Source organism: Cervus elaphus, chromosome 31, assembly GCF_910594005.1.
Source record: "Cervus elaphus chromosome 31, mCerEla1.1, whole genome shotgun sequence".
Lineage (NCBI taxonomy): Eukaryota > Metazoa > Chordata > Mammalia > Artiodactyla > Cervidae > Cervus > Cervus elaphus.
The window spans coordinates 48,256,122-48,328,210 of record NC_057845.1 but is presented as its reverse complement, the minus strand read 5'-3'; positions in this window follow the sequence as shown (position 1 = coordinate 48,328,210).

Sequence of the window (72,089 nt, the reverse complement as noted above, 5' to 3'; positions counted from 1 at the left end):
ACATTTATAGTCTATCTACATCTTCTCCATTTTACGCTAAGGTTTTCCAGTTCCTTCAACTGCTCTTCATCTGTAATGGTTTCTCATTGCATTACCAACTGATTGCTCACAATGACATCTACTTTACCTATGTGCCTCTTTAAGAGCTGCACCTGAAAGATATACAATAACCTAGTCATTGTATAACTAACACAAATTACAGGGGCGGTATTATCTCATATGGTTTGGACCTTATAGTCTTGATGGAGACCGATCTCATTGGTTTCCTTGGCAAAGATACCACACAGTTGGAAACACGTTTGTCTTGTCAAACACAGCTTGGAAACAAAGTAAGCACTCCAGGTCCTTTTCACAGGAAGCACTGATAAACCAGGTGTAGCCTGGTCTTCACATGAGCAACTGGGAGTGTGCCTAAAGGCAGGGCTTATATCCATCCCTTTCAAGTCACACTAAAGGCTCTTCTGGAAATAATGCCTTCCATCTATTGCTCCCACCCCCCCCTTTTTTTTTCTCCTTCTCAGTACAGATTAATGATGGTATTCACAAGAAATACAAACACAGGCACACCTATGATTATTTGAAATTCCCATCTCCTGTTTTTAACTCCACCCTTCACTCTCCTGTGCAAAAGAGCATATCAGAAGTTGAGTGAGTAAACTAAAGAACTAAATGTGAAAAGCAATAGCCCAGCGCTTTTGGGAGATTACATAGGTTAATATCTTCCTGATATTAGGGGGAAAAAAAGAATTTCTTACACAATGTCAGAAAGAAAGAAAGCAAAAATAATAAAGGAAGAAGTTGAGACATTTGGTTTTATTAAACCAAAAAATTCATTGATCCCCATAAAGAGAATGAAAGGTATTTGCAACACATAATAAAAGCACTAGTGAAAATGTTAGTCGCTCAGTCATGTCAGACTCTGTGATCCTGTGGACTATAGCCTGCCAGGCTCCATTGCCCATGGGATTCTCCAGGCAAGAAGTAGGTAGCCATTCCCTTTTCCAGGGGATCTTCCAGACCCAGGGATAGAACTTGGGGCTTCTGCATTGCAGGAAGCTTCTTTACTGTCTAAGCCACCAGGGAAGACGAAGGGCTAGTATGTTCCCTTAAATTAAAATGAATTTTTACAAATTATTAAGAAAAATACAACCAATGGAAAATTGGGTAAAAGACTTAAATATGTACTTTACAAAAGATATCTGACTGAATAAAAAAAATCATGAAAAAAATAGCAATATTATTCAGGAAAATATAACTTAAAACTCAGTGAGCTCGAATTTGATTCCCACTAGATTTGCAAAAGTTAAACTAATTGACAATACCCAATGTGAGGGAGGAGTTACAGTAAGGAGAACTATTATACTCTACTGGTGGAGATGCTAATTGATATAGCCAGTTTGGAAAATATTTTGGCATAACTTAGCCAAATTAAATATATGGCTATGCTATATGTTACATAAGTTAGAGGTCAAGACACTGACAAAATCCCAATGTCATTTGCCTCTTATATTAACAGTCCAGAGTGACTTAAAAAAAAAAAAAAAGGCTTATTTATTTATTTTTGGCTTTCCTGGGTCTTTGGTTCTACGCATGGGCAGTCTCTAGCTGTGGAGGGCGGGTGCATGGGCCCCTCAGTGATGGCCCGTCCTACTGGGGAGTAGCAGCTACAACAGCAAACAGGGTAGATGGTAAAAAACTATTTCATCACATCCTATGACATAGAAATTCTACTCCTAGGTCTGGCTCAGCTGGTAAAGAATCCGCCTGCGATGTGGGAGATCTGGGTTGGGAAGAATTCCTGGAGAAGGGAACAGCTACCCACTCCAGTATTTTGGCCAGGAGAATTCCATGGACTGTATAATCCATGGGGTAGCGAAGTGTCGGACATGACTGAGCAACTTTCACTTTCACTTTCAGGTCTGTGTCTAGAGACTTGTTTCTAAATATGTACCAGGAGACGCTGTACACAACTATTCATAGCAGCACTGTTTTAGTGACAAAAAATCTGGATTTTATTTGGATTATCTATCAACCATGCACAAAGTGAATTGAGGTGTACAGTGGAATACAAACTGAGGCTACACATCAACGCAGATGAATGTCAAAGCAATGCTGGAAGCATAAGCAAGTCACAGAATATGCAGATTGATTTATTGACTTTGAAGGTAAAGAATCTGCCTGCAATGCAGGAGACCCAGCTTCAATCCCTGGGATGGGACGCTCCTCTGGAGAAGGGAATGGCAACCCACTCCAGTATTCTGGCCTGGAGAATTCCATGGACAGAGGAGCCTGTTACTGGCAGGCTACAGTCCTTGGGGTCGCAATGAGTTGGACACAAGTGAGTGACTTTCATGTACATACATATATACATACATGGAATATATATATAGGATGATCCATTTGCATGAAATTTAAAACAGGGAAAAACTAAAAAATTTAATGTTTAGTGATACCTAACATGGTAAATTGATGGAAAATGTGAAATCTTAAAAGTCAGGATAAGTAGCTATTTTTTGTGCAAAAGGAAGTTTATGACTTTGGGAAAAAACACTCAGTAGTATTGGCATTGCTCTATTTCTTAAATATTGGTGATAATAAGAAAAATTTCCCTTTTTTTCTGTGTATATATGTTGAACAACAAAATTTTTCCTAAAAAAAGCAAATTTAAAAGTAAATAATTTTTAAGATTCTGTATTTTAAGTATATAATTTACTAATTATTTGTGACATGCGTCTAGATGACATAATCATCATTGTACCCAGAGGATGGATTTGTAAAGAGAGTTTCAACAATTCTGGGGCCAGGCTTCAGGAAGCCTTTGAGGATGGAGATGTTGTGAAATGAATGCTTTTTCTATCATATAATGCAGACTTCATGTTTCTGTCTTCTGTCCTCTGCGCGGGCAACTTGTTCAAGGCCCACCTGTATGTAAATCAGAAAAGAACATCGACTCCATACTAACCACAGTTCTGATTTTAACAAGTAGCAAGCCTATGTCAGTGTTCTCATCAACTCCTTCAATTTAACATAATGATGCAAAGATGGTTCTAGAGTCAGAGTGTTTAGGTTAAAATTCTGATTTTTCCCTGTAACCATTGACATTCTTTTTAACATCACCAAGTCTCTCTGTTTTCTCGTCTATAACATGGGAACTTTAATAGTACCTACTAGGGTAATTGTGTGGAGAAGGCAATGGCAACCCACCCCAGTGTTCTTGCCTGGAGAATCCCAGGGACGGGGGAGCCTGGTGGGCTGCCGTCTATGGGGTCGCACAGAATCGGACACGACTGAAGCGACGCAGCAGCAGCAGAGTAATTGTGGGGTTAAGTAATATAATGAATAATAATTTTACACATATCTGTTTTATAGTAGTTGCTTAAAAATGTTAAGTTAAAAAACACAGTAAGAGCATTTTTTCAACTAGTAATTGGTTAATACCAAGAGATATAGAAATGTAACACACTGCTGGGCCAAATACAGAGTCTTTTACAATTTGTTACGTATGTGCAGAAACTAGTTTTAAAGTGGTAGTCCTGGCATGTAATGGGTACTCAATAAATCTTAGCTTCCTTTTATTTCTGGATATTTAGATGCTTTGTCTTATTTCTTTCAATGTGTTAATATCCGTGAATCTACTAATTAGAATCACAAGTTATAATTAGGAGGTGAATATCCTATAACCTCTCTGAAGTGTTGAAAATTTTTGTTTAACAATAGTTGCTTATGTCTAGGGATCAGAATCTCAAAGGGTCAATGATGAAAAATACAATGTAAAGTTAAATGGGATAACTATATGTAAGCTTCTAGAACTATAATTGAATATAATAAGAACTTAGGACACTTGAATTTTCTTTCCCTCACTTGGAGTTACTTTTGATGCTATATAAAACACTAAAATAAATCCTTAATATATCTTTGCTTTTGGAATTTGAGTTTGATTTTTGGAAATAGCACAAAGCCACTCAGAGCCAACTGTCATGAATAATGTAAGTGAACAAGTGGTATAATACCATTTTTGGTCAAAAAAATGAGTTGTGATGAAATTAATGAGATTTTTTTACTTGTGCAAGCTTGCGAATGGTCTCTGAAGACAATTCTAAAAAGGAGTTCCACATGTGGCTTAGGCAATGACAATATCTTTGGAATATATTTTAAGACTCCTATTTCTCTCATCAAGCCATGTTGACATCACCCTGATATACTACAGTCATATCAGTTTTAAAAATATTAGAATAATTATGTACCGACTACTAACAGTGTTAGTATTAGTGCCATGTGTTCGCGTTAGTCATCAGTCGTGTCCGACTCTTTGTGACCCCGTGGACTGCAGCCCATCAGGCTCCTCCATCCGTGAAATTCTCTAGGCAAGAATATTGGAGTGGGTTGCCATTCCCTTCTCCAGAGGATCTTACAGCCCCTGACCTAAATTCCCTTGAATACGGGTCCCAAACTTCCCAGCTGTCACTGCCCCTACGTTAGGCTAACTCATCGGGATCTCAATCCTGCTAAAGCACTACAACTGGTCTGAATACTGATTGGCTGATGCCTGTACCATCCAGTCTGCTAATTATTTTGAATGTCTCTACTGTCTGTCATGCCGTCTGATCAGCAATTTCATGGTGCTGGCAATGCTCATTTTGATGTTAGGCTTGGGTAGTTTGTGTAACATCAACAACAATATATTTCTGAGATGACTAGAACAGAAAATTAATAGTTCTTCTTTAGAATAACGGATCACCCTCAAAATTCTTTCCTTAATAAAGTGCTACATGCATCAGATTAAGACTTCAGGTGTGTTTATCTTCAACACATAAGTGTTTTATTGCTGTTTGCAGTACAGACAGAAAAAGATCCTAAATTGTCTAGTTAATTTCAACACCTTATAAATGATAAGGCATGATTAACTCTGCCAATAATGCTTCCATGGAACTCCTGTATATGAAAAAAAAAATAGAATAAATTCCTGGAAGCTTATAAAGCAAATAGTATAGATCAATCTGGAGACAGAGTAAGAAAAAAATCTTTGAAAATCCATATATGTATTATGGTCCATTTATTTTCACAATTTTCAGTTGTTCTCCATTGAACTTACTTCATTGATATTTTTGTTGGTTACAGAATGGTGATTCTTTCATTTTTGTCATAAATCACCCCACCTCATTGGCAATTTTCTATTACGGTTTCATTTGGCATTAATTGCAATTGCCAGCTATTGACATCATATGATCATACATTCAGGCCGTGGCTGAAGTTTACATCCACTAATCCCAAAGAAACTGTACTATGAGGTGAGCACTGTGTTATAAATGTTATAAATAAAATATGCTATAAAAAGTGCATGCCTTTTTTATTATGTATTCTTATACATACATTTGAAAGTAATTCTGCTTTCCTTTTCTGTTCCTGGCAGTTTAGAAGAAAGAGAGAAAAAGAGAAACAAGGGAAAAAAGAACTAAAGAACCTTAAAATTGCCAGAGTCTCCAGCACCTAACACAGTGCCTGGCAGATAAAAAGTGTTTAATCAATAGTGAGTGAATGGAGAAGTATTTAAGCATAGAAATCATGTCTCTTAAGTACTTTCCTCAGTTACAATTTTGGAACTCTTGGCCGCAGGCTCTGTGGTAGCCAAGAGCGGAGGCTGGAGCGGTTAAGGCCTTTGACCTTCCCCCACTTAATTTTTAACTTGAGAGGACTGTGCAGTAGATACCATGTGGGAGGTTTCTGGACTCTGCTGTCAAAAACTTTCTCATTTTGAAAAAATGAGCCACTTTGCAAGTTATGGAGTGAAAGTGTGATAAAGATATCCAAGTAGAGACTGATAGACTTTCCCATAGTGTTGTGTTTGAAATAGCTAGAGTAGACTAAAGAAGCAAGAAGAAAATGGAAACTGGAAGATGATTATCTGTTTATTGCCTAAGGGGCTAATACCTTGAGCTCTTTGTTACAAAGTGATAAAGTCTAAGGAGTCAATTGTTCTCAATAAGGGAGCACAGTGATATAATATGAAGCATGTAATTTCATTCATCCCTTCTCTGAATGACACAAACTTAGTGTTTATTTTAATAGGTGGCAATGGTTTTACTACTTGGAAAAAATCAAACTAGAATGATGTATTAGGTATTTATTGTTGTATAGCAAATTACCTAATACTTAGTGAAAGCAAACATTTGTTACCACTGTTTTAGTAGGTCAACAGTTGGAGAGTGGATCTTGCTCAGGGTCTTTCATGAGGCTGAGTGAAAATGTTGGCTGGGGCTACGATCATATGAGAGCTTGACAGGGCCTGGAGGACCCACTTCCAGGATGGCTGAGGCACATAGCCAGCTGGTGCCTGTCGTTGGCACGAGGCCTCAGCTCCTCCCCACGGCAGCTCTCCTCGGGGCTGCCTGAGGTTTCACAGGGCATGGCTGCCGGCCTCTTCACAACGAAAGATACGAGAGCTGGTACTAGCCCAGCACTGTCTTTGTAACTTAGCCACAGAAGTCATATAGGGTCACTTCTTCAATATCTTCTCAAGCAGAACAGCCTTAGCCATTGCAGGAGGGAATCACATAAGGATGTGCATGCCAGAAAGAGATCATAATTTGGGGATCATCTTGGAGGCAATCAGAAATGCAAAAACCTTAAATGCAAACACTGCACCTGAGTGCTGGGAAATGGTTGTCTCCTATCCTCAATTCTCCATCTCTCTAAAAGTTTTCATTAATTTTTTGTCCACTAAGACTATTGCTTTAAATTATACCTTAAAAGTATAAGTAAGATATATTATTGGTCCCATTTCAGATAAGAAAATGGAGGCCTAGAGTGATTAAGTAACTTATATAATGCTATCCATCTAGTAAGTAATTGAGTCAGCATTTCAATTTACTGCCACTTAAACAAATAGATGATAATACTGCAGCTATTTAATAAAAATAAATAAAGTTGAGATAGTTAGGGGGTTTATGATCATGTATGAGATAATACTCAGGGCAGATTTTGCCTGATTTTCTATCAAAGCTAGATAACCTCTCTTAATCATTAAACTAGTGTGTCTTTGCATGCTGCAAATATGATTTCACCTGACTCTTGCACTCAAGTTATTTAAGTGTAGGAACAATGGAGTTATAAATTAAAATTCTAAGTAATCCACTTATAATATGAAACATAATTGCTGGGACAATTAGGTGTTTACTTCAAACTGATTAGCACATTCTTCCCCTGTAGGGAGTTAGTTAATTGTATCATTTGTGATAATCTAGATTGTGCTGCTATAACAACCTCACAGTTTCAGTGGCCTGAAACACAGATTTATTCTTTGCTCCCCCTTGTCCATACTTTACTGGCAGAGTGACCTCATTGTAGTATATCAGGAACCTAAGCTGATACAGGCCCTGTGTCACATGCCAGGACAGATCCAAGATATATGGGGTCTGAGCCTTGTGCTGTCTTGGGTACTCCTTTTAAGAAATAGAATGCAAAAATCATATTTTGAATATTCATTGGAAGGACTGATGCTGAAGCTGAAACTCCAGTATTTTGGTCATCTGATGTGAACTGCTGACTCATTGGAAAAGTCCCTGATGCTGGGAAAAATTGAGGGCAGAAGAAGAGGGCATCAGAGGATGAGACTGCTTGATGGCATCACCAATGTAATTAGGCATGAACTTGGGCAAGTTTTGGGAGATGGTGAGGGACAGAGAGGCCTAGTGTGCTGCAGTCCATGGGGTCGCAAAGAGTTGGGCATGACTGGGCAGTTCAACAACAACAATACAAAACTAGAAATAGAGAATTAAATATAGAGCTTTGATGTGCACTGATGCAAATGAGGGGCCCTAAAACTTAAGTGTTTTTAAATTAACTTCACAATCAGCTTCATGCTTCAGTGATCTCCAGTGCAGGAAAAAGCAATGTGGTGAATCACACATTGTTCAAGCTTCAGTCTGGAGGTGACATAGCCCAAATTCAAAGTGGGTTGGGAAGCATAATTCTACCATGTGTCCCCAAGGAGGAGAGTGGGAATATTTTGTAAACAGCAGTAGTAGTTACTACAATAATCAAGGAGCAGAGGCAGGAGAGATACCTGATTTGAATGCATGGTCATATTACTTTTCAACTTAAGGCATCCATTTGTCCACTTGTGCAAAATGTCATTACCTACCTTTCAAGTAGAATGCAACCACAAGTGAGCTTTCTTGGGTCTCCCTCCCAAGGATAACACAAAGGATAACAGACAATGTTTGTTTCCTACATTTCTATCTTTTTTCTGTTTTTTTTTAAAAGTCATCAGTTCCTTTTCATATTGATACATTCTTTCTTAAATATTATACCATCTTTTGTCAAATTAAATGATATTATATCTATAGGTTTATATACGGATACTGTACTATCAATATAACACCACAGTATACTATATATATGTGTGTGTGAGTTGCTCAGTCATGTCTGACTTTTTGTGACTCTATGGACTGTAGCCCAACAGGCTACTCTGTACATGGAATTCTCCAGGCAAAAATACTGGAGAGGATTGCCATTCCCTTCTCCATGGGATCTTCCCAACCAATCAAATCTGGGTCTCCTGCATTACAGGCAGATTCTTTACTGTCTGCGCCATCAGGGAAACCCATATATATATATATGTATATAATATTATAATATACTCTCTGTATGTTACAGTTGACCTTTGAATAATGTGGTGTTAGGTGCTCCCATCCTCTGCACAGGGTGTTATATCCTCTGGATGTAACTAATAGTTAGCTCTCTGTATCTGCATTTCCACACCCATGTGGAACTAATCAAACATGTAACACTGTAGCATTTATTGTTGAAAGCAATCTGTATATAAATGGACCCATGCTGTTCAAATTCATGTTGTTCAAGGGTCAAATGCATACGATACATATATAGTATGTATATAGATAGACATATAGTTTAGATAGTATATATAGATGTGTGTATATATACACACACAGTATAGCTATATATAGTATATTTACTATATAATAGCATGTATACAATGTATTACAAACAGTATAGATATATAGATAGATGCTGTAGACTTACATAGCACTCAATATATGCTCTGTATACTATATATATATATATATGTTTACTATATTTTACCAAGGTTTTTTTATCTCTTTAATGTAGTATTATATATAATCTTTGCTACTATACTATATGTAGCTTTTCTAGTTTGTTGCAGAATCACCTTACTTTCAATTTCTTGGAAATATACTGCCTAAAATATCTTCTAGCTTTCTTCTAATGATGCCCATGCCCCAAATTAGCAAGTATAATTGCTCTGAGTAATAGCTGCAACTGTGAGGATCTGAAATAATCAGCAGAATCAGATTTAGTACAAAGAGAAGAGGAATATGTTCATCAAAAGTTGGGATTTTTTGGTCTTTTATTGGGTATTCTGGAAAAGAACAGTACAGAGATAGAATTCACAGTTAGCTAGCATTTTTGAAATATGTATGAACTGGAGTCTTGTTTTATAGTTGCATATTGACAATTCTTATAATATGGTTTGAAAGACAAATCATTGTGCTCGTTTGCTGTTAATCTGGAAATATGCCCAAAATTCATGCACATTAACATGTACATGTTAATCTATTGAAACAATTATAATAAGTTATTTGCTTTCTTTGATTTGTTGTATTCAGTTCTTAATCATCTACTTCAACGAAAGGCCATGGCTCAAATAATTTTAAAAATAATGACAACGGAAACCTAAAAATGTGTTGTGTGTGTGTGTGCGCACACAGCTCAGTTGTGTCTGACTCTTTGCGACCCCATGGACTGTAGTCCACCAGGTTCCTCTGTGTATAGGATTTTCTAGGCAAGAATGCTGGAGTGGGTTGCCATTTCTGTCTCCAGAGGCATTCCCAACCCAGGGATCGAATGTGCTGAGTTTCCATTAATGTAATAATAAATGATTTAATTTCATGCTACGTAGGTATGATATTTTACTGCATTTTATTTTTTTAAAATGTATTCTCTATTGTTTGAATTGAGCTGCACAGAACTTTCAATCTCCACTACAACAAAAAGGAGCTTTGGCATAAATAGTATTTGAAAAAAATAATGACAATGTTTAAAATGTGCTTTGTGTGAGGCATGGTGCTACCTAATGTGTGCAATATTATTTCATTTGCTCACAATGACTCTGTGAGGTAGACTGACTTCCCCCATTTTACTGACGAGGCTAAGACTCTGAGAGATTAATGAATTTGGCATCACACAGTCAATGAGTGATAGAATAGGCAAGCCTAATTCAAAACTGCAGTAGATGGTTTCACCAATTATATTATCTTTGCAGTCTTCAAATCCTGAATAAATGGGTTGTCAGTAAGAGAAAGGTATTTAAGAGCCTTTTATAATAAGTAGATTATTCATCTCTAGATAATCTATAAATGGGGGTTGATTACATATTTTTTTAAGAAAGCACAAAAGAAAAGAGGGAAAATAGAACAAACAAGTAAACATATAAGTAAAGATCCATCAAATATGGTAATTGGTGGATGCTGAAGAGGTTATCAAGAGGACATGACCACTGGTTGACCAGAGGGCTGGACTTTCACAAAGGAAGATGCCTTACTTCCTCCTCTGTCCTCAGAATGTATGTTCTGCCCACCGTTCCCACAGCAGGAGCTGTTCCAAGGACAAAACCTTAAGAGAATAAGATGTTGAGACCATGCGGGCTGAACACGTGACTGAACTCAAGATCTCTCTATGAATTTTAAGATTCTGGTAGGCAGGTGAGGAAATCTACAAGCCTCATATATACGTTCCCTGGCTTATTGAAAGTGCCACCAACCAATCTGAAGTGGTCTGTTTTCTTTCTTCTGTCTCTCCAGGGCCTCAGCAGCGACCAGATTGTGAACCAATGATTTGCAAGCCAGCCAGGAAATCAAATAAATGGGTCTTGGGAAAAAGGTATCCAAGGGCAAATCCTGGGTGGGCCACTGACTTCTGTGCAGAGAGGGACGACTCATATGTTCAGTACTTGTGGACCACCGTATGAGCGTGGTGAAGCCTGGAAAACAAAGGCTGGCTTAATGCACCTGTGTGAGGAACTGCACATAGTGCACCATGGGAAAGGAAAGAAAGAAATAGCTGGTATGCTGGATTAGCTTCCGATGCCCAGCTAGAGGCTGAAGCTTAGGTTAGCAGTTGGAAGAAGACCTGAGATTAAAGAAGGACATGGAGTGTCCAGTGCTCTGCTACCTTGGGGCTGGCAGACAAGGCGGGCAAGCAGGATAAGAAGCTGCAGAACTTGGTGAGCATTTTGCAAAGCTAGGATGGCAGAACAGCCACAGATTAAGGTCACAGCTCTTGTGACAAAGCCTGATCGGGATGCTAAGAGGTGGAACCCCTGGGAAAGTGGAGAGGAGGAGGTTATGATGATTGACTATAAAATGGGAGAAAAAGCCCCCTTCCATCCAACTCCTAATACACAGAAAAGGTGAAGTACAGTAACCACAACCCCAGCCAACGAGACAGCCCCCCATTCAGAAAATTTTCATGATGAGAGGATTTGATCCTACTGAGCTTATTGAACTAGCTGCCAAGTTTCAGAGATAGACCAAGGGAAGTCTCCAGGACCGGTTAGTGCTGCTCTGAGATACAGGATCGGATGGCATTTCCTTGACTGGGCAGGAAGCAGAGAAAAGGAGCAATGTCACCACACTCCCCGCCCTCTGGGGGCGCTTGTGTGGTGATCAGGGGGCTCAAATTACCTACTGCTTTACAGACTGGGTTATTCTGGCTGCAGTGAGGCTTCACCCAATGAGGGGGATCTCCCTGGGCACATGGGACCCTGGAAATCTATAGAGGAAGTACAACAAATTCTCAGCGAGCTGGGAATGAGACAGGCCGTCTAGGCCTCTGTCTTTGAAGGCTCTGATCCAGTCATATTCACTGTGGGAGTGAAAGCCAAGATCCTCTAGTCTGCCCTCAGCACCTGCAATGAAACACCAATTGATATCCATGCTGAGCCCAGTCGTGGGACAAGGTTGTGCAATCCACTGCTGATTTGGGGGAAACTGAGAAATCTAGGGACTAGATACGGGTTGTGGGAATGGCCCAAGATAGAGCAGGAACTCAAAAAGCCAAAAGACTATCCCAATAGGGTCTGAAGGGTTCAGTAAAAACCCTGGAAGTAAATATGGTTGAATTTCACAGCTGCTGGGAACCAAGCTGAACAATTAAACTGATAATCCAGCACTATGTTGGTTGACGTCAACCAATCCTTTGAGAGGACTGAAATTGCTTCATACTGTGATCCTAAATTTTATATTCAGTATATTCCCTAATACTCAGTGATCAATGAAAAGAAATAGAGGAAAACAATAGAACGGGAAACACTAGAGATCTCTCCAAGAAAATTAGAGATACCAAGGGAACATTTCATGCAGAGATGGGCACAATATAGGACAGAAATGGTATGGATCTAACAGAAGCATAAGATATTAAGAAGAGGTGGTAAGAATACACAGAAGAACTGTACAGAAAAGATCTGCATGACCCAGATAAACACCATGGTGTGATCACTCACCTAGAGCCAGACATCCTGGAATGTGAAGTCAAGTGGGCCTTAGGAAGCATCACTATGAACAAAGCTAGTGGAGGTGATGGAATTCCAGTTCTAGTTCAAATCCTCAAAGATGATGCTATGAAAGTGTTGCAGTCAATATGTCAGCAAATTTGGAAAACTCAGCAGTGTCCAAGGACTGGAAAAGGTCAGTTTTCATTCCAATCCCAAAGAAAGGTAATGCCAAAGAATGTTCAAACTACCTCAAAATTGCACTCATCTCACAGGCTAGCAAAGAAATGCTCAAAATTCTCCAAGCCAATCTTCAACAGTATGTGAACCATGAATGTCCAGATGTTCAAGCTGAATTTAGAAAAGGTAGAGGAACCAGAGATCAAATTGCCAAAATTAGTTGGCTCGTCAAAAAAAGCAAGAGAGTTCCAGAAAAAAACCTACTTCTGCTTTATTGACTATGCCAAAGCCTTTAACTCTGTAGGTCACAGCAGACTGTGGAAAATTCTTAAAGAGATGGGAATACCAGACCACCTGACCTGCCTCCTGAGAAATCTGTATGCAGGTCAAGAAGCAACAGTTACCACTGGACATGGAACAATGGACTGGTTCCAGATTGGGACAGGAGTACATCAAGTTTGTATATTGTCACCCTGCTTATTTAACTTATATGCAGAGTAGATCATGCTAAATGCCAGGCTAGATGAAGCACAAGCTGGAATCAAGATCGCTGGAAAGAAATATCAATAACCTCAGATATGCAGATGACACCACTCTTATGGCAGAAAGTGAAGAAGAACTAAAGAACCTCTTGATGAAAGTGAAAGAGTAGAGTGAAAAAGTTGGCCTAAAACTCAACATTCAGAAAACTAAGATCATGGAATCCTGTCCCATCACTTCATGGCAAATGGATGGGGAAACATTGGAAACAGTGACAGACTTTATTTTGGAGGGCTCCAAAATCAGTGCAGATGGTGACTGCTCCATGAAATTAAGACACTTGCTCCTTGGAAGAAAAGTTATGACCAACCTAGACAGCATATTAAAAAGCAGAGACATTACTTTGCCAACAAAGGTCTGTCTAGTCAAAGCTACTGTTTTTCCAGTGGTCATGTATGGAATGTGAGAGTTGGACTATAAAGAAAGCTGAGAGCTGAAGAATTGATGCTTTTGAACTGTGGTGTTGGAGGAGACTCTTGAGAGTCTCTTGGACTACAAGGAGATCCAACCAGTCAATCCTAAAGGAAATCAGTCCTGAATATTCATTGGAAGGACTGATGCTGAAGCTGAAACTCCAATACTTTGGTCACCTGATGCGAAGAACTGACTCATTGGAAAAGACACTGATGCTGGTTGAAAAGACTGAAGGCAGGAGGAGAAGGGGATGACAGAGGATGATATGGTTGGATGGCATCACTGACTCGATGGACATGGGTTTGAGTAAGCTCCAGGAGTTGGTGATGGACAGGGAAGCCTGGTATGCTGCAGTCCATGGGGTCTCAGAGAGTTGGACATGACTGAGTGACTGAACTAATGACTGATGATGATATTCCCTAAAGTATACCTTTAGAAATATTTTTATGACAAAAACCCCCCAAAACTGAAAAAACAAAAAACAAAAAAGCCATCATTCTTAGAAAAGTGAGGGTCCTCACTCTCTTTTTACTTTGAGCGTGTTGATTTAATTGTGGAAAGCCTTAAATCCTGACAGTGGCTTAGAGCTGTTCCACCTGCCCCTACCATGGCTGGGGTAGGGGCCCCACCTGATCTTGCAAAGGCCTCAGGGATGCAGTCCTCCTCAGTGTGGGTGCCTCCACAGTCCAGATATTGGATGCAGCTTGGTGAAAGCTCTTGGAAGTATTTGGAGCTTGTGTCAAGCTCACTATTCACTGCTCCCCTAGAAATAAGCAAAAGGTTATAGCTCGGTACTCTAACATGTGGTCACCCCCAGAAGTTCTCTGGCCCCCTCATGCCATAAATGGCTGTTTGTTTTGCTTTTAGTTGCTAAGTCATGTCTGACTCTTTGTGACCCCATGGACTGTAGCCCACCAGGTTCCTCTGTCCATGGAGTTTTCCAGGCAAGAATACTGGAATGGTTTGCCACTTCCTTCTCTAGGGATCTTCCTGACCCAGGGATCGAACTTGTGTCTCCTGCTTGGCAGGCAAATTCTTTACCTGGGAAGTCACGGATGGTTATGGAGGGCAAACAGTTACGGTCAGCAAGGTCCTGTGGACACTTGGGCATTCTCCCCCATGAGAATACGAGGTTTTTAATCTCTTCAATACCAGAGAACATATGGGGCAGTATATCCTATAGGGCCAAACTCAGCAGACCTCTATCAAAAATTCTGTCTCTGGGTTAGAGTAATCTAACCAAGGCTGAGCAGAAATACCAAATGGGAATCAGTAAGCCACCACCTTGAAGAATGGTAACTTCACAATACAAATTACCTGAGTGACCGTAAGGAAATAGGAGAAACTATGGAAGAGTTGCAGAGTGTCCATAGTGTGTTCAACAGCCCAGTATGGCCAGTTAAAACTCCAGATGATCCATGGCGGATTACCCAGATCTACAGAGAACTGAACAAGGTAGCGCGCCCATCCACGGGGCTGTGCCCAATGCCGCCACCACCCTACATGCCTTGGCCCTGGTCCCAGGAGTGTGCCTTGCTGTCCTGGGCTTCACTTCGGTTCTGTTCAGTCGCTCAGTCGTGTCTGACTCTTTGCAACCCCATGCAGCACGCCAGGCTTCCCTGTCCATCACCAACTCCTGAAGCTTACTCAAACCCATGTCCCTCGAGTCGGTGATGCCATCCAACCATCTCATCCTCTGTCGTCCCCTTCTCCTCCTGCCTTCAATCTTTACCAGCATCAGGGTCTTTTCCAATGAGTCAGTTCTTTGCACCAGGTGGCCAAAGTATTGGAGTTTCAGCTTCATCATCAGTCCTTCCAATAAATATTCAGGACTGATTTCCTTTAGGATTGACTGGTTGGATCTCCTTGTAGTCCAAGGGACTCTCAAGTCTGTTCCAACACCACAGATCTGAAGCACCAATTCTTAGTCATTCAGCATTGTTTATAGTCCAACTCTCACATTCCATACATGACTACTGGAAAAACCATAGCTTTGACTAGACAGACCTTTGTTGGCAAAGTAATGTCTCTGCTTTTTAGTACGCTGTCTAGGTTTGTCATAGCTTTTCTTCCAAGGAGCAAGTGTCTTTTAATTTCATGGCTGCAGTCACCATCTGCAGTGATTTTGGAGCCCAAGGAAATAAAGTCTCTCACTCTTTCTACTGTTTCCCCATCTATTTGCCATGAAGTGATGGGACTGGATGCTATGATCTTAGTTTTCTGAATGTTGAGTTTTAAACCACCTTTTCCCCCTCTCCTCTTTCACTTTCATCAAGAGGCTCTTTAGTTCTTCTTCACTTTCTGCCATAAGGGTGGTTGTCATCTGCATATCTGAGGTTATTGACATTTCTCCCGGCAATTTTGATTCCGGCTTGTGCTTCATCTAGCCTGGCATTTTGCATGATGTACTCTGCATATAAGTTAAATAAGCAGGATTACAATAGATAGCCTTGATGTACTCCTTTCCCTATTTGGAACCAGTCTATTGTTTCATGTCCAGTTGTAACTGTTGCTTCTTGACCTGCATACAGATTTCTCAGGAGGCAGGTCAGGTGGTCTGGTATTCCCATCTGTAAGAATTTCCCACAGTTTGTTGTGATCTACATGTCAAAGGCTTTGGTGTAGTCAATAAAGCAGAAGTAGATGTTTTTCTCTTCTCAGCTTACCAAATGCTTTTTTCAGTGTATGCCTTGTGATTGAGTCATAAGATAAATCTGCCTTCACATTGGAGGGAAAACAGTGGACCTTTAAAATGTGTCCCTGAAGCTACTCTTCCAACCCAGCCAATTGTCATGGGATGGTAGCCTGAGAACTGTCCCTGTTCTCTTTCCCCAACTAGTAAAACGGGCTCATTGTATTGATGATATAATGTTAACATATGAACACTCGCCTAAGTTGCAGGACACTCTCAAGACTTTGCTTGAATATCTTTGAGGGGGAAGACGGATGATAAACCACAGAAAATTCAAGGCTCAGGCACTACCATAAAATTTTGTGGTGTCATTTTGTTGGGTAAGGTACTTGTTGTCTAAGAAGCTGTGATTGATAAGATACAAGTCTATGCAACCCCTAAGAACATGAAAGACATGCCAGCTTTCATGGGGATTTGGGGTTTTGGAGAACTTTTCTTCCTTACCTGGGACAGTGCCTTCATCCCTTGTACCACTTGATTAAAAAAGGGTATGTGTTGGACTGGGGATCAGAGCATCAAGCCACTTTCCAGAAGGCAGAAATACTACTGCAGCAGACGAAAGCTCTGGGCATCTCCAGTGCAGGGATAGCATCCGGGTAGTTGTATCTCAGACTCTCGAAGGGACAGAATGTGGCAGAGAAACAGGAGAGAGCACCCCTAGGATTTTGGTCCCTGCTCTGGAAGGGGGCAGACTCCCCACATGCTCACAGAGCAACAGTTTCTGGCAGTGTTCATGGCACTCCTCCAGGGAGAACCTCTCATGAAGGAAGAGGGTATCGTGGTTAGAACTTCCCTTTCTATGAAGAGCTGGTTGAGAATACCTTCTATCTACCCAGCTCTGCAATGGCGCACACTTCCAAGATGACTGAGTGGCTTACTTGCCGCAGAGGCCACCCTGCCCACCAATCACTGTCTCTAGAAATGTGGGTTGTGCTAGGTCCTGTGGAGTATGTAGATCCTCCTGCCCTTGCTCCTGCAGAGGCCCCTGCAGCCTGTAAAGAGGGAGGAGGGGAAACTCCCACTGATGCCCGCTATACACATGGGTCTATTTGGAGCAACTGGTAAACATGGACTGTAGTCACCATTCAGCCCAACACTGACACCATCTGATAGAAATAATAACAAACCACAGCTGCCAGCAGGTTCAACTTAGAGGGGTTTGCCTAAAGATTACTCTTGACTCCTGACCGTTAATTCTTTGCATTGACAATTGGGCTGTTCTAAAGGCATTGACCCTGTGGCCTGGACAATGGGAAGCCAAGGGTGACTGGTCATGAATAAGCCATCTTGGGGTCAGGATACACGGGAAGACATGTGGGTTTTGTCTGCAAAAGCCTGAGGCAGTCCTTACTGTCTTCAGTGTTCATGCTCCTAAGATGTCGACACCCCCTGGCAACCAGGAAATCGATGCCCTAGCTCTGGTACAAGCCCTAGCAACTGTATTGCCAATGATGACAGATTGTTCTAGAAATACAATAACTTGGTTAACAAAGTAACAGCATGCCCTGTGTGTTCTAAGTAATGCCCAAGGCAAATGTCCAAGGATGCCAAAGGCCATTCATTAGAGCTCCCAACTGGTGAGGAAATGGCCCAATGGATCACATTGGCCCCCTCGCTTCCGAGTGAGCATTCTACATTTGCCTTTGTGTGGACTACTGCATCTGGCTTAACTCAAGGGGCTTATTACCAGGCAAGCCTGGCTGCCATCATTAAAGATTAGAGAAGCCAAGTACCATGTACACATACCCTTGTTAAATGGACAGTGATTAGGGGTCACATTTCAAAGCTCTTGGTGAGCAAGGAACACATTAAGTGGAGGTTTTCTCTCTCCTGTAACCTGTAAGCCGCATAGTTAACAGAAAGGAAAAATGAAATATTAAAACAGCAGATGAAATTGCCGATAGGTAAAACCACCGAGGCGCGGTGCACTAAAGCGCTCTCCGGGGCTGAAATACATTTCCACGATGGAGCAGTAGGGTCTGTGGCTCCATCCCGCAGACTGCGAGCGCCTCTATCGCTGCTGCGGCATCGGCCTCCAGCTCAGCCAAGACAGCCATCAGATGAGCCATCTGCAGGCCAGTGGGACCCCAGACTGACCCCTCAAGGCACCCTGCGGAAGAGAAGGGCCGGGCACGAGGACGGAGGGTTGGAGGAGGTCATCGAGAGGACGTGACCTCCAGCTGACACCCGAGCTGGACCATCAGAGGCTCCGCACCCCTCCCCTGTCCGCAGAAGGCCCACCCTTCCCGTGGCTGGAGCCGTTTTCAAGGCCGCAGCCGTCTCAGAGCAAGCTGTAGGCAGACCATCAGGGCTGAATCCTGTGTCTGAACTCAGGTACGGTGTCTGTGTAAACTTTTGGGATTCTGGCGGGGAAGCGGGTGCGGGGATCTTTCGCAGCGGCTACGGCCAAGCCTCGCAAGTAAGTTCTCGTGACTTTATTAGACCCGCCACCTACAGTCTGCAGTGACCGCCTCTTTCTTCAATCTCTCCTTGCCCCCCATATGCAGGGGCCAATCTGGGAACAGACAGGGAAATATTCAGAACTTAACTTTCATGGGAATTAAAATCCTCTTTGGATTCTTTCCTCCCTTTAACGGGCCATGATTACAGAAGCCTGATATGATAACATGGGAGTAAACACGGCAACTGTGTTTTTGAGTTATTGCTTGTAATTACTGTAGAGATAAGGATATTAGAAAAAAACATCTGAAAGATTTATTGCTGTTTCACCGTGCGTAGAGAAACTAAGTACAGATTACTTAAAGTTTGCCTAAAAGATCTATGAATTAATGTTATTGTATATTGTCTATTTTCTCGTGTTCCTTATATTAATATGAGGAAAAAATATTCAATAGGGGTAGGGAAGGAAGAGGAGAAAGATAAATTCAAAACCACAAGATATGTCTTATAAAATTAATTTCTCTCCCACCAACTCCACTATCTTATTTAATTAAGTGGCTCTGTTACTTGGTTTTCCATAATCTAGGATACCTAATAGTAGAATATAGAGACTGTAGGTTATACAAATATTTATTTAACAGGAATGTGCTTAATACTATCACCAGTTCACATATTCCCAGTGTGTTTGAAATTAAACCTTGAACATGTATAAAAATAGTATCAGCCTGTTACTGTTTGAGGACCTACAATCACGTGACAGATTATTTGGACTCCTAATTTACAGTTACAGTATCTGTTCAACTGTGCTTATGCCACTCACATTTCATATATGATCTTCCTTCGCTTCAGTCCATAGTCACATCTTAACTGTAAATTTTAAAGCTTGCTTATTTGTAACATTCATTTGTGTTTCATCCAATTTTTTTTTAATTCCCTAAATGGGTTTCCAGATTTTAAATCATGAGAAGTTAATTGATGTAGGGGAATATATACTGTTTTAAAAGACTTCAGTGAGACTAGTAATTAATATTTGCTGAATGAAGTAATAAAACACCAGTTATTCAGTCAACAAAAAGCCTCTTTAGAATTTGTGTTGATATTATACACTTTAGTAGAAAAGGTTCATCCATTAGTAAATTTACTAAATTTATTAAAAATATATTTAACCAGAAAAATTATAGATTAAAAAAAGGAAAACACTTCTTTGGCACTTTTACCTATTACAAAGCAAAAAACAATACCTGGTAAAAATGATTTCAGAAAAATGATTGTTAAAAGAAATGAAGACAGCATAGAGTTGCAGCACTTGTAATTTCTGTTCAGTGTTCCATAAAGCACAAATATAGATTCTTTTAATAAAAAAGTAAAAGTGGAAAAACACAAATGTCAAAAAAAATAATTTATGTCAAGGTTGAGATTTGATAGCTAGATGACTTCTTGCATATTATTAAATTAAGTCACTAGTTCATTTTCGAAAATCCATTTTCTAGGCGGTTCACCATATGTTTACTAGTCAGTTTTAAATGGAAATGCATATTAAAATAGTTTGGATTATTAACATGCAGCACAATTTGTCCAGAGATGGAAAAGATTCGATAGAGTGGCAATCTCAGTGCATTTCTTTGAAAATAGGATTTTTAAAGTGTATAATGCACTCAAGGAAGTTGGAAGGGAGGTCTTCCTATTTGCCAGACACTTTTCTGAGTGTTGGTTCATGTATTCTCTCATTTATTCAATAGAACACTATGTTGTTGTTTAGTCGCTTAGTCATGTCTGACTTGGGACCCTGCGGACTGTAGCCTGCCAGGCTCCTCTGTCCATGGGATATCCTAGGCCAGAGTACCAGAGTGGGTTGCTGTTTCCTCCTCCGTAGGATCTTCCTGACCCAGAGATGGGACCGCGTATCCTGCGTCTCCTGCATTGAAGGCGGCCTCTTTACATCTGAGCCACCCGGGAAGCCCATATGATACCATGGGGTAGACATTATTGTGATCCTCATTTTAGAGCTAACAAGAATGAGGTTTCTGGAAAGACACTTTAATCAAGTAGTGTGTGAGGTTGTAATAAGCTCTTCTAGGTGCTATTTCCTGCCAACTCTTCCGTGCTTGTGTTTACTATCACTATTTTCTCTGCTTGCAGTATGCTTAACCTGCTGGTTCTGTGTCTGTAAACTCTTTGACATTCTTCAAAACCACTGATCTCACCTCATGCCTAGTTCTCCTTCATGAGGGCTCACAGTCGAGAGTACTTACTGCCATGCTCTGAGTTAATCTATTGAATATACCTGGGGCAGCTTTCACTTGGCTGTTAAATTGCTGAGGGCAGGGACCTTGGCTTACTCATCTTTAGTCTTAGCTCAAGTTCCCTGCAAAACGTAACCTGTTATGTGCTGTACCTTATAGAAAGATACAATTTCAGGGCAGAAGGAATGTGTGAAAGGGGGAGTGGGGCAGGGAAGCGGAGAAAGAAGACATAAGGCTATTGATCTGAGGTGGTCACAGCTTCACAGGACAGGGCAGCTGGTTGCCCAGCCACATGGGATGTCTTCCAGGGCGTGTGGAAACAGAACACCTTGGAAAAGCCACGTAGGAGGAAGAAGGATTGAGAGTTTTTCTACTTCTCCATCCTATCTCTTGCCTTGCCCTGGTTAGAGTTAGACCTCTTGAATGTTACCACTCTCTGCACTTCTGAATTGTTCCCTGGTACCCATAAGGCAGCATTTCACCTCATCTTCAGAGTTGTGGGAGAAATCATCAGTTAACATTTTGATTTTTTTTGTTCACTGTGGATTTTGCATTAACTTGATTTTTTCAAAATATACTGAATTTTTTGCAGCCAATTAAAATTTGCCTTACCCTAGTCCCAAACATTCTATAGAAGTGCATATTCCCACAGGTCTAGGTTGTTCAAGACGCACTGGTTTAAATTGGACAATTTTCAAATCACCAGATGCAGAAACTCAAAGAATCCCAGACTCCTGACAAAGCCCAAATCACCCTGTCCACTTTCATCAATGAATCAATCAATTCATTAATTGAACAAATGTATATTAAGGTTCTGTGTGCCAGTAAAGATGTTAGCAGACAGCTGTGAAAATGACACTGTAACTATCATATTTAAAAATGTAATTTATATTGTGATAATCTTTAATTATTTTTCTGGAAATTTGCATTGGTACATCACTAGTTTGTTTGCCTTGTATAATTAAAATATATGACATACCCAGCACTTTTCAAGAGGAACCAAAGCATCGTATTCAGCTGTTTGCTTTCACATCAAAATTACCATTTTACAGAAAAAATGTTGAAAGCAAAGTCTACACACATGCCTTACTCAAGAGTGCATATTCAAATAACTTTGTATTACAAACTTTTTTTAGGTTGACAGGAACCTTATATTCAAGTATATATACTATTGCAGGATCTTATGTGCTAATGTTCTAAATTTTCTTTATATTTGATATATGACCTCTATTAAAATTTACATTTGGTATTTGTTTTATTCTTCACTTTTTTCTTACTGCATATGTTACATGACAGAAAATAGGAAATATATATATTATATATATACTGTTTATATATATATATATACTGTTTATTGTATTTCAAGCTGAAAGAATGATCTAACAGTATAGAGTTCAGAGAAGGGTAATGGTAATGAATTTCCTTGTAGCTGAGCTTCCCACGTTGAAACACTATGTTCAAAATCATTAATTTTCTACTTATGCACTAATATACATACTAATATAACTCACCAGTATATCGAGTATACTTCTGTCATTCTCTCTAAGGAAAAGAAATAATTTGAAGCATAAATTGATTTACTACTATGTCACATAATTACTTAAACAAAACTCCACTTGTCTTGGAGTTGATATTGAGGACATGCTTTACTAGATAAAGAGCCAATGCAGACTTCAATGAGTGACTAAGAACATATGGTAAGAAGAAGCTCAGAAAGATGAATTAGGTTATCATGGAGAATTTTAAATGAATTGAAGGAAAAAAAATCACTGAATTTTTACAACAAAGAAGGTATCAGGAGGGTGCTGTGATGAGATAGATAGGAATACCTGCAACAGCAAGTTGCTTCCTCTTCTGTTAGTTGAAGCCTAAGGCTCCTATGTGTTTAAGATCAATAAAGAAACCTGCAAGACTGGGGTAGTTGATGATGTAGTGTGCGTGTGTGCTCACCTGTGTCTGACTCTTTGCGACCCCGTGGTCTCTAACCTGCCAGATTCCTCTGTCCATGGAATTTCCCAGGCAAGAATACTGGAGTGGGTTGCCATTTCCTGCACCAGGGGATCTTCCTGAATCGGGGATCAAACCTGTGTCTCCTGCATTAGCAGGTGGATTCTTTACCACTGTGCCGCCGAGGAAACCAGTTGATGATGTAGCAGGACACAAAAGGCATTTTTTTCTACCTAATTTTTTAGAAGTTATTATTGTTTTTTAAAAATTATTTATTGTAAATTTTTCTACCTATTTTATCTTCAGGGCAATAAAGCTAAAGTTGAGGTGTTAGAAGAAAAGGTAGTAAAAGGATTCATCCCAGATGGCCTACCTACCAGTTTGCCCTAATGAAGGAGAAATATATTAAGGTGTTAAAGTAGGAGATTGAGTATAAATTGTACAACATTGATGAACACAGTTAGAAAATAGATTATGACCATGCCTGAATAGATAGCAGTAATAGTGCTTGTTCTGTTACAGACACCGTGACCTAAGGAAATCTACGATAAAAATGTACAAGAAATACTGTTGACAACCTATATCTCGAGTATGTTGCATGTTTCCTAATTTTCTTTTGATGAGTCACTTTATGTTATTCTAACAAGTCAGTGCGTGACAATTACCTGTATATTTTCTCATGCTATTAAGATTCTTTGAACATTGTTGATAATCAACCCTGATTAATCAGAATAAATTAGTGAAATTAAATTTGCTCACATATATCACCTTCTGTTTTCATATTCATGTTTACAGGAATCAGGCACAAAATAAATCTTTGAGTAATCTCCCATTCAGTTGCTCTTTTAGAAATAGGTCTTTAATCAGACTGGTGGATAGGTAAAGCCTCATTCAGTTCAGTTCAGTTCACTCGCTCAGTTGTGTCCGACTCTTTGCGACCCCATGGACTGCAGCATGCCAGGCCTCCCTGTCCAGCACCAACTCCTGGAATTTACTCAAACTTATGTCCATCGAGTTGGTGATGCCGTTCAACCATCTCATCCTCTGTTGTCCCCTTCTCTTCCTGCTTTCAATCTTTCCCAGCATCAGGGTCTTTTCCAATGAGTCAGTTCTTCCCATCAGGTGGCCAAAGTATTGGAGTTTCAGCTTCATCATCAGTCCTTCCAGTGAATATTCAGGACTTATTTCCTTTAGGATGGACTTGTTGGATCTCCTTGCAGTCCAAGGGACTCTCAAGAGTCTTCTCCAATGCCACAATTCAAAAGCATCAATTCTTTGGCACTCAGCTTTCTTTATAGCCTCATTAATTTTTTTAATTAAAATTTTTTTTAAAGCCTCATTAATTATTCTATAGAAGTGCATCCCATTTTTATGGACTATTTTAGATATTTATTAAAGACAGTGCCATGTAGTAAAAATCCCATATTTCTTGAGGACTTCTCATTCTTCAATACATTTTATGTCTAGTGCTTATAAAACAAGGGGCAAGTGAGATACTCATACTGTTGCAATAAATATAAGTCTATATTTATTAGCAGGATAGTTCTATTAATTACAAACATTGTTAAGGGGAATACTCAGAATATGCATCACTGTGACTAAAAATTCCTTGATTGCTATACTTTTAAAGTGATTTAAATTGTTTAGGAGATAACATTACTTATGATTATCTCTTTAATCTTCATTTAAAAAAGCAATTTAGGTATAACACTTTTTTAAATTACTACCTGTTATTTCAAATTTCTCTCTACCATTATTATAGCAAAATACTTGGAATTTAGCATCATTATACCACTGATGGATTGTGTCCCTGGTTTATATACCTTAGGACATCTCACCCACAAGATTAGTGATAGCTTGTGAATGAAATGCCATCCATGCTTCTTAGCATCTCTGTAGCAGTGCTAAGGATGCTGAAAAATTCTTTTAGATAATACTTTACAATTATTTTCATTTGAATCACAGATAACTTATCATGGCTTCAGAGGACTCCTTTTTAAAATATGAAGTTTGTAACTAGTAACACCAAACCAGAAGCAATTTATAAAAAACTACTAGTCACTCCAGGAAAGTAATCTTAGAAGCTGCTTTGTGGTGATTCAGGAGTAATAGTGTGATAAACACTATCTTGGACATCTGAAATCTTACTGTAGTTTCCAAACTCAAAAAGTGGAAAAATCTAGCATAATAGGAGAACTAGCACTTGGGTTAAGCGATGATTCCTGCACTATGTTTGGATAGGACCTGAAGTGAAAGCTTAGTTCATATGGTTCAGTGAAACACTAGGTCATGGAGTTTGGCGTGACTTGGTGGAGTTTAGGATTACTGCCTTTGAAGAGCAGAATATTAACCTAATTATTACAGCCTGCCCCCTTCCCAACCCCCCCCCCCCCCAAAAAAAAAGGCATGTTATGTCACCAGTTTCTTGTACAGGTATTTTCCTAGTCTCAGAGCAGAGGATGACTTTTGAAACAGAGACTGATAAAGACTGTTGTAACACCCATCCCTATTTGGTTGAAGATTGGTATTTTGGGGGATTGGGGAAGGCTGTATATGCAGAATTCTCTCCTTATAGTGAGAAGATTTGCAGGGTTCTCACAGCTCATTCAGATAAAAAGGAAAAGGCCCATGCTTTCTGTCATACACAACTTTCTTATCTGTCTCTGAATGATCTGTCTACTCCAGTGGGTTTGTGTTCTCACTGCTGGATGAGCAGCTGTGTCAGTGTTGAAGTTCAGTTCAGTCGCTCAGTCATGTCCAGCTTTGTGCGATCCCATGGACTGCAGCACGCCAGGCCTCCCTGTTCATCACCAAATCCTGGACCTTGCTCAAGCTCATGTCCTTTGAGTTGGTATGCCATCCAACCATCTCATCCTCTGTCGTCCCCTTCTCCTGCCTTCAATCGTTCCCAGCATCAGGGTCTTTTCAAATGAGTCAGCTCTTCACATCAGGTGGCCAAAGTATTGGAGTTTCAGCTTCATCATCAGTCCTTCCAGTGAATATTCAGGACTGGTTTCCTTCAGAATTGACTGGTTTGATCTCCTTGCAGTCCAAGGGACTCTTAAGAATCTTCACCAACACCACAGTTCAAAAGCATCAATTCTTTGGTGCTCAGCTTTCTTTATAGTCCAACTCTCACATCCATACATGACTACTGGAAAAACCATAGCCTTGACTAGACGGACCTTTGTCGGCAAAGTAATGTCTCTGCTTTTTAGTATGCTGTCTAGGTTGGCCATAACTTTCCTTCCAAGGAGTAAGCGTCTTTTAATTTCATGGCTGCAGTCACCATCTGCACTGATTTTGGAGCCCCACCAAAATAAAGTCTCTCTCTGTTTTTTTGTTTCCCCATCTATTTGCATGAAGTGATGGGACTGGATGCCATGATCTTAGTTTTCTGGATGTGCTTTAAGCCAACTTTTTCACTCTCCTCTTTCAGTTTCATCAAGGGGCTCTTTAGTTCTTCTTCACTTTCTGCCATAAGGGTGGTGTCATCTACATATCTAAGGTTATTGATACTTCTCCTGGCAATCTTGATTCCAGCTTGTGCTTCATCTAGCCTGGCATTTTGCGTGATGTATTCTGCATATAAGTTAATTAAGCAGGGTGACAATATACAGCCTTGACGTACTCCTTTTCCTATTTGGAACCAGTCTGTTGTTCCTGTCCAGTTGTAACTGTTGCTTCCTGACCTGCACACAGATTTCTCAGGAGGCAGGTCAGGTGGTCTGGTATTCCGATCTCTTTAAGAATTTTCCACAGTTTGTTGTGATCTACACAGTCAAAGGCTTTGGTGTAGTTAATAAAACAGAAGTAGATGTTTTTCTGGAACTTTCAGAAGTAAATGTTTCAGAAGTAGGTTTCTTTCTGAAACTACTTTTCAGAAGTAGATACTTTCAGTGTGGAAGAGGAACTCCAATTAGCCAGCCTGGGGCCGGGAAGACACCACTTAATTACTCCCTGTACCATAGAGGTAGAGAAAACGTAGTTCCCCAAAGGAAGGATAAAAGGAAAAGGATAAAGTGAAAAGATATATCTTCCAAGGATGACTCAAATCTCCTCTGAAAGCAACTAAAATTTGATTATTGAGTTGTGAGAATGGAATTATTTTTCTTTTCCACGCAGGGAGCCTGTTGTTTTCAAATATTATTTCTTACCAAAAATTTCTCTGGTTGGACTGTTGTACAGTTTTTTACCCAGATAGAAGAAGTATTGTCACATGCCTTACCTTCTTCACCCTGAGAGGATTAGAGGCTGCGTCACTTGGTGGAATAAAAACTCAGAGCAAGAGGTTTGAAAGACAGCCCTAGCTGATTAAGTAACCTGTGGAGGTTAAACCTGAGTAAATCCCCTACAGTTAAGCTTTTCTCCAGTATCTGCAGTCCAAAGTTGTATTTAATGCCAGGAGCCTGTGGACAGATTGTGTGGATTGAGGCATGACGTAGTGTTGGAGTCTTGGGAAGACCAGAGGTATATAAATTCTCCATGCACAAGGAATAATCTGGGTGCTGTACTTAAATTTCAGTTCAGAGCTTTCATGAGAGATTTGCAAAAGAGCCCGTCTATATAGATAATTTCTTTCAGAAATGCACTTATTATCTGTTCCCATCTTAGCCGCTTGAAATGGACTTCGGTTCTCCACTATCAACTGTAGCTGTTGTGGTTTCCTTCTTGCCAAATCTGAAAATGGTTCCTCTGTCTCGTTTGTCTTGACCACTTGGAGATCTCTTTAGACCTTTGTTTTTTATGGAAACTCTTCCTCCTTTACATTTAGTATCTTTTTTTCTTGCTTTGTCAATGTTTTCTTGCTTTATTTCTACAGCTTGCTTTGAAACAATTCTTACAGTCCTTTTGTGACTCGTTATTCCTTATTCTCTTGCTAGGGGTAATAACAAAGACCGTGTTTAGACTCTGTTTTTTTCTTTATTTCTGAGATAGCTACTTCTTTCCACTCTCTCTCCCTCCCTCTTTCTCAGTGTCTGTCTTTCTCAGCTTCCTCCTTCCTTCCTCTCTTCTATTTCCCCACTACCTCCTTCTCTGTGATTCTGGTGTTTTCGCTTTTGTTTTGTTTCTTAAGGGAGAGCCATCTTTCTTTAATGTCCTTGTATAGGCCATGGTTCACATATGTTTCCCTGGAGAAGGGCATGGTAACCCACTCCAGTATTCTTGCCTGGGGAGTTCTATGGACCAGAGAAACCTGGTGGGCTACAATTCATAGGGTTGCAAAGAGTCAGACACAATTGAAGTGACTTAGCATGAATGCACATACATTATAGGACCCCCTTGAGTGGTTAACTTGTGTAATACCTAAATATATTTAAAAACTGACCATCTGAAAATACTGAATTAATCATGCTACTTTCAATTCTTATATATTCCAATAATTTCTCTTTGCATCCACATTTTTCAAGTGGGTCACTGAAGACAGCTCACAATCTGATCTCAGATTGTAATTTCTTCTATAGATTGGCCCTATCTTTGTGTCAAATTCCAGTAATAATATTAGCTTTTAATGATATTTTTCTCACTAATTTTTGCTCAATGGTTTCTTGTGTTTCTCAAATCCTAGAGTTTGTGCCACACATTTAATATCCCTCTCTATCTTTATATCTGTCACTATCTTTCCATCTATCATCTATTGTATAATATTAATTTCATGTTTAGTGTAGTATACTTATCTATCTCATTATGTATCATCTCATTTAATCATCAAATATCCCTATTTTTATTCATATTTTATTTTTTTAAAACTTTCTTCATTTTAATAGGCAAAACTTGACCAATAAACAACACATAATATTGCAAATAAAATACTACTGAAAGCAAAGTTGCTCAGTTGTGTCTGACTCTTTGCAACCCCATGGACTGTAGCCTACCAGTCTCCTCCATCCATGGAATTTTCCAGGCAAGAGTACTGGAGTGGGTTGCCATTTCCTTCTCCTTATTCATATTTTAAATAATAGAAAACCAAGGCTTAAATTTTTAAACTGTTTCCCTGGGTCGTGTTGAGACATATGTAAGATTAAAAAATCTTTGACTTTAAAAGTGTAAATTTCCACTGTACTATACAGAAATGTTTTGCCTTGTATTACTTTATTAGTCCTTAATAAAATCCTTAACTAAGTGGGTATGCTAAGAACATGAATATAATGAATGAATGGATGACAGTTTTAAGATTTTAAGTCTAAGATTCCTAAGTGGATGATAAGTAACTTAAAGTCCAGGTTCATGACTTATATCAATGTGAATGTCCCTAGCATCCTTGTAATTATAGACACTGTAAATACTAGTGCTTATTAAAACTGGACTATCAGACAGCCTTTCTGTGTATACATTTTCTTATTTAATTATCAGAAAAACCTGATTAGATAGGAGTTTTCCCTGTATATCCGTCAGAAGAAACAGAATTTCAGGTAAGTTAAATAAGTTATCAAGGACACACAGCAAGTGCCAGAACCAAGAACTACATGCAGGCACGTTCACTTCATATTGTTTACTTTGCTTTGCAGCTTTTCAGTCAATACTTGGTATTGAAATACACGTATCCTCCTGAGCTCTCCCTGGAGCCTGAAAGAGCAGAGAGTCAAATCACGTCTGAGCATACCCTTTCCCATGTGCATGGAGTCTGCTGGCTCCAGTGCAGCGCCATCCTGCCCCCAGAGGTGTATCCCAGGCGGTACCCCACGGGCTCTTTCCAAGTGCGTTTGTCTTAGTGGCCATTTAGGCCTTTCTAGGTTTTCTTTGGGCTTCCCTGGTGGCTCAGCCGGTAAAGAATCTGCCTGCAGTGCGGAAGACCTGGGTTTGATCCCTGGGTTGGGAAGATCCCCTGGAGAGGGGAACGGCTACCCATTCCTGCATTCTGGCCTGGAGAGTTCCATGGACTGTATAGTCCATGGGGTCACAAAGTTGGACAGGACTGAGCGACTTTCACTCACTTTACTTCTGGGAAGAATCTGAAAACATTTCAGTTCTGCAGTACTCTGAGTCTCGGGTGAGTTGATAATCACAGAAAACATGTACATCCAGAGTGAGATTGGGAACATTTTGGCTAAGTGGATGGAGTACCTATTTATATAATTATATATCTAGATCATATTTGTTATAATCAAATTGAAAACATAATCTACACTTGTGAGATTTTTACTTTGTTGTTAGTTATTACCATTTATTATTCTGTTGAAAAGAATATAGCCTTCCAATGGCTTTTGTTTTAAAATGTACAGGATAGATTAGGATGTTGAGAATGAAATAGAAAATATACATTACATGGAATATACAAATAATTCTATATAGAGAATCTTAAGAAAGATAAAAGCTTCTGGGATGGAACTTGCCACTCTGTTATTGATTCGATTCAGAGACATTGTAGATAATGAATGAGGCCAAGTTATGGACCAAAAATAGGGATTTTCTACACATGAAAAAAAGTCATTTGAGAGAGTGCTGACGGAGTGGGAGATAAATAATGTTATTCTTAGCAAAGTTATTTATTGAAATTTTTGACAAATTCAGTGTCAACAGGTAAACATTTTCCCTACCTTAAGCACAGTAAGTGTATATTTTTATTTTTTGTCACATAATTACTGATATTTCATATTAAAAAGATCACAAATATTATATCATCACTTTCACATTTCTATTTCTAGTTCAATGAGTAATGAAGGTAAATAACACTGTGCTCAGTTAACTTAAAATTCAAAAGAAATATGAAACATGCAGACTACTAGCACATCTAATATTTATGAGCAAAAGTGTTTGGCTGGTCTATACGACATTAGCATTTTTCAGTGATCACAGAATTTCAAGCCAAAAGAAGCAAAAACTATTTAATGCAAATCAAAGGATTTCAATCAAATTTAATAAACTTAATATTGGCAGGAAGGGTGGTGGGGGAGTTGTGAAAGATACCAGAAGGCAGGGAAGGTTAAGAAATGCAACCGTTTTGAAATAGTATGGTTTTCTATCAGTTTATTTCAACTCTAACTCTACAGTTAATGTTCTGTGTTTCATTACTTGAGTCTACACTGTAAGCAGTGTGCCAGAGCTTGTTTTCAGATAACTGATGCCAGTAAAAGCTGTACTAAAAAGGCACACAGTGAAAATCCATATGAGAACAGATTTATAAATGGGTGAAATATTTTGGTATATGTCATGTTCCTTGTCAACACAGATGTTCAGGGGTCTTCTGTGGCATAAAGATGACGTAATGTTTTAAGACTTATTGCATGTCAGTAAGATGAAAAATTCAAGTGTCCATTTCTGCAAATCACTATGATGAAATGAAATATAAGGGGTTGGGGGTGGAATGTCTAGCCAGTTAGCGCACCAGGGTAAAGAGATGCTGATTGAGTCCTACACAGTTACTTATCTCTCCTTAGCAAGAGCTCAAGATGTTCTTTACCCCAGGATTGTATAAGGCCAACAGAAAGTTTTTATCAGTTATATAAAACTGGAGTGTTACTATAAACAAAAATATATGAAATAGATTATAAATGCATTATAAAAATAAGGTATATCTAGAGATGTCTTTTTTTAGTACAGATATTTACTGATGGAATGACATCTTAATATGTTCCATAACCTTTCCATAAACTACTTTTTATAGATGGAGTAACTGAAGTTCAAGGGCAAAAGAACTTTGCCAAGATCACACCATTGACTGGCTTGAATCAAATTTTGATCCTAGGCCTTATAGATCAGGATCATAAGGAAACCTTATGCACAGTTTATTATACTGATTTGTGTACGCAATCATTCCTGCTTACTTGGTGAATCTAGTAGTGTTTCTGTCCAGCTCTGACAACTCTTATATAATTTTTGGTCCTTTTATTTCTTTAATCCATGTTGTTCCTACTATATCTTATGTTATCTATTCTGGTTTCATCCAAATCAATACGTTCACTGTAGTGAACTTATTTTCTCTTTTTACTAATATTTAGAAAATTTGTTTCCTAGAGTATTAGACTTTTTGACTTTAGGAATAGCACAGTGCTATTGCTATTTTTTCTTTTTGCTTGTGTTTTTACTTAAATCACAGCAAACAAAGAGAAGTAATATATATATTTCATGTCCCTGAAAGCTTTCTTCTAGGCTGAGCTATGGCTCTGCTGGAAGGGTTTGATAAGTAGAAGAATACCGCTGATTTGGTTCTTTTTTCTCTTACTTCTCATCTTAACATGACCTCTCTTATGTTATCTTCCTCTTATTACGGGGAAAACTACAGCTCTCCTGTATTTTTTTGGTCTCCAAAATCACTGCAGATGGTGGTTGCAGCCATGAGATTAAAAGACGCTTACTCCTCGGAAGGAAAGTTATGACCAACCTAGACAGTATATTAAAAAGCAGAGACATTACTTTGCCAACAAAGTCCATCTAGTCAAAGCTATGGTTTTTCCAGTGGTCATGTATGGAGGTGAGAGTTGGACTGTGAAGAAAGCTGAGCGCCAAAGAATTGATGCTTTTGAACTGTGGTGTTGGAGAAGACTCTTGAGAGTCCCCTGGACTGCAAGGAGAACCAACAAGTCCATCTTAAAGAAGATCAGTCCTGAATATTCATTGGAAGGACTGATGATGAAGCTGAAACTCCAATACTTTGGCCACCTGATGCGGAAAACTGACTCACTGGAAAAGACCCTGATGCTGGGAAAGATTGAAGGCAGAAGGGGACAATAGAGGATGAGATGGCTGGATGGCATCACCGACTTAATGGACATAAATTTGAGTAAACTCCGGGAGCTGGCAATGGACAGGGAAGCCTGGCGTGCTGCAGTCCATGGGGTCGCAAAGAGTCGGACACGACTGAGCGACTGAACTGAACTGAGCTGCCTCTCTCTAGGCAAGGAAAGCCTAGGCATCCTCATGTTTCTCATCTTGAAAGGGCCACTGTGTATGGCTCATCAAGGGGTTTTCTTCAAAAAAGTGTTTGCCATCATCTTTTCACTTAAGTAGGATTTTTTTCCTGCTATGCTGGAAAAGCAGTATGTCAGCCAAGTTACCAACTTCTTTTGTTTTCAAGTGGGAGCAACTGCAGAGCCTTGCCCTGAAAAGAATGAGTCTCCAATGGCTTCAGCAGGTGTTCAGGTTGTGTTTGTGAAAAAGATTGATTAGAAATGAAAGAGCTAGAAATTATGCAACCTAAAATAATTTTGAGAAATGTGGGAAGGGATTCAACCTCGTGTCTCTAGTCCTATAACAAGGCTGAGAAGAGAGTTTATGACTCATTAATTCACACAGATATATAAAAGGAGGAAGGTAGTTTATTTTCACTTTTCAACTTTGTTTATTTGTTTCTTTTGGCTGCCCTGGGTCTTTCTCTAGTTGTGGCAAGTAGGGGCTCCTGGGAGGCTCCCCTGTAGTCGCAGAGCGAGGGCTTCTCACTGCGGTGGCTTCTCTTGTTGCGGCGCATGAGCTCTAGAATGCACAGGCTTCTGCAGTCGTGGTACATGGGCGGAGTTGCCCCAAGGCACATGGGATCTTCTTGGACCAGGAATGGAACCTGTGTCCTCTGCATGGGCAGGTAGGTTCTTCACCACTGGGCCACCAGCAAAGCCTGGAAGGTAGCTTAAAAGATTAGTGACACTGAAAGAGTGGAGAAAAAATGTTCATTATGCTGACTCTATTCTTGTATGCTTTCCTTGATATTCCACAGTTTTTATTCATTTTGAGGATTTTGTTAGCTCCAGTAAAAAATAAAATGGAGTACATGTTATAGCTTTTGGCTTGCTAACAAGAAAGGGAGCAGGGACTGGATTGGGAATAATGTCACCTTCCTTGAAGACATGGCTGCATGGTAGGAGGTGGAAATTCAATGAAATTGGATCACTGAAGTGAGGAAGGTGGTGTTGGTGACTAAGGAGTTGAGAGTTAGGTGATGAATTACTAGCATGTATGAAAAATTCTCTCTCTCAACGCATGGTCTACAGGATAAATCAAAGGGCTATATCTAACGAAAAGCCTAGCATTAATTAATAATAATCATCCTTTTTTTTTTTTGGTTTGGCTCAATTCAAGAAATGGATATTTTAGTCCAGGTTGAAAATGACTACTGTTCCCATAATCTTAATCCATCCTCCATGTTGTGGTCTGTGATACTGACCAAAAGACAGAAGAGAAATGGTTGCTTTAGTTTTGCAAATAACATTCTGAGTCCAAGGAATTATGACAGATCCTTTTAACTGTATTTTTGAAAGAACCATGGATAAATTAATTTTGACTGCTCTGAGCTTAAACTGTGCCTCCCAGCCCCCATTTCTTCATCAAGACTTCCAGGAAGTTGAAAAAAGCTAAATAAAAAAGAAATAATAAAAGTAATTGGCAAAGTTAGAGAGACAACACCTCAAATGGAATTCAGATGGAGTCACACATAAATGTATTAGATTCAAATCCTTTTGTAAGTAACTTACTCTTTAAAAAATTGAATTAAATCAATGGGAGTTCTGGGTGCAGCTATCAGTTCCAATCCAATAATGAAGGTAGAGTGGAGAATGCTGTTTCTCAAGGAATTACTTTTGTAAGATAAATGATTGACTTGAAATCATCTAATGAAGATGAGGCATATTATTTCTCTAGGTTTTACAGTTTTATGAGTATTCATCTGCATTTTCTAACTTTGAGGATTTTCTTAAAGCTTGATCCAGTAACCTCATGATTTAAAAATTTAAAGCTAAAAAATATACGTTTTTAAAAAAGAATTTCTCAGTCTCAACACTGACTGGATCATATTAATGTAATTGTAAGTAAAATTTAGGCATATTTGTCTCAGGATGGACTCAAATTTTAATAATCTTTACATTAATGAAAAGTCCTTTATCTACCCCAAATTGGAAAGCCATTTAATCCTGAACACTCTCACAGAATACAATGCTAAAATTTCTCAAGAAATTTTAAGATTGGATCTTTATTATCTTTTACAATGATTATGTACATATAATCCATTGACTACTGATATGCTATGAATACAGAAACTTTTATAATACAAAAAATGTACAGAAGTATGTTAACAGGAATACAGGAGCCACTTAAGAGAACTATTGATTAATACATGAATCTTGACATGAGTTAATCATAGCATTTTAGTTAACTCTATACTTAGTGTCTTAAATTAAAATAAATTTGAGTTTTTTGGTTTGTTTGCCAAAGGGAAAAGAGCTTTCCTGTCATATTGAAAGGTTTGATTTGACAGATTCAAGAGTAAATGTATTGTTAAAAGCTCTTGTGTACCTTCAAATCTTCCTCTATTGGTTTATGGCTGTGGTCTTGTTTTAATGTTTTTTAAAATATCATTAAATGAATTTTATTGGCAGCTGTGGTAGGTGTGAATAATGGCTTCTCCACAGTGGCCACGTCCTGATCTCTGAAGCCAGTGAATACATTTTGTAAAATGACAAAGGAGGACTGAGGCAGGCAGATGGAATTAAGGTGGCTCATCAGTTAGCGTGGAGATGGCGGGGAGCTGCCTGGGTTACCCAGGTGGGCCCAATGTAATCACAGCATCTGTATGAATGAATGATGCTGTTGTTCAGTTGCTCAGTTGTGTCTGACTCTTTGTGACCCCATGGACTGCAGCATGCCTGGCTTCCCTGTCCTTCACCATCTCTTGGAGCTTGCTCAAACTCATGTCCATTGAGTTGGTGATGCCATCCAACCATCTCATCCTCTGTTGTCCCTTTCTCCTCCTGCCCTCAATCTTTCCCAGCATCGTGAGTAAATGAGGGAACAAAAAGTTGGTAGGGCAGCTTCTTGAAGCTAGAAAAGCAAGAAAATATTGGGTTGGCCAAAAAGTTCATTCGTGTTTTTCCATAGCATCTTACGGAAAAATATGCACAAGTTTTTCTTCCAACCCAGTAAAATATCCTCCAGAGTCTCCAGGAGGGAATGCAGCCCTGTTGAAACCCTGATTGTAGCCCAGTCATACTCATTTTGCAATTTGACTTCCAAAACTGTAGGTAAGGAATTTGTTTTGCTTTAATTCACTAAATTTGTGGTAATTTGTTAGAACAGCAATAGGAAACTAGTATAGCAGGCATTACTCTGGGTAGCCTTAAAATTTTCTCCTGGTAATTTTAAGTATGTTCAAGTAAAAGATATTTGAAGCCTATAATTCTTACCTGTCCCAATAAGATTTTATTCTGGAAATAATATGACTTCTCTTCCATATTTCCCAGAGGTGGATGGGGCAGGCACTTGGTGTTAATGGTGATGGTTGTGATCTCAATTGATTATTTCTTTCAGATTTTGTTTAAGCAGGCTTGTCATAGCTACAAATCCATTTCATCAAATACATGGGGCCTGGGGACATTGGAAAAATAAGCCTTGGCCCCAGTGTCTCCTACATAGAGTTTGGAATCCCTTTATCCATTCTGGTAACATTGCCTTCTGTCTTGCTGACTTTTCCTGACATTCTTCTTCTCTGCTGAGCCCTCTAATGGAAACCTCAGCAGTTCTTTGTATTTCACTCTAGGACATTATCCGTCATACCATTTTCAGTTCTGTAATATACCCCTTTGGAGTCAGTTTCACCCAAATTTAGGATAAAGATCCAAGGCAATTGCTTGTCTATAAGGGAAATTTACATACATTCAATATTTGTCTCTCTGAGAGAAAATAAAAGCGTGGTTGTATGCCAACACCTGTCTGAGACTTACCTAGGTACAGTTTAGGATGTCTCTCTTGCTGAGAATACATCAGGCTTCTAAATTTTTAACATAGATTTGCTGGCTGCCTGAACATTTGGTATCTAAGGTACTGGGTTTCCTTCTAACAAACAAAATATAGCATCACTTCTTCAGGCAATGTCAGGAAGTCTGATCAAAGATTGTCTGTGATCCAACAATTTCCATCATCTCTGTTGAGATACAATAATGGAGACTAAGACTGTATTAACTATTCATTTCTCTAGGTTTTCTAAACTGAGTCTCTGTGTCAAGTTAGATCAGCCAGAATGACAAACCTGAGGGAGATTAATTTGATTCCTTTCAGAATGCTTTCATGGGTATATGGTTTAATGCTGTGTTCTAAGCCTTTATAGAAGGCTGATATAAGACATCACTGTTTGGACACTTCTTTATATGTTTGGAAGATATTAGTTCATGACATTGTCCATTATGTAACCTAGAATCTCTCATAAAAGACTCCACATGATAAGGACCTCCTTAAGTTTTGTGTTGGGGGAAAAATGTCTATCGGACAAACTTTTACATTTCTTTTAATCAGTAAGTAAATTAAATTACATAGGACAAATTTCATGTACAATGATGATATGTAAACAAACAAACTTCTTGAAATAATTCAAAATAAAGCTCTTTCTATCATAGCTTAACAAGAAATGTCCCAGAGTAATTTCTCAAAGTAAAAAACACTGATTTTGAACACAACCCCTTTTCCTACCCCATCCTCTAGGGAAATGTCGTTGTTGTTCAGTCACCCAGTTGTGTCTGACTCTTTGTGACCCCATGGACTGCAGCCCACCAGGCCTCCCTGTCCCTCACCATTTCCCAGAGCTTGCCCAAGTTCACGTCCATTGCATTGGTGATGCCATCCAGCCATCTCGTACTCTGACACCCTCTTCTCCTTCTGCCCTCAATCTTTCCCAACATGAGGGACTTTTCCAATGAGTTAACTATTTGCATTAGATGGCCAAAGTCCTGGAGTTTCAACTTCAGCATCAATCCTTCCAATGAGTATTCAGGGTTGGCTTCTCTTAAGATTGACTGGCTTGATCTCAGGAAAATGGGACTGTGTCACATACAAATGGCCTGAGGCCGCTCAGAATGATGTTCATTAATCCCCTTGCACATGAACTTGAGCGGAAGCAGTGGAGCTTCTCTGTTGAGTAGGTAACACTGATTTAACTAAATCCTAAATTATCCCACTTATTATCTGAAACCTTGGGCTATTGACTTAACCTCTCATTTTCAATTTCCCACCTATAAAGTGAAAATACTGTAATATCTGCCTCCTGGGATCGTGGTGAAGATTAAATGAAGTAATTCATCTGAAGTACCTAGCGCAGTGCCTGGCATATAAGGTACAAGACTCGGTAGTTATGAGGACTGTATATATCGATGTGATAGGTGGTGATGAGAACATTAGCAAAGGCAGGCCTAGCTGAGGACAGTTTTATCTTTTTTCACAGTGTCTTTTTTTTTTTTCTTTTTTACCTCGAATTATGGTGTTTCATATTAACTTTCTACTGAGGAAACACCTGTTCTTAGGCTGAATACACCCAGGTAGGAAGAATGAAAGCTTCCTCAGGAATAATTCTGGATTATTCTTTCAGAGAGAAGTATAAAAGCGTGTCAGAGGTTTTCTTTTTCTGCGTGCTGTGCTTAGTCATCAGTCGTGTCTGACTATTTGTGACCCCATGAACTGTAGCCCGCCAGGCTCCTCTGTCCATGGGGATTCTCCAGGCAAGAATACTGGAGTGGGTTGCCATGCCCTCCTCCAGGGGATCTTACCAACCTCGGACCGAACCCAGGTCTCCCACATTGCAGGCAGATTCTTCACTGTCAGAGCCATCAGGGAAGGAATAAGATTTAGACTGAATGGGCTTTAAAAAAAACTCCTCTTGCCAGTTCTGCAAAGACAAGTATGTTTAATCTTGAGAAAACTAAGGGCCAAGCTCTATTCTGTGTTGGGTGAAAGAAATATAACAGGGGCTCTTTGAAGTCCATGCTTGGTCTCACTCACATCATAAGGATGAGTGACCACATAGAGATTTGTGAAGAATCTCCAGCCAGAATAAAAAAGCATATATTGCATAGAGCAGTAGTTTGCAGACTTTTTGGCCTTAGGACTCTTATACATAAAAATTACTGAAGATGATAAAGAGTTTTGTTTATGGATTATGGTTATTGATATTTACTACACTAGAAATTAATATTGAAAATATTTAAATATTAACATTTAAAAACAGTAATACTTAGCCCATTATATGTTAATATGAAACTTTCTTATGCAAATAACTGTTTTCCAAAGCAAAAAATGTACAGTGGCATCATTTTACATTTTTTTTTCAAATTTACTTAATATTTGATTTAATAGAAGACAGCTGAATTTACATATCTTCACCTGTAGTCGGTCAGTTTTGATGTGATTCGGCTGTAGTAAACAAAGTAAATCCAGTGTTCAAAGACAGGTAGTTGGAAAAGCAGAGAGTATTTTTTTTTTAACTATTTATTTTTAACTGAAGGGTAATTGCTTTACAATATCGTGTTGGTTTCTGCCGTACATCAATATGAAGGAGCCGTGACCTCCCTCCCGCCTCCCATCCCATCCCACTCCTCCAGGTCATCACAGAGCACCAGTGTGAGCTCCCTGGGTCATACGGCAAATTCTCACTGCCTCTCTGTCTTACATACGATGGTGTTTTACATACGATACGTTTCCCTGCTGCCGTCTCCCTTCATCCCACCTCCTCCATCCCACATGCCCCCTTGGATCCACAGTCTGTTCTCTGTGTCAACCAGGGAGTATGTTAATGGATTTTTGAAGCAATTTTGGGTATTTTTCACTCATTCACACTTAAAAATGGTCATTTCTTACAGGTTAGTTGCCATGTGGAAATTAAAAACCATATCAATGAACTTTTCAACTCCGTGACATTAATATCATTAGATAATCTTCCTACTGTGCTTGGTCTGATCATGCATTTGTCATTTGGAAAATGTTGGTCCATTGAATTGTGCAGATTTCCATATGTTGAACCATTTTATTATACATTATTACATAAGAACATATGTTAATCTCTTGAGAAAAGCCTTTCTATATTGAGAAGGTATCAATCTAATAAAGTCAGATACATAAATTTCTCAAATTCTGTTTTTTTCATGAAAGCTCGAGAAATACTGTCAGTTGTTTCTTTGAAATATCAGGCTCCCTCTGTTCATTTTTGAGAGACTATCTGCCAAGTGCCTGAGTCTGAATAACCACACCGTATGTGTCCACAGTTCAGTATTCCACGATAAAAGCAGCTAGTTCAGCTTGCAACTCCAAAAATGACACAAGAGATTTTTCTTGATCCAAACATCACATATCAGCATACATCAAGTGATTTATATCAGAAAGTCATGCATTCAAAGGTTGGGATGAAATAAAATTAATAATCTTTAATGTTTCATTAAAGACATTCTTAAACAAAACTGGAATTTTTACTGCAAGTGTGTAGGCAGTGGATAATGTAATGACTACTAATATTATTTGATATTATTGCTTCATTTTCTGCTTAGGCATCAGCAGTTTCACCCACTTTTGCTTTTGCAGCATCAGGGCAAATATTAAGACAGTGAAATAGGCAAATAATATCATTATTATTATTAACTGTGATTTTTATTTTTCGAAAACTAAGTGAGCTGATGAGGCATTATGTAGACTTGGGACTCAGAGATTTGGGATGGAGATTTACAAGAACATGGCTGAAGACTGTCTATTTCCCCTAAGGTTTCCAAATTTCTACTTATTTGATATATCAGAGATCAATTTTTCTGGCTCTTAATTTTAAACACTAAGACCAAGAGAAACAAGAAGACTCTGACGTCATTATTTTAGTTTATTTTAGCATTAATTTAATTAGTTTTGATAAGTATAACTCAGAGTATACACTTAAAGAAGTATGTGTGTTTACCAACTGTGTAACCTTATAGTTATCTTGGCTCAGTTCAGTAGCTCAGTCCTATCCTACTCTTTGCAACCCCATGGACTTCAGCATGCCAGGCCTCCCTGTCCATCACCAACTCCCAGAGCTTACTCAAACTCATGTCCATAGAGTCAGTGATGCCATCCAACCGTCTCATCCTCTGTCGTCTCATTCTCCTCCCGCATTCAATCTTTCCCAGCAACAGGTCTTTTCCAATGAGTCGGCTCTTCACATTAGGTGGCCAAAGTATTGGAGTTTCAGCTTCAGCATCAGTACTTCCAATGAATATTCAGGTCTTATTTCCTTTCAGACGGACTGGTTTGATCCCCTTGCTGTCCAAGTGACTCTCAAGAGTTTTCTCCAACACCACAGTTCAAAAGCACCAATTCTTTAGTGCTTAGCTTTCTTTATAGTCCAAATCTCACATCCATACATGACTACTGGAAAAACCATAACTTTGACTAGACACACCTTTGTTGGCAAAGTAATGTCTCTGCTTTTTAATATGCTGTCTAAGTTGGTCATAACTTTCCTTCCAAGGAGTAAGATTCTTTTCATTTCATGGCTGCAATCACTATCTGTAGTGATTTTGGAGCCCAGAAAAATAAAGTCAGCCACTGTTTCCACTGTTTCCCCATATATTTGCCATGGAGTGATGGGATCAGATGCCATGATCTTAGGTTTCTGAATGTTGAGTTTTAAGCCAACTTTTTCACTCTCCTCTTTCACTTTCATCAAGAGGCTCTTTAGTTCTTCTTCACTTTCTGCCATAAGGGTAGCATCATCTGCATATCTGAGGTTATTGATATTTCTCCCAGCAATCTTGATTCCAGTTTGTGATTTATTCAGTCTGGCTTTTCACATGATGTATTCTGCATATAAGTTAAATAAGCAGGGTGACAATATACAGCCTTGACATACTCCTGTCCCAATTTGGAACCAGTCTGTTGTTCCATGTCCTGTTGTAACTATTGCTTCTTGACCTGCATACAGATTTCTCAGGAGGCAGGTCAGATAGTCTGATATTCCCATCTCTTTCAGAATTTTCCACAGTTTGTTGTGATCCACACAATCAAAGACCTTGGTGTAGTCAATAAAACAGCAGTAGCTATTTTTCTGGAACTCTCTTGCTTTTTGGATGATCCAACGGATGTTGGCAATTTGATCTCTGGTTCCTCTACCTTTTCTAAATCCAGCTTGCACATCTGGAAGTTCACGGTTCATGTATTGCTGAAGCCTGGCTTGGAGAATTTTGAGCATTACTTTGCTAGTGTGTGAGATGAGTACAATTGTGCAGTAGTTTGAGCACTCTTTGGCATTGCCCTTCTTTGGGATTCGAATGAAAACAGACCTTTTCCAGTCCTGTGGCCACTGCTGAGTTTTTCCAGATTTGCTGGCATATTGAGTGCAGCCCTTTAATAGTATCATCTTTTAGGATTTGAAATAGCTCAACTGGAATTCCATCACCTCCAGTAGCTTTGCTCATAGTGCTGCTTCCTAAGGCTTCCTTGACTTTGTATTCCAGGATGTCTGGCTCTAGGTGAGTGATCACCATCATGGTTATTTGGGTCATGAAGATCTTTTTTGTATAGTTTTTCTGTGTATTCTTGCCACCTCTTCTTAATATCTTCTGCTTCTGTTAGGTCCATACCATTTCTGTCCTTTATTGAGCCCATCTCTGCATGAAATGTTCTGTTGGTATCTTTAATTTTCTTGAAGAGATCTCCAGTCTTTCCCATTCTATTGTCTTCCTCTATTTCTTTGCATTGATCACTGATATGGAGTGTAATGAGATAAATTGTGTTTCCTCAAAATTCATATGTTTAATCCTTAACCCCTAGTACCTAGAATGTGATTAGTTTTGGAAATAGGGTCCTTAAAAAGTAGTTAATATATAATGAGGTCATTATATTGGGCCCTAATCCAATATGACTGGATTAGGTGTCCTCATATCTTGCCTGGAGAATCCCAGGGACGGGGGAGCCTGGTGGGTTGCCGTCTATGGGGTCGCACAGAGTCAGACACGACTGAAGTGACTTAGCAGCAGCAGGTGTCCTCATAAGAAGAGAACACACACTCATATGGTTTTTGTAGTAGTCATGTATGAATGTGAGAGCTTGACCATAAAGAAAGCTGAGTATAAAAGAATTGAAGTATTTGAACTCTGGTGTTGGAGCAGACTCTTGAGAGTCCCTTGGACAGCAAGGAGATCAAACTAGTCAATCCTAAAGGAAATCAACCCTGAATATTCATTGGAAGGACTGATTCTGAAGCTGAAGCTCCAATACTTTGGCCACCTGATGTGAAGAGTAAACTCATTGGAAAAGACCCTGATGCTGGGAGCAATTGAAGGCAAGAGGGGAAGGGGGCCAAGGAGGGTGAGATGGCCGGAGAGCATCATTGACTCAATGGAAAATGAGTTTGAGCAAACTCTGGGAGATAGTGAAGGACAGAGATCATGGTGCGCTGCAGTCCATGGGGTCTGAAAGAGTTGGACGTGACTTAGGAACTGAGCAACAGCCTATTCATAAAGAGGGAAGACCAAGATACAGGGAGAAGATAGTCATCTCCAAGTCAAGGAGAACGATCTAGAAGAAACCAACCTTGCCAACACTTTGAGTTAAAACTGTTAGCTTCCAGAACTGTGAGAAAATAATTTTTTCTTTAAGCCACCCAATCTGTGCTACTTTGTTATGACAGTCCTAGGGAAGTAATACATGGGCTATTAAAATTATTTCTGTCATCATTAAAGAAGCATAGGAGATCAAGATTAAATTAGATTCAGTGAGTTTGAAGAGAAAAAAGCTTTGGATACTGACTGTAGCTATTTAGTATTCATACCTAAAACTTTCACTGCCAGTTCTGCTTAGGCTCTGGGATTCAATCTTGGTCCTTATGTTCCTTCTCCCAACTTTCAGTTCCCAAGCACACACTCTTCGAGTAAATAGGCTGTACTTTCAAATTTTATTTTTCTTAAAAACAAAAACCTCAACAACACTAATAGAATCTACTGTCCAAAAAGATTACAGATTTTACAGTGTTCAGCTATCAGTTCAGCATGTTCTCAAGTCTTTGCTATTCAGAGCGCATCTGCAGACCAGCAGCGTCAATATTATGTGAGACTTTGAAATACAGTCTTGGTCCTCACCCTAACCCTACTGAATTAGCATCCACATTTTAGAAGTATTCCCATATGATTCTTACACACAGTAAATTTTGAGACACACTGCACTAAAGGAATATGTCTAGAAAGGTATCGTTTCCTTTTATTGCATTCAAATATTCTATAGAAAGACAAGGCTTGGAATTTCCTGAAAGAATGTGCAATGTGTGGGGCTTTTCCAGGTCACACACAGTACAAACTTGCTTTTGAAATCATTTTTACAATATTTCAATCACCAGGGTGACATTATATTTTGCTTGACATATGGCTGATCTTTCTGAGAAACTCCAGGACATGAGGTTGTCCTGCAGGAAGCATTGACATTTCTCTTTCAGTGTCAATACTTCATGGGGAAAAGCATTTATTACTGTAGTTGTCAAAAAACAGAATCTCTTGTGTGTATTTTCAACAGTTAAGTTTTTCTTATTTCTGCTGCCTTTTTAAAAGTGTTAAGTGAGACATCCCCAAATCCAGTGCATACACAATGTGTTCAGAGTGCATATTTCCTTCCTAGATCATTACTAAGTTGTGTGTCTGTATTATATTTGTCCAGAAGTTATTCAGTAGTTTGATGAGTCTAGGCTAGAGTCCAGCAGTTTACTACAAAGTGGTAAAGAGTTGGTTTCTTAGATATTTCTCCTAAATGGTTTGTAGATCAGAATTTGAATGTATTTTCCCAGAAAGTATACTCTGAGACTAAGAGCATCTGCCAAAAATTTCCTCTGTCAGTAGTGGTGTTTGATCTGGATATATATTTACTCAATGAAAACACTTTATCATGGTAACACCGTCACCAACCTGTCAACGTGAAAAAAAAGTTTTTTTCATCATCATGCAGCGCTGTGATTGAAAATCCATTCTGAAGGAGTTGGCAGTTGTGTCATTTTATTTATAGATCCTAAAATAATGGCTACTGGCAAATGCTGCAACTGATGTGTAGGTCTGCCATATGTTGTTTATTACTTTAATGACAGTATTAGTTTGTAGCAACAATTTCCACATGTGGAAGTTACATCATTTATTTGCACCTTTAAGTTATTTGTGCAAGTGTAAGGGTGACTTTGAACTTAGACATACAGTGATGTTGAATGATGGAAGTGTCCACTGCTAATCCCACACAGCATGACCTCCCAAAATCAAAATTTCATGTGCTGACATTTGACAAGCCAGATGGTCTGGCTTGCTCTTAGAAACCATATCATCTTTTGTGTCCTCCCAGATGTTTCTAGCAGATATTTGCAAAAACTTTCCCAAATACAAATGGGATAATAATAGAGGCACTGGAGATCTTTCCAGACACTTTAGTAGAAGTTTTCTTTGTATTTTCAACTCAGTTATTTTTAACATGATATAATCATTAGGCATTTGAAAGCTTACATCTGGTATCAGTTAATGATCACCGGCATCTTTCATATTTAACAATAATTCCTTTTGGTTGAATGAGCTGACCTTGGAATATATAATGTAGCTGTACAGGCTTCCAGTGATTTTTCAACAGTTGCATTGTCAATAGCTGTACTTCTAAAAGATAAATGTAAACACATGGCAGTAGGTTACAATTAATTATCCATTTTCTTTTCATAGAATAAAATGAACTTAGGAAAATGCCATTAATTATGTAAAGCTACCAACTCCTCAAGATTTTCTAAAGAAAAATTTTTGAATTGTTAGCATATGTTATAACTTTCTTAGAAATTTGCATCAATGTGCTGTTTAAAATTATGTATACATACTAAAAGAAATATAGTACCCATTTTCTCTTCTTTTTATAAATATAAGGAGTATTGAGTTATTAGTACTGTATTTATATACAATAAAATTCACCCTTTTAAGCATATACAACTATATGCAGTTGACTTGGAGATATCATGAACTAAATGAAAATAAAAACATGTCAAATAGCTTAAACTATAAAAAACAAAAGTTTATGTAATTTTGTACACTATGTTATGGCAGTTGCACAGTTATATACATTTGATGAGTGGCAGCCAATGTATGCGGAGAAGGCCATGGCACCCACTCCAGTGCTCTTGCCTGGAAAATCCCATGGACGGAGGAGTCTGGGGGGCTGCAGTCCATGGGGTCGCTAGGAGTCGGACACGACTGAGCGACTTCACCTTCCCTTTTCACTTTCATGCACTGGAGAAGGAAATGGCAACCCACTCCAGTGTTCTTGCCTGGAGAATCCTACGGATGGGGGAGCCTGGTGGGCTGCCGTCTATGGGGTCGCACAGAGTCGGACACGACTGAAGCGGCTTAGCAGCAGCAGCAACAGCCAGTGTATGGTTGTGTAACTTCCACCACAGTTGTCTTGGGTGAAGTGTGCCTCATCCAATTCATATGTTAAAGGCCGCCTATTCCCCAGCACCTCAGAATGTGACTGTATTTGGAGATTGGACCTTTAAAGAGGTAATTAGGGTTAAACACTAGCCCAGTATGACTAGTATTCTTATAAGAAGATAAAATTTAGATGCACAAAGGGACACCGAAGTTGTCCGTGCACACAGAAAAGACCGTGTGAAGAGGAAGCAAGAGGGTGGCCGTTTCTAAGCTCCGGAGAGAGACCCAGAGGACAGAAGCACTGCCAGCGTCTGGAGTTTAGGTTTCCCACATCCAGATCTGAGAGAAAACGAGCTTCTGCGGTTTAAGATACCCAGCCCGTGGGATGCTGCTGTGGCGGCCACAGTTCACTAACGTGGTTTATTTGCTAAGTCGTGTCTCACTCTTTTGCAACCCTGTCGTCTTATATTACTGCCTTGGTTTTTATTTTTTCATTATAAATGCAGATGAATTCTTCACACATTATTTACTTATTGGATTTCCCTTTTCAATGAATTGCTCACTTGTATTCATTTTCTATTAGTTAATCTCCTTAGTGAAAATAAATCAGGACACAAATTGTAACTCTGAGTAAAAGAGTTTATGGATTGTAGTTTTGATATTTTCAAATTACCATCTGTGAGGTTATGCCAATTTACCTTTCCATGATTCCTTATATTGACTGAGTAATAAAACTTTTTCATCATTGCTTACCTGAGAAGACAAAATGAATATCCTGTTTCTTTTTTCATTTATGTTATTATGAATGAGATTTTAACATCTTTACAGATATTTAAGAGCCATTTTATTTCTTTTTCTTTAAGAAAATTTCTAATATATTTCAAAGACTGTTATTTTTTCCTTTTGATTTTATTTATGCTATGTTTTGCCAAGCAGACGTTTTGAGTCTTTTTGTTTCAGTTTATTATACCATTTTCTCTTAAACAGTTTGTTTTTATTGTCATACTTTATAATGTCTTTTCCAATCAAGCAATAAAAAAGGATTCTTCTAGTATTTTTCTTTTTTATATCCTTAACTTTTTTTTTTTTAAGATTTAAGCTTTGGTCATGTAAATATATTTTATATGTAAAACATGATAAATAATTACTTAAATTTTTTCAAATGTCTACCCAGTTGTCTAAAAACTGTTTAATGACTAAGTCATCTTTTATTCACATATTGACTTAACAGAATTAGAAGGTATTGAGATGAGGTGTAGGAATACGCAGAAGAACTGTACAAAAAAGATCTTAATGATCCAGATAACCATGATGGTGTGATCGCTTACCTAGAGCCAGACATCCTGGAGTGCAAAATCAAGTGGGCCTTAGGAAACATCACTATGAACAAAGCTAGAGGAGGTGACGGAATTCCAGTTGAGCTATTTCAAATCCTAAAAGATGATGCTGTGAAAGTGCTGCACTCAATATGCCAGCACATTTGGAAAACTCAGCAGTGGCCACAGGACTGGAAAAGGTCAGTTTTCATTCCAATCCCAAAGGAAGGCAATGCCAAAGAGTGTTCAACCTACTGCACAATTGCACTCATCTCACATACTAGCAAAGTAATGCTCAAAATTCTCCAAGTCAGGCTTCAACAGTACATGAACTGAAAATTTCCAGATGTTCAAGCTGGATTTAGAAAAGGTAGAGGAACCAGAGATCAAATTGCCAACATCCACTGGATCATCCAAAAGCAAGAGAATTCCAGAAAAACTTTTGCTTCGTTGACTATGCCAAAGCCATTGACTGTATGGATCACAACAAACTGTGGAAAATTCTGAAAGAGATGGGACTACCAGACCACCTTACTTGCCTCCTGAGAAATCTGTACATGGGTCAAGAGGCAGCAGTTAGAACCGGACATGGAATAAACAAACTGGTTCCAAATTGGGAAAGGAGTACCTCAAGGCTGTGTATTATCATCCTGCTTATTTAACTTATATGCAGAGTACATCATGCAAATGCTGGGCTGGATGAAACACAAGCTGGGATCAAGATTGCAGGGAGAAATATCAATAACCTCAGATAAGCAGATGATACCACCCTTACGGCAGAAAGCAAAGAGGAACTAAAGAGCTTCTTGATGAAAGTGAAAGAGGAGAGTGAAAAAGTTGGCTTAAAACTCAACATTAAAAAAAAAAACAACAAAAACTCAACATTAAGAAAACGAAGATCATGGCATCTGGTTCCATCACTTCATGGCAAATAGATGGAGAAACAATGGAAACAGTGACAGACTTTTTTTGCGGGGGGCGGGGGGCTCCAAAATCAGTGCAGATGGTGACTGCTCCATGAAATTAAAAGACGCTTGCTCCTTGGAAGAAAAACTATGATCAACCTAGACAGCATGTTAAAAAGCAGAGACATTACTTTGCCGACAAACTTCCATCTAGTCAAAGCTGTGGTTTTTCTAGTAGTCAGGTATGGATGTGAGAGTTGTGCCATAAAGAAGGCTGAGTGTCTAAGAATTGATGCTTTTGAACTGTGATGTTGAAGAAGACTCTTAAGAGTTCCTTGGACTGCAAGGAGATCAAACCAGTCAGTCCTAAAGGAAATCAATCCTGATTATTCATTGGAGAGACTGATTTTGAGGCTGAAGCTCCAATACTTTGGCCACCTGATGTGAATAGCTGACTCATGGGAAAAATCCTTGATGCTGAGCAAGAGTGAAGGCAAGAAGAAAAGAGGATGACAGAGGATGAGATGGTTGGATGGCATTACTGACTCTATGGACATTAGTTTGAGCAGCTCCAGGAGATGGTGGACAGGAAAGCCTGACATTCTGAAGTCCGTGGGACTGCACAGAGTCAGACATGACTGAGGACTAAACAACGACAAAGACACTAGCTTCATTTAACGTATACTAAATTGGGTCTTGTTCTGAACTATAGTGTTTTCCATTGTTCTGTCTATTCAAGTTTCAACACTACTACAACATAAGTAGAACTTTGTAATATTTTAAATGTTACAGAATTTACTGAGTTATGATGTATATTTTCTCATGTGTTCATTTCTCAGAATATAATATATACATACATGTACATGTGTGTGCTGTGCTGCGCTTAGTCACTCAGTCATGTCCGACTCTTTGCAACCCCATAGACTGTAGCCTGCCAGGCTCCTCTGTCCAATGGGTTTCTCCAGGCAAGAATGCTGGAGTGGGTTTGCCATACCCTCCTCCAGGGAATCTTCCCAACCCAGGGATCGAGCCCATATCTCCCCCATTGCAGGCATATTCCTTATTGTCTGAGCCACCAGAGAATCCCAATAATACTGGTGTGGGTAGCCGATCCCTTCTCCAGGAGACTTGCTAACGCAGGAATGGAACCAGGATCTCCTGTATTGCAGGTGGATTCTTTACCAGCTTAGCTACCTGGGAACCCTGCGCGTGTGTGTGTGTGTGTGTGTGTGTGTGTGTGTGTGTATGCTTATGTGTGCTCAGTCATGTCTGACCCTTTGCAACCTCCTGGATTTTAGCCCACCAGTCTCCTCTGTCCATAGAATTTTCCAGGCAAGAATACTGGAATGGGTTGCCATTTCCTACTCCATGGGATGTTCCCAGCCCAGGGATTGAACCTGCATCTTTTACATCTCCTGCATTGGCAGGCAGATTCTTTACCACTAGCGCCAAACTTTCTATCATTGATATTGTTTACAATTTTCTTATTTATTTCCACCTGTTTATTTTACTACATAAATTCAAATATTAGCTTTTAAATTAAAAATTCATTAAAATGGTGGTAGTGGTTTTGATAATATGAGTAATTTGAAAAAATTGGTACCTTTTAAACTTAGTAATGGCTTCCCTGGTGGCTCAGTGGTAAAGAGTTCACCTGTCAAATGCAGGAGATGAGGTTCAATCCCAGGATGGGGAAAATCCCCTGGAGAAGGAAATGGGAACCCACTCCATTATACTTGCCTTGGAAATCCCATGGATAGAGGAGTCTGCTGGGCTACGATCCTGGGTTCACAAATGGTTGGACATGACTTAGCAACTAAACAACACCAACAACAAAAGTTAGTAAAATCTTATATAGTAGAAACATGTCCAGCCCTGAAGCTAAATTTCTCAGACCAATCTGAATAAATGAATTAGGCCTCATAAGCTCTTGGTACTGAAGAGAGCCAGAGAAATAGAGGCTGTAAATGCTTGCGTGCCATCTATTCTTGATGTTCTCTCTGGGTCACTGACTTGGATTTCCAGAGACACCCAAACTAATTTTTCCATATCCTTCAGGAACATATTCAAAGATCAGTATCAATATTTTTCCTTTATGTGATCTATAGAAATAAGAAGTAGGGTCCTTTTGGTTTCTATTTTCTTCTATTTGTTGGAAGAATTATGACTTGGTCTTTGATGTATTATTGATAAATTATTTCTGGTCCAGTGGAAAAAGAGCCAAGCTGTTAAAAAAGAGAAGGAACCTCAGAGTTTGCTCTATCAAAATTCTCTTTTAATTAGTTTTTATGGATCTCAACAGGATTTATCAAGGAGAAGCATGTATCATTATCCTTTTTTTCTAGCAAAAGACACTTCAAACTTTACCGGCAAACTTGTATTTAGCTCACATTTTGTGTGTCTTAGCTGTATAGACTGGATTCAGCTCGGTGGTTCTTCTATTGCTCCTGGCTGGATTCACTCATATATTTGAAGTCGGATCCCAGTCAACTAGCTCTGCTTCTGTGAGGTGAGTCTTCGCTGATTGAGACAACAGTGGGCCACCGTTCCAGAACATCCTGCAGGTTTTAACTTCAGCTTCTTCGAACGATGCCATTGGAAGAAGTCCCTAGAAAAGCAAGAGAAGTTGCAAGGCTGCTTGAGACCTTGGTTTGTAATTTTCATAGTGCCAGTTCTAGCACATTCTGTGGATTCAAGTCAATTGTGTGTCCAGCTCAGACCAAGAAGTGAGGAAATGGATTCAACCTCTTGATGGGAGGAGCTAAGAGTATTATGACTAATTTTGAACACTTCCGCAAAGACCCATGACTTCCTAGTAATGACAGATTTCGCTACATGGGTGTGCAAATTTACCTTGTGGTTTTGTTTGAGGAAAGCATTCCTTGGCTCTACAGTGGTGCCTAAGATTCTGCATTTCCAACAAACTTTGAGGTGATGGCGGGGCCGCTGGTCTGCGGAGCACACTTGCAGTAGAAAGCCACTAGAGCTGTGCACTCAAGGTGTAGTTGGTGGATGGACAGCATCAGTATCCCCTGTAGGAAATGCGAATTCTTCACCCTCCCTCCCCACCTAATGAAGCAGAATTTCTGAGGAGGGTTCTGAAGTCTGCATCTTGGCAAGCTTTCGGGGGATTCTGACGTATACTAAAGTTTGATAAGCACTGTCCTAGAAGGCATTGGGTAGAAAATGATGCATGCAGGTGAGGAGGAAGAGAATCACAAAAAACCTAAATCACTGGGTTTAGTACTTGCAAGATTTTCCCACTAAATTTGAATCCAGGTCTTTAAAAAATGCATATAAACTACAAAGAATATTGCCAAATATCAAGATGAGGATGTAAATGTAATGCTTGCTCTGGAAGGAAAAAGATGAGTAATGATGGTTGGCAATACCTGTAGAAAAATTTCCCATGTTTGCTTTATATTTTGACAGCAGTCTAGAGCTGCTCATTCTTGTGTCATGTTTTTATTAATGTTCTTATAGTGAACATTTAGGGAAATCCCCCCTCGTGTGTGACTGTGGGCCTAATCAATCAAAATTCAGGCATGTTTTACTACTATCAGTTATGATTTACTTTTTTCATTTCCTTGCCATGGAATTCTGATAAACTCATTCAAAATGGTCCAGAGTAGGTAAATATACAGCAGTGCCATCATCGCTTTTATTTTTTCCCCAGTATGATAGACTCGAGCACAAAACTTGGCACATAGAAGGTGTTTGTAATACACTTGAGGAATTATATGGAATTTGTAGAATTTTATGAGATACATAATTGAAATTTAACCCAAAGGTCAAGGCATTTGTTGAGGAGTTTGATTGTTTCATTGAAAAATGTTACCTCTTTGTGGTGCAGGTATGAAGCACCATGGAAAAAAGTGAGGAAATGTTTCATTTCTTAGGTGTTTCCTTACACTTTGATATTTGCCTGTGGACACTATTTCAGTTGATTAAAATAAGGCTTCACTTCAAAGTATTTAAAATTTGTTATGTAACTGGGTCACATCAAATATATAGGCTTTATTTGTAGTTATCTGCCTTCAGAGTTCACAAAAGAATTGTCTTTCATTCATCTCTTGTAATTTTCACCTATTCAATGACACAATCCAAAAATTTAATGTTCTAATCTTGTTAAACTCCTGAAGGTTCTACGTGTACTTTTATAAACAGTGAAACACATTGGTATAGTGTTTTTATTGACCATGTGACCTAAGGTAGTTCACTTACCCTCTCTAAGCTTCTTTGTATTACCTCTTACTTGATGAAAACTCCTAGATTTTCCTGGCTGATCCAGATACCAAAAAAAGTAATTGGTTCTGAGTAATTGGTTCTTCTACTGAGTAATTGGTTTGTTTTGATCCTATGGACATGGTGAGTACTGTAATCAGTTTAGGGAGGCGATTAGGTAGACAGATAAAAGCTAGCTATATTACTAAGCTAACCTTTTTTTTAAATCATCTTTCAGTGCAGAATTTTTGTGTAAATATGAGGCAATCCTCAATAAAACAAGTAAACAAGATGTTATTCCCCAATTTTATAGTTTGATAAAAATTTAGGAAGTCAAACGTGCGGGAATTCATCTCTGTCTCGATACTGGCTTCTATTTGGTTGTTTCAAGGTATCCATGGATTAGTTATTTTTAGTTTGACAATATATAGACATGTCCTCAATTACTTTCCATTTTCTATTATATCCTTGGAAACAAAAGTTTAAGAGTGTGTAATGTCACTAACAATGATTTTAGGAAGTACTCAGCCGTTGTTGATGTATATTCACAATCACATTATGATTTAGTCTTAACTCTATCATATGCTTCTTATATTCCATTTTGAATTGGCTGTGGGACTAAATAAAGTATGCTGTGAAGTCAAGATAACTTCTTAACTTACTTAATATGTTAACTTATTTCTCAAACAGTTTCATCGTTTTACTGCTTTTTAAATTTGTTTCTTGTAAGTTTTTATGGGTTCTTTGGAAAGAGTTAAGGAGTAACGCTAATACATTTTCTCTCCACAAGAAGTATATATCCTTGACTCCTTCTAGAATGTATCTCTAAGTTCAGTGACTTCAGTCATGTCAGTTTTCAGGCTCTACAAACAGAAACATTTTAGTAGAAAAATTCTTTAAATTTTCACATATACATGAGTTCATGGCTAAATACTAGAAAATATATACAAACATAGCAGAGAAAAGATTCCATTACATAAAAATTACTAAAATGAATCAATCAGGACATATTAAATCTAGAAACTTTATTTTCATAAAGCAGGTATGTGCAGAAATTGGAGTCTTCTTCCTTTTTTTTTTTTCTTTTGGTCACTAGCAGTAATATATTCTCAACATTAAAAAAAAAAAAACCAAGATCTTGGCATTCAGTCCCATCACTTCATGACAAATAGCAGGGGAAAAAGTGGAAATATGACAGATTTTATTTTCTTGGGCTCCAAAATCACTGTGGATGGTGACTGCAGCCATGAAATTAAAAGACAGCTGTTTCTTGGAAGGAAAACTATGACAAACCTAGACAGTGTATTAAAGAGCAGAAACATCACTTTGCCAACAAAGGTCTGTATAGGGTTTTTCCAGTAGTCATGTATGGATGTGAGATTTGGACCATAACAAAGGCTGAGAGCCGAAGAATTGATGCTTTTGAACTGTGGTGCTGGAGAAAACTCTTGAGAGTCCCTTGGACTGCAAGGAGATCCAACCAGTCTGTCCTAGAGTAAATCAGTCCTGAATAGTCATTGGAAGGACTGATGCTGAAGCTGAAGCTCCAATAGTTTGGCAACTTGATGTGAAGAGCTGATGAAAGATTAAAGGTAAAAGGACAAAGGAGTGACAGAGAATGAGATGGTTAGGCAGCATCACTGACTCGATGAACATGAATCTGAGCAAACTGCAGGAGATGGTGAAGGACAGGGGAACCGGGTGTGCTGTAGTGCACGGGATCCCAAAGAGCTGGACATGACTGAGCAACTGAACAAAAACAACAACAGGAATATATTCTAGAAAATTCCCTTAAGCATTTTATGAGATTTTCCCTTTTTATTAAAAAAAATCAGAAAAGAAAAAAATTTGAGAAAATCCACATAGAGTAGCAAGTATGACTAAGTATTGTTTCCCTGCAGCTCATATATTTTTCTACAATTACAGCATAGTTTCTTAAGAACAACTCTCAATTTATCATCAAATTAAATGGGTGGTGGTAGGTTAGTCACTAAGTCATGTGTGACTCTTGCGACCTCATGGACCGTAGCTCGCCAGGCTCCTCTGTCTGTGGGATTCTCCAGGCAGGAATACTGGAGTGGATTGCTATTTCCTTCCCCAGGGGAATTTGCTGACCCAGGAATAAAACCTGGGTCTCCTGCATTGCAGGAGGATTCTTTACTGACTGAGCTATGAGGGAAGCCCAATAAGAGGGGTAGGAACACCAAATTGATTCTGTAGTCTATACCTTCCTCCTTTTCTGTCAGACGTTCCCTCATTAAAGGCTGTCATTGATGGCCCCTTTGTATATTTCCTAAGAAAATAAAGTTGTAGAAGACAGACAGGAAGAGGGCCTGGAACAGGACTTTCTGCTATGGATTATCCTCCATATTATACATATTTGAGTCTGGTATAAATGAGAAGTGAAAATTAGTAGATGTAAATCCTACACCTTCACACTGGAAGCCTATTACTTATGATGCTTAATAATTCAACATGACAGAAACTTGAGGAAGTTCACGTTTATTTCATTATATGTGAATATACTTCATTACATGTGTGGTCTACCCTTGACTCTTCTTAAAAAAATCTCATATAGAGGAATTCTCATTTCACCACATCTTAATAAATATAAGATGTCAATAAGCTTTAGTTTCTTATTAGTTTATTTATTTCTTATTTAGTTTCTTCTTACAGTAAGACACTTAGACAGTAAGTGTTTGATTTTTTTAAAAAGAGACTAAAATATACATTCTGTTTTCATTTGGTGATATGAAAGAAGAGTGTGTATCCTACATGTTCATTCTTTAATTTGTCTCAGAAATTCTTCAACAGAACATGAGAGCTCAAATCATATCTTCTATAGAATTGAATACACAGAAACATATGATTTGAGGCAGTTAGTGAAATTCTTCAGATTTTCCCTACTGTTTTAACTTTGGGTGGGAGGCATGGCAAAGCTTAGCACTCACTAAGATCAAGGCAATTTTATATTTAGAAAAAAAAGATGCATTATTTAAAGATTTAGCATATATTCAGCGAGACTCTTTGATTTAGTTCCATCTGCGTCCTCTGTGCTGGGAGCATTCTGTTGGCAGTTGCAGAGTAGGCAGGAGCATGGGAGGCCCCACATGGCACATTGCATCACAGCGTATATGTTCTACGTGGCTCTTTCTTAGAACATTAAGCTACATTCCTGGAATCATAAAATAACTCCAAAAGTTATTTTAAAATTAGGTTTAAACTGTTGTCAATTTTTCAACTTCCTCTAGTCATGTTGCTGATTTAAGTTGCTACTTACTTTAGAAATGTGTTGTTTTATTTTAGATTGTTGTTGCTGTTTAGTTGCTAAGCTGTGATCCCATGGACTCTAGCCTGCCTGGCTACTCTTGTTCATGGGATTTTCCAGACAAGAATACTGAAGTGGGTTGCCATTTCCTTCTCCAAGGGATCTTTCCGATCCAGGGATTGAAACCATGACTCCTGCATTGGTAGGTGGTTCTTTACCACTGAGCCACCAGGAAAGCCCTATTTTAGGTTAAAATTTACCAATTTTGAGCATGTGGTTGTTTCCAAATCACAGATTCCAACTTATTATCCTTTATTAATTTAAAATTTCTTACAATTTATCCTTATTAATTTCAAAGCATAATGACCTAAGGTCTGCTTTCAATTGAACTCCTTTTGTTTTTTTATTGCATTTTTTTTTGACTTGGCTTTCTGGTCTTTGAGATCATGGCTAATTTGAGAGGGGTTAAGAACTCTATATGCTAGCAAATTTGGAAAACTCAGCAGTGGCCACAGGACTGGAAAAGGTCAGTTTTCATTTCAATCCCAAAGAAAGGCAATGCCAAAGAATGCTCAAACTACTGCACAACTGCACTCATCTCACACGCTAGTAAAGTAATGCTCAAAGTTCTCCAAGCCAGGCTTCAGCAATACGTGAACTGTGAACTTCCAGATGTTCAAGCTGGTTTTAGAAAACACAGAGGAACCAGAGATCAAATTGCCAATATCCGCTGGATCATCAAAAAAGCAAGAGAGTTCCAGAAAAACATCTATTTTTGCTTTATTGACTATGCCAAATCCTTTGACTGTGTGGATCACAATAAACTGTGTAAAATTCTGAAAGAGATAGGAATACCAGATCACCTGATCTGCCTCTTGAGAAACCTATATGCAGGTCAGGAAGCAACAGTTAGAACTGGACATGGAACAACAGACTGGTTCCAGATAGGAAAAGGAGTACGTCAAGGCTGTATATTGTCACCATACTTATTTAACTTATATGCAGAGTACATCATGAGAAACGCTGGGCTGGATGAAGCACAAGCTGGAATCAAGATTGCTGGGAGAAATATCACTAACCTCAGATATGCAGATGACACCACCCTTATGGCAGAAAATGAAGAAGAACTAAAGAGCCTCTTGATGAAAATGAAAGAGGAGAGTGAAAAAGTTGGCTTAAAGCTCAACATTCAAAAACTAAGGTCATGGCATCTGGTCCCATCACTTCATGGGAAATAGATGGGGAAACAGTGGCACAGTGTCAGACTTTATTTTTGGGGGCTCCAAAATCACTGCAGATGGTGATTGCAGCCGTGAAATTAAAAGACACTCCTTGGAAGAAAAGTTATGACCAACCTAGATAACATATTAAAAAAGCAGAGACATAACTTTGCCAACAAAGGTCCATCTGGTCAAGGCTGTGGTTTTTCCAGTGGTCATGTATGGATGTGAGAGTTGGACTGTGAAGAAAGCTGAGTGCAGAAGAATTGATGCTTTTGAACTGTGGTGTTGGAGAAGACTCTTGAGAGTCCCTTGGACTGCAAGGAGATCTAACCAGTCCATCCTAAAGCAGATCAGTCCTGGGTGTTCATTGGAAGGAGTGATGCTGAAGCTGAAATTCCAATACTTTGGCCACCTCATGCGAAGAGTTGACTCATTGGAAAAGACCCTGATGCTGGGAGGGATTGAGGGCAGGAGGAGAAGGGGACAACAGAGGATGAGATGGCTGGATGGCATCACTGACTCAATGGGCATGTGTTTGAGTAAACTCCGGGAGTTGGTGATGGACAGGGAGGCCTGGCATGCTGCGATTCATGGGGTCACAAAGAGTTGGACACGACTGAGCGACTGAACTGAATTGAACTGAAGAACTCTGTAATCTGTGAAGTAGTTACAAAACTCCATGTATCTAATTTTCAACACATGCAGAATTAGCCAGACTTCAGAATACTGAAGTGGAGATCATCCATATTCATATAACTATAGCACCTTTAGGTGTGGGTATAGAAGATATTTGGTTGGCAGTTTAAATATGAGTATAAGCCTTCTTTGAATATAGCAGGTCATTTCCTAGAGTCCTTGTTCCTGTTTGAGCCTCAAAAGGGTGACTGAAGAGAGATTAGGGAAGCACTGTTTATATTTGTAGGCAAAATTAAGGGAAACTAACGAGGATGGTGAAGCGCACTGGCCCTCGCAACAGCAGGAAGGTATTACCATCCTTGGATCTGAAGGACAAGTGATTATCAGAGCTGGGGGAGGGGGTTTTGCCGAGAGCTGTGGCCTGTACAAGAGGAAGTCATCTCGGCTGCTGTCTCTCTTCCTGCCTTCTTATCTTCTAGTGCCTTCTACCAACTAAACCCAACCAGAAGTCACAAGCAAGGGAGAGGCCCAGGGCAAAGAGCAAGGTGTTGAAGGATGCTGAATCTGGCAGTGCAAAATTTCCATCACAGACTACCTCTTTTGCCCCTCAGCATCCATCCTTGATGCTTTGTCTGAATGGAATCTGACATTCCTATTCAGGGGTGGGTAATGTTCTTTCAGTCATGCTTTACCCCCAGAAATAGAAATCACTAACCATAACTAGTGTACTTCCTGCAAAGTATTACAACCCCCCTTACTATCTATTTGTACTCTGATGGAGGGTTTTTTTTTTTTTTTTTAAAGTATTCCGGGTGACACAAATCCCAGAATATGAATTCTTACCGCTTCTGTCTTTATTAAGTTGTTTACTATTGACAGTGCTGTTGGGTAAGGGACTGCTAAGAGGTGCCCAGTGAACCTGTAAGTTCTGGCCGTAGTCTTCCTTGCCTTCATTGTGAGGCAGCAAACCAATTTCCTCTTGCTAATTGAGATGACTCACACAGTCAGAAGGATGATGTCTTTCTCTCCCTGTTCTTTTCTCTCGGTCTCAGCTCCATCTAAGATAATCATAACTATGTCCTTTAGTGGGACAATGCCTCTCCTAAGCCTACTGCAAAATTCACCAATCTTCATGTATCAGAACAAAAATTGCTTAAGTGAATTATTTGACATAATGATAAGAAGAGGCCATCCTTTCTCCACCTTTCAGTTATAGATTATATTAACTTTGACTGTAGTTATGTCAGCGCCTTATGCTGACTACTGATTGAGCACTTACACGGCACCCTCAGTTCAGTTTGGTCACTCAGTTGTGCCTGACTCTTTTCGACCCCATGCACTGCAGCACACCAGGCTTCCCTGTCCATCACTAGCTCCCAGAACTTACTCAAACTCATGTCCATGAAGTAGGTCATGCCATCCAACCATTTCATCCTCTGTCGTCCCCTTCTCCTTCCACCTTCAATCTTTCCCAGCATCAGAGTCTTTTCCAATGAGTCAGTTCTTCGCAGCAGGTAGCCAAAGTATTGGAGCTTCAACTTCAGCATCAGTCCTTCCAATGAATATTCAAGACTGGTTTCCCATAGGATTGACCCAGGACTGATCTCCTTTAGGATGGACTGGCTGGATATTCTTGCAGTCCAAGGGACTCTCAAGAGTCTTCTCCAACACCACATTTCAAAAGCATCAATTCTTTGGCAGTCAGCCTTCTTTATGGTCCAACTTGCACATCCATACTTGACCACTGGAAAAACCATAGCTTTGACTAGACGGACCTTTATTGGCAAAGTAATGTCTCTGCTTTTTAATGTGCTGTCTAGGTTGGTCATAGCTTTTCTTCCAAGGAGTAGGTGTCTTTTAATTTCATGACTGCAGTCACCAACTGAAGTGATTTTGGAGCCCAAGAAAATAAAGTCTGTCACTGTTTCCAAGGTTTCCCCATCTATCTGCCATGAAGTGAGGGGGCCAGATGCCATGATTTCAAGTTTTTGAATGTTGAGTTTTAAGCCAACTTTTTCACTCTCCTCTCTCACTTTCATCAAGAGACTCTTTAGTTCCTCTTTGCTTTCTGCCATAAGGGTGGTGTCATCTGCATATCTGAGGTTATTGATATTTCTCCCGGCAATCTTGATGCCAGCTTGTACTTCATCCAGCCCAGCATTTCCCATGATGTACTCTGCATATAAGTTAAATAAGCAGGGTGACAATATACAGCCTTGATGTACTTGTTTCTCAATTTTGAACCAGTCCATTGCTCTATATCCAGTTCTAGCTGTTGCTTCTTGACCTGCATACAGGTTTCAGAGGAAGCAGGTAAGGTGGTCTGGTATTCTGGTCTTTTATAATTTTCCACAGTTTGTTGTGATCCACACAGTCAAAGGCTTTAGCATAGTCAATGAAGCAGAAGTATATGTTTTTCTGGAATTCTCTTGCTTTTTCTATGATCCAGTGAATGTTGGCAATTTGATCTCTGGTTCCTCTGACTTTTGTAAGTCAAGCTTGAATATCTGGAAGTTCATGGTTCACATACTGTTGAAGCCTGGTTTGGAGAACTTTGAGGATTACTTTGCTAGCATGTGAGATGAGTGCAATTGTGTGGTAGTTTTAACATTCTTTGGCATTGCCTTTCTTTGGGATTGGAATGAAAACTGACTTCCAGTCCTGTGGCCGCTGCTGAGTTTTCCAAATTTGCTGGCATATTGAGTGCAGCACCTTAATGCCATCATCTTCTAGGATTTGAAATAGCTCAGCTAGAATTCCATCACCTTCACTGTATCCTAAAGGAGTATAAAATCTCAGAAATCTTATTGGATGCTGTCTCAGATGTGTATCAAATGAGCCTTCAAAGGACCATTGTGTTATTTTTCAAACCAGTTGTTTCTTAGTGATAAGGCACTGATAGTGTAGGGCCCAGTTTTACAATACTTCCAATATAAAATAAGTTGATCTGTCAGAGATGATATGGTGCAGGATCATGGTGCAGCAGAAGGTATTGATTGCCTAAGTCCACAGGTGGTGGAGCTGGCAAAATCATTGAAGGTAATGAAAGCCAATGATAGAAGATGTCCACTGTGGCTTGCTGGTCCCCTAGTGAATTGTGTCATATTAGGAGCTCACTGTTTGCCTCAGCAGTTTGGTAAAAGGAGAAGGAAAGAGTAAACAGAACTCAATGAGAGCTCTAGCACAGGGGAGGTATATCCCAGGAAATATTAAAGAAAAATAGCTAGTTACACAATGAAGGTCATTTAAAAAAAATGCTGAAGAAGAAATACCCTGGATTATCTTTCCTCCTACATTTGCATTTCCTTCTGGCCACATATAACTACAAGCCAGAGGGCAAGTCCCTTTGATGCAATCCATAAAGTCAGTGTCCAGAATACTGGATATGGGGCTGGGTAGAGAAGGTTGGAGAGTAGATCTCCAAAGGTGAATGGAGAACTTCCCAAACTGTCACACAGTTTGTTGAGGAAGCAAAATCAAATCTGATGTAGCCACAATACTGAAAGCCTTTGAAGACTCTGAAACTCAATAAATCACACTGAATTACTATCAAACATCTCTTGATATCAGCCTGACTTCAAATCCTGTTTATTAGTTGAGAAACCCTGGACAAGTTTCTTAAGCTATCTGATTCCTGTCTCAAGATATTTTAAACAATGGGTGCCATACATGCTCTAAGTCAGCCTTCAATATGTGGTATTGTTTTTCCTATAGCCAGGATTCACAGGTCCAGGAGTCAAGGAGTGGAAATGGGAAAGCCTCCACTCACCCCTAGTGATCCATCAGCAAAATTTTTGCTTCCAATTCCTGTATCCTTATGCTCTACTGGCCTAGGATGTTCGTTCCAAAGAGATGAATCATTCTACTGATGGATACCACAGTGAGCCGATGAACTGGTGACTGAGCCTACCACCTAATCATTTTGTGTTTCTCATGCTTCTGAATCAACAGAGAAAAGACTCACCATTGTTGTTCAGTCACTCAGTCACGTCCAACTCTTTGCTACCACATGGACTGCAGCACGCCAGGCTTCACTGTCCTTCACCATCTCCCGGAGTTTGCTCAAATTCATGCCCATTAAGTCAGTGATGCCATCCAACCATCTTGTCCTCTGTTGTCCCCTTCTCCTCCTGCCTTCAATCTTTTCCCACATTAGGGTTTTTTCCAATGAGTTGGCTATTTGCATCAGGTGGCCAAAGTATTGCAGCTTCAGTTTCAGCATCAATCCTTCCAATGAATATTCAGGGTTGATTTCTTTTAGCATTGACTGGTTTAATCTCCTTGGTGTCCAAGGGACTCTAAAGAGTCTTCTCTAGCACCACAGTTTGAAGGCATCAGTGCTTCGGCTTCCCTGTGACTCAGACCATAAAGAACCTACCTGCTGTGCGAGAGACCTGTGTTCGATCCCTGGGTTGGGAAGATATCCTGGAGAAGGGAATGGCACCCCACTCCAGTATTCTTGCCTGGAGAATTCCATGGACAGAGGATCCGTGGGATCTCAAAGAGTTGGACATGACTGAGTGACTAACACACACGCGCACACACACACACACACACACACACACACACACACACACATATTAAAAGGCATTTGTTCTTGGAAGCTTTCTAACAGCTTATGTGAAATAAACTGATAGACTCCATCACTCTAAGCAAGACTTACCATACCTGCTGACAAAATTTACCCTGCTTACCAAAAGCAAATCAGAATGCTGCTACCCAATGTAGGGAAGGATGAGAATATCTTGAATGTAGAAAATCCATTAGGACTTTTCTTACAGCTACCATGCCTTAAGATTAAAATTAACAGAAAAATAAAGCAACCCAATTCAGGTAGGGCTACTAGCGTCCTGGATCTTCAGAACTCAAGGTTTGGGTTCCTCCACCAGGCAGAGAATCACAACCAGGTGAGATACTTGCTAAAGGTAAAGGGATTATGAAATATATAGAAGAAAATAGTTATAAATAACATTTCTGACCACACGATGAGTTTTAGAAATGAGAACTATAATTGTCATGAGTATTTCTTTCTTATTTTGTTATGAATATATTTGATAAATTTTAGGGTAATTTGCCATGTGGTAATACATAATGAATACAACTTGCTTTATTGAAGAAAAATCTGAAGGTGATATCAGGCATGATTTGATCACGGATTGTTTGTGTTTCTCTGTTGTTTTTCTCCTAAGTTCTGGGTTTCATTTTGCATTGGCTTTGTCTACTCATGGAAGAAAAACAGCTATATTTGTTCACTGCCTCACATCTATACAGTGCATGGTTCAAGGAAAAGAGATAATTTTTGTTCAAACTTTCCCAGAAGAAATCCTGAAATTCAATATTATTGAGCTATCTTAAGTCACATGAGCATCTCTAAAGTAATCTGAGGTCTAGGCATATGGAATTTAATCATTGGCTTGTCTTAATATATTGTGCCCATCCTTGGAATCACAGAAAGTCTCAAACTTATTTCAGTATTTCTCAGGAAAAGAATAGATACTCTGAAAGCAACCAGACTTCCACTGTAAACACATGACATAATGTTTGATATACAAATTCTTTATATGTGATAGCTATGATTATTTCTTAGTTTATCTTTAGGGTCAAATATTCTCATGTATTCCCTTGCAACTCACCAGTCACCCAATCTTTTCATTACTGCTTCACTCAATGAGATGCAAACAATGCCATTATGCTCTAATCTTTTCCCCTTTAATTTCAAAGCTAGCTATTTCAATAAAGCTTGGTAAATTTGTCTATCTCTATATGAGTTAGCTACAGCACTCACAGGCTATGTTTAAAATTAAGCTATTCTACATATTCTTTCTTGAAATTGTCTCAAGAATACTTGGCAATGTTAGGTGACAGCATATGTTTAATGTTGTTAAGAGCAGAGTCATTTTAGCAAAAGTCTGGAATAGCACTCTAAATCTACAAAAGGTACACCCCACAGAGGTCCTAGAATAGCACTTAATAAGTATAGAAGGAAAAGAAGTTGGAGCGCACAACATGACGTAAGATACGACAAGTGAGCGGTTAGAATAGTTCCCAATTTCTTTTGAAGAATGTCATTTTGAGGAAAAAAGGTTTTCAGAAGTTAAAAATGTTTGGAAAATGCAATGTACTATCTTGCCCTTTTGGAAACTCAGAATGCAAATTAATGCATTAAAAGACCTAAATAGTTTTATAGTAAAGGGGTTGCTTAATTTAGCTAACCCAACTTTTTCGGAACAGATTTAGAGAACAAAGTTGGGCCACTTTTGTAAAAGAGATATTCATCATTAAAAAATGAAAATGATAGAGTGGTGTGCACTTGGGAGTCAAATGATGAAGTATGGTTTATTACTAATAAAAATGAGCTACAAAACGTAAAACTGCTTGTTTGAAGCCTTAAAGCAGTGAAAGAGGAGAAAGAATATAAGCCATACTAATGTGTTTGTTTTTTTTTTAAAGTGACAATTTTCACTTTTAGCTAAGAAGTGGTAAACCCATTTCAGGTTATTTGTCCCAATGATAACAGCTAAAATCCCAGGGCAGTATTTATAAAGCAACTATCCAATGATTCTGTAAAGTAATTAATAGCAGGCAGATCCAAGAAAAAAATTAATCCCCCAAATGACTAATAGTAGTAGTAAGTTTCCTGTTTTTGGATTTTTTTTCTTATCTCCTGGCATAGATTTTAGGCAGTCTGAATCATGGAATTTCACAGTGGGCATAGACAGGAAAAGTTCCAGGAAAAACTGTATTTTTCAGGCTGTAGAACAGGAAGTGGACCTCTGAGGGATGAAAACTATTTTTGTATGCGTCTTTGTGTACATGTGCTCGCATGCGAATCTCCGTATTTGTTTTTACTCCCCCCTACCTTTTTTTAACTCTGATGGATCTGATGTGAGACAGGCCCTATGCAGGAAGTTACATTCTTTTGTTGGCAGTAGTGGTGGCAGCAGCAGTCTCATCATTTAAAATACCTAGAGAAAACCCTTCTCTCTGAGCAGAATTTACAGAGATGTATGTGATCTGAAGTTTGTAGAGGAAATCCCAGCGTAAATTATTTTGATTCTTTTTTCACTCATTTTTTAGTCCAAAGGAAGATCACTTTATGGGAATTGTGCACAACGTAAGGCTATCTAGCTAGAACACCAGGAAAAGAGCCCTTAGAAACCTGAAATAATGAGAGAAACAATGGAAGAGAGGGGATTAAATACTTTAAACCTGAGTCTGAAGTCCTAGCCTAATCCCTGAGCTGTATCATGGAACTGAAGCAAAGCACCATAAAACTTTGAGAACTTCACTATGGTGAAGACCACTGTCCAGGTCCCAGACTTGTCCTTGGAGAGTGTACATGCAGAGCACACCAAAGCAACTCAAAACAGCCTTGAAAGCTGAATTGATGTTGGAACCACATCCCACAAAAGACAGTGTGGAACTTGTGATTAGAGGTTGATTGCATGCCTAAACAAACAAAAAATTTCATATTCTCTAGAGAATTTTTAATAGTACTCACAGTCTCATAATATTTAAATTATTAAGATACATCCAAAATTACTTGACAAAGAACCAAAAAACCTTTAATTTGCTCAAAGGAAGAGATGATAAAAAAATAACAACCCTGAAATGACCCCAATGTTGGAATTAGACAATATCATAAAGCAGGTACCATAACTTTGCTCCTGAAATAAGGGCAAATGCTCTCAAAATCAATGGAAAGCTAGAGGTTCTCAGATAAGAATTAGAAACTACAAAAATTAAATTGAAATTTTAGAATGAAATAATGCAGTAACAAGAAAATTCACTGGATGTGCTCCGCGTAGATGAGAGAAGGATTATGAATATGAATATAAATTAACATAAATTATTCAACATGTACCACAGAGGAAAAACCAATATAGAAGTGAAATGAGTATTGGGAACTTGTGGGACAATATCAAACATTCATAACACTGAAGACCGAGGAAAGGGTAAAGAGACTGATGCAAACAATTTTTTTGAGGAAATGATTTAAAACATCCCAAATTCTTGAAGAACATGAAGTTACAGAGTCAAGGAGATCAGTGAAAATAAAACAAGATAAACTCAAGGAAAATAGCACCTGTATACACCATAATCAAACTGATGAAAGTCAATGATAATGAAAAAAATTAGAAACCATGGCGGTCAGAAGAGAGTAGAGTGATACTTTTGAATGTGATGAAAGAGTAACTGTCTATCCAGAATTCTACAGCCAACAAAAATGTCCTTCAAGAATGAAAGTGAAGTGAAGACAGTCTTAGATGAAGGAAAATTGAGGGAATTCATTGCCAATAGGCTTCCTCTAAAATAAATTTTAAGAATACCCTTTAGCTAAAGAAAAGTGATTACAGAGGAAATGATGGAAATTTAAGAATGGAGGAAGAGCAATACAACTAATAAATATACGGGTAAATATAACAGCCTACTTTTATTCTCTTAAATTTCTTAAATGAGCATACCTCAGAGATATAGCAGTTTCAGTTCCAGAACATTGCAATAAAACAAGTCACATGAATTTTTGGTTTCCCAGTGCACAGAAAAGTCATACTTGCATTATCTGTGTGTGTGTGTGTTAGTTGCTTAGTCGTGTCTGACTCTTTGCAACCCCACAGACTGTAGCCCACCTCTGTCCACGGGATTCTCCAGGCAAGAACACTGGGGTGGGTTGCCATTTCCTTCTCCAAAAGGAACTATAGAAAGAAAGAAAGTGAAGTTGCTCAGTCGTGTCCGACTCTTTGCAACACCATGGACTGTAGCCTACCAGGCCCTGCCATTCATGGAATTTGCCAAGCTGAAGTTTATTAAGTGTTCAGTAGCACTAAGTCTAAAAAGTACATGTTTTAATTAAAAATACTTTATTGCTAAAAAATGCTAACAGTGTAGGGTTGCCACAAACCTTCCATTTGTAAAAATGCAGTATGTGCAAAGTGCAATAAAATGAATCACAATAACAAAAGATATTTCTGTATGATTCCTGAAAGCAAAAATATAATACTGTATTGTATGTTGGGAGAAAATGTATATAGGCCTGATTCATATGTATTCATTATTTATTGCTGCCACAAAGATAATAACTTCAGCATCTTAGACAATACAAATTTTTATCTGACATTCTGCACAACAGAAGTCTGACGTGAGCCTCATTGGGCTAAAAATATAGTGTTTGTTGTGTTTTTTTCTGGAAGGTGCAGAGGATCTTGCTCATTCAGGGTGTTGGCAGAATTCATTTTCTTGTGGTTGTAGGACTGAAGTTCCTAGGTGCTATTCACTTATTACTGTCCCTAGCTTTTTGGAGATGGCTCCCTTTGGCCTCATTGCTCCACCTGCAAAGGCAGAAATGGTGAGCTTCTCACACTTGAAAACTTCCCTCTTTCTTCTGTCACATCTCTGACTGCAGCCAGAGTAGGTGCCACATTTTTAGAGACTTTATATGGTTAGACTGATTCCATCGAGACAATCCAGAATAAATGCAAAGTCCTTAACCTTTAGCACATCAGAAAAGTCCCTTTTGCCATGTAAGGTATAGCATATTTACAGTTACAGGAATTAGGGCTTGAGCATCTTTGGTGAGGGTGGGGAGTGTTATTCTGCCTATCAGAAGGTAAAAAACTGCAACAATGAAGGGAGGGAGGTTAAAGGGAGCTACATGGTTTAAGATTTTTAATCTTTCACTTGGAAGGACAAAATATTAAACTCAGTTATTGTTGTTTTAGTCATTGGGTCATGTCTGACTTCTGTGACCTCATGTACTGTATGTGGCCCACCAGGCTTCTCTGTCCATGGGATTTCCCAGGCAAGAATACTGGAGTGGGTTACCATTTCCTTCTCCAGGTAATATTCCTGACCCAGGGATCAAACCCATGTCTCCTGCATTGGCAGGCGAATTCTTTACCACTGAGCCACCAGAGAATGTATGTATATCATAATTTCTAGAGCAGTCAATAAAATATATACATACATATGAAATATAGTAAAAAAAATAAAACCTGACAGGCAAAATTGAAATGAAATACATGTTGGATATTTATTGCTTCGTAACAATTCACCCTACAACATTATGGCTTAAGACAACACGTGTTTATTAGCTCATCGTTTCTGTGAGTCATAACATAGGTATATGTAGCTGTATCTCCTGCAAGTCTGAAATAAAGGTGTTCGCTGAAGCTGGAGTCTCTTGTGAAGGTTTAACTGGGGAGGAATCGGCTTCTTAGTTAATACAGTTGTTGATACCATTCAGTTGCTCATGGGCTGCGAGTCTGGCGTTCTCTGTTACTCACTAGCTGTTAACCAGAGGCTTCCTCAGCTCCTTGCCACAGGGACTGTATGCAGCTTACTTATCAAAACATGGAAGCTGGTCAGGCAGTAATGAGAGAATGCAAGCAAGGTAGAACGCAGAGTCTTTTTATAAAGCTAATCATGAGTTGACCTCCTATTACAATTGCTATTTTCTATTCATGTAGAAGCAAGTCACCAAGTCCAACTCACACTTAAGAAGAGAGGTTTGCATGAAGTTATTTTATTAGACTTCTCTTGTGCTTCATCTAACAACAAAAAATGTAGCGGCTTAAAGCAATACAAATATATTAGCTGAGTTGATAGGTCAGAATTATGATACTGTGTGTTCTCTGCTGAGGATCTCAGAAGGCCAGAATCAAGGTGTAATCTGGAGTAGCCTGTTATCTGTAGGCTGTCTGAGAGAGCCCACTTTCAAACTCATTCAGGTTGTTGATCAAATTCACTTCCTTATGATTATTGTTCTGAAAATCCTGCTTCTTAACTGTTTGTCAGGTGGGAGCTTTTCTCAGCTCCTTGATACTATTCACGTTTCTTTTCATGTGCCACTTCTGTCTTCAGGCCATCCTTGGCACATCATATCTCTGTTGTGTTTTGATTTTTATATGAATTTGATTTGTTGCATTTTTAAGCTTTACAACAGGAAGAATGAGTGAAAATTAAATCATCAAATTTTACTACGAACAAAGTATACTGAGATCAAGTAGAATATTTTCATTTTATATTTTGTTAATTACATGGGACATAACAAAGAAACTCTTAGAATAAAAACAGCATTTTGGGCTATTTTATCATGAAGCTTAATAGCTGAAATACTGTTTGGGGGTAAAAAACTTTTTGTAGTAAAATATTAGATCTGTTGCTATATGTTGTTCCATAGCACAATTTTTTTTAATATTATCATCCATGTGTTTCAAATCTCTGTTTTGCTCTTCTGACACCCACTGGAGAAAACTCTGCTTTTAAAAGGGATCTTATGATTAGATTAAGGTCAAAGAGGTAATTTCCCTATTTTAAGATCAACTGTGTCATATACCATAATAGTTATGAGAGTGATAGCTCATTATATCCACAGGTTCTGGGTATTAGAGTATTGAATCTTAAGGGTCATTTAGGAATCAATACCAGGATCAGTGAGTGCTAGGAGCCAAGTAAGGAGTTGTCCAGCACTGAATACTGAAAGTTTTCAAATAATGCAAAAGAAGGCAGAAGTAAAACAGAGGAAGAAGATAAATTGAAAAAAAAAACCATAAATCCAACATGTCAATAATTCTATTAAATAAATTATTCTGAACATATCAACTCAAAGACAGAGATTGCCATATTAGATAAAAAAACAATAAATAAACAGCATCTAATTTGCTTTATACTATCTGCAGGAAATCTAGTTTATAAACAGTGATATGGATAGGATAAATAAAGATTTGAAAAAAAATATATTGCATACAAACACTAACCAAAAGAAAACTGAATTGGTTATATCCATATTAGATAAAGTAGATTTTAGAGCTAGGAATTATTAGGGATAAAGAGGAATGTTACCTAATTACAACCTTATCAGATATTCCTTTCTCTCATGAAAATCAAAAGGAATCTCCAAAAAAAATAATTGGTATATTTAGAAATAATTGGTATATTTATCAGTGTTGAGTATATGACATTAGGTATTTAAAATCATGTGTTTCTGTACATCAGCAAAGAACAATTGAAATCTAAAAAGTGAAAAACCAACAACAAAAACTAGTTTAACTCACGCTATTTCAAAAATGAAAAATGGTATAAATCTAACAAAAACATGTGTAATATCTGTGTTTGGAAAATTATAAGTACTCATTAAACATTTAAATAAAATCAAATAAAGAGAGAGATGATATTTATGGATTGAAAGACTCATACAAAAAATGAATTTAAATTATAGGCCTAAAGCAAGATGTAAAAATGTTTGGAAAAAGAATAGAAAATTTGGAGGATGTTACGTTAGGCATAGTGTCTTTATCTATCCCAAAGACAAAATACATATCAGAAAAAAAGGATAAATGATATGTATCAAAATTTAATTTAATTTTTTTTTCAAAAGACATTGTCAAGAGATTGAGAAGACTGGAGAACATGTATGCAAACCACATATCTAATAAGGACTTATAGGTAGAGTACATAAAGAACTTTTAAAAGTCAATAATAAGAACTCACTAAAAAGGAGCAAAAGATTTGAGGAGAAACTTCACTAAAGAAAAAACAAATGAACTGATGAAAGATACACAAGAAAATCAGTTATTAGGGAAATGCCCATTAAGACCCCAATGAAATACACAGGTATCTAAATGCCTAAAATATAAAATGTGAGTATCAAGTGTGGAAAAGGAGGTAGAGAAACTCACACTCTACTACACTGTGGTGTGAGTGAAAAACTACGTATATACACTTGGTAAACAGTTTTACAATTCCTTAAAAAATTAAACCCACACTTCCCATGCTATGATAAGTCACTTCAGTCATGCCTGACTTTGTGCAGCCCCATGGACTGCAGCCCTTTAGGCTCCATCTGTCCATAGGATTCTCTAGGCAAGAATATTGGAGTGGGTTTCATGCCCTCCACCAGGGAGGGCACTTAGCAGATGACCTAGCAATCTTACTCCTGGGTATTTATCCAAAGAAATGAAGACTTACATACAACAGAAGCCATCACATTTATGGCAGTAATAGTTTACAAAATTTGGGAAGAATTGAAATAGTCTTGAGTGAATGAATGAATAAACAAGCTATAGTACATCCATGCAATGGAATAGTATACATCAAGTAAAAGAGAACTAACTATTGAATCTCAAATATATTACACTAAGTGAAATAAGCCAACCTCCAAAGATTACATACTATATTGTTACCTTTTTTATAGGATTCTGAAAAAGGCCATAGTATAGGAGAAGAGAAAATATCCTTTTTTTTTTTTTTAAACAGGGAGTACATAGAAAAAAGGTTTGAATACAAAGGGACAGAATGAAGACATAATTAAAAGAGACTTCAGTTCAGTTCGGTTCAGTTCAGTTGCTCAGTCATGTCTGACTCTTTGCGACCCCATGAATTGCAGCACGCCAGGCCTCCCTGTCCATCACCAACTCCCGGAGTTTACTCAGACTCATGTCCATCGAGTCGGTGATGCCATCCAGCCATCTCATCCTCTGTTGTCCCCTTCTCCTCCTGCCCCCAATCCCTCCCAGCATCAGGATCTTTTCCAATGAGTCAGCTCTCAGCATGAGGTGGCCAAAATATTGAAGTTTCAGCTTCAACATCAGTCCTTCCAATGAACACCCAGGACTGATCTCCTTTAGGATGGACTGGCTGGATCTCCTTGCAGTCCAAGGGACTCTCAAGAGTCTTCTCCAACTATGATTAAGTTATAAACAAAGTTTCATCCAGATTACCTATGATTCTGTAAGGATAAAAAGCAGCACTAATTTGGTTTGGGGAACCGAAGACTCTTTTGTGAGTATCTTGAAAGCTATGGAAACTTTTCTTGACTATGCCCTGTTAGACATTTGATTGCACCCATGTATACATACAGACTGAAAGGTCTAGGTTCAGGAGGTTCCCTGATGTCCTAGTTTATTTTTGTAAAACTCGATTGTCTATAGACCACAGGTTAGAACTCCCGCCCATCTAATACATTAATCAGGCTTCTCTTCATACTAAGAAATTTAAACATTTTAACTTCATTATATTTATTGAGATATAATTGAATATAAAATGTTAGTTTCAGGTGTACAATATAATGATTCAATATTTCTATGTACTGACATGGTCACAAGTGGTCTAGTTAACATCCAACACAAATGCTCAGAAATATTGACATTATAGTATGGGGTTCTCTTGTTCTCCAGTCTACTTTCCCATTAGCTTATCTTTTAAAGCTTGAAAACTTTATTTTAGTTCACAGGTTATTAAAGATATAATGGATCTAAAATAATCAAAGATTGCTGAATCTTCATTTCTTCAATAAAGGTAAAAGAGTAAAAAGACAAGGCACATGGAGCTTTATTTGGTAAAAGAACGTTCACACTTGGCAAATAAGAAAAATCTTGAAGATTTCATAAATTTGATTTGAATGAGTCCTGTGTACGTTTCTCTGGAATAGGCTAATAAAGGCTTTGAAGGCACACACACATAATATATCTCAAATAAATTCAAATAGAAATCTACTTTT